General features: G+C 40.9%; 1 protein-coding gene across 1 annotated transcript; it reads left to right on the top strand.

Moving 5' to 3' along the window:
- Nucleotides 1-12,855: 12,855 nt before the first annotated feature.
- BLMH (bleomycin hydrolase) lies at nt 12,856-58,887 on the top strand. Its single transcript, XM_039254232.1, has 12 exons — nt 12,856-13,016; nt 13,339-13,536; nt 17,941-18,050; nt 18,747-18,888; nt 19,482-19,570; nt 21,030-21,122; nt 38,137-38,292; nt 39,178-39,336; nt 39,455-39,522; nt 40,784-40,901; nt 43,570-43,639; nt 57,912-58,887. Exons 1-12 carry the CDS (start codon nt 13,004-13,006, stop codon nt 58,061-58,063), a joined length of 1,368 nt encoding a protein of 455 aa, XP_039110163.1. The 5' UTR covers nt 12,856-13,003; the 3' UTR covers nt 58,064-58,887.
- The last annotated feature ends 8,960 nt before the right edge of the window (nt 58,888-67,847 follow it).

Raw genomic sequence — 67,847 nt, 5'->3', positions numbered from 1 at the left:
AAACTGTCAAAATTGAGTTCTCTGAGTTCCCTAAAGAGACATCACATAACAATAGTTACACTCCTATAAGTACTTACTTTGCCCTGTCCTAAGCACTTTAAATATATTACCACTCACTTAATCCTCAAAACAATCACACAGCAAGGGTCCTGTTTTTATCATACCCATTTTATAGGAGAGGAAAACTGAGGTACAGAGACTGTAAGTCATATGTGTCCTTGGTCATGCAGCTTATTAGTGGCTGAACCAGGTTTAGACCCAGGCAGTATGGTTTCTGAGTTTTTAACCACTAGGAAAAATTACCTTTACATTAAGAACTGATTTATACAGTACTTCCTATATGGCAGGAACAAACACATATAGACTGATTTAATCACCATGAGTGACACATTTAACATTTGAATTCAAGCAGAAAGTGGATGCAGAGAGACAGGGAGAGAGAGGAGATGGGTAAGAAAGGGCTGGGGTGAGGAAGGAGATGGAGGAGTTACATGGTAGCATCCGATAAGGCTGCCATTCAACTCAAGGAACATGTGCCCTGATATGAGAGATGAGGAGGAGAATCAGCTCTCTTGGCAAGTTCTAGTTCCCTCGTAGCTCTTAAAGTGTGAGCATCTAATGTGCTGAGGACGAGTCTAGGGATGATGTGCATTTTTCTTAAAACATGGCCCCTTAATGCAGGCCAACCACCTACTTTGATTCTCAACCTAAGAAATAGCAATCTCTTCCCATATTGGAATGAAAATCTGCTTGGCTGTGCTCATTAAGAGGAGCTGTTTGGGTCTCTGAAGTGACACTTTCTCAAAAGATTTCCAAGGATATTATTTATAACCGATTTTTGCCTGACTTTGGAACTTAATCCTTGAGTAAGCCACAACCCACTTTTTATCATTGAACCTGACCAGTGCTAAAGGGAGTGACTGCATTCATGTAGTGTATCACGCAACTTTGCTATGTATATTCAACATTGCTCATGGAAAAGTTTTAGCTACCAGATGTACATGAAGCTACCAGATGTACGAACAGTTGCTTTGAAAAACAGGTCTCCCTTCTGGGCTTGGCCACGAAATGAGCTGCTCAGCTCAATGATATCCCATAGTCTTTCAGAAATTCCAAATTGAGGTTCTAGACCAAAAGATAATCTCTAAGAACCTGTGAGTCCTCATATTAAGTGACTAACCTTTAAAAAAATATTGATGATAATGAAAACTTCTCAGGAGCCCTCACTACTTCTTTGTATGGCATTTTGCAAATTGTATGTTTCTTTTGCAGCAGATTCTCAGCCCAAAGCAGGTCATTTTTTCACTCCTGCTGTCATTTGTAGGCTTTATAGGCAGCTGAAGGGCATAATTTAAAACATTCCACCAAAGAGGATATAAACTTTGCTACTGCTAAGGAATCATAGCCTTGAATTCCTGAATTTTATAGTTATGGTACTCATAAAAGTGTTTAGTAACAAACTTGGCTCACTTGGAAATCACCAGTCTAAAAGGACTTTGCCCCAATTTGAGATGTGGATCATATTTGTTTTTAAGAAAATATTTAATGATTTATTAACAAGTTCATATTTCTGCTAAAGATTTCTGTACACTCTCTTTTGATCACTCTAAATGCAGGCATAATGTGCTTTATGACTCCATAATGCTATTAATCATCTAACTAAGGCTTCTGTCATTGATCCTTTTTTTGTCTTGTTGATTGGTCTTCATGATTTTTTTAAATGTTTATTTACTTATTTTTGAGAGACAGAGAGAGAGCACACAAGCATGGGAGGGGCAGAGAGAGAGACACACACACACACAGAATCCAAAGCAGGCTCTAGGCTCCAAGCTGTAAGCGCAGAGCCTTATGCAGAGCCTGAACCCACGACCCTGTGAGATCATGACCTGAGCCGAAATCAGATGCTCAACCTACTGAGCCGCCCAAGCACCCTGGTCTTCATGATTTTCTTCTGATATCAGACAAATTAAAATGAACCACTGTGAAAACATTACAGCTGCACGTGTAAGCGTCTTAAGACAAACTTCCTGATTATACCCCATTTGTCAAAGCCTAGAATAAAAGCACCCATAAACCTAAACCATCCACAAATGGAATATCCACAATGGTTGCCTTTTTGCAAATTGAAAAATGACATATAACACATGTAACAGCAATTTATAAATCTGCAGGCTTATTGTTTAGGCTGACATGTCTAAAGTACTTGAGTTTCAAGATGCTTTCACTTACATTCTATCTTTTGAGCTTACACTTTTAGCCCCTGAAATCAGACTACCTGGGTGTATATCCTAATTCTACTCTTCCACTAGCTGTGTGAGGATGTGCATGTGACCTACTGCTCAGCTCATTTAATCCTTATCATGACCCTGAGTTAGGAGGTAGCTTCTATTACTATCCCCGTTTTATAAATGAGGAAATGCAGGAACAAAGACTTGTACATGGTGGGAGTGGTGCCTGAGTGGCTCAGTGAGCTGAGTGTCTGACTCTTGATTTCGGCTCAGGTCATGATCTCACAGTTGGGTTCCTGAGTTGAGCCCTGCATTGGACTCCCTGCTGTCAGTGCAGAGCCCACTTCAGATCTTCTGTCCCCCTCCTCTCTCTGCCCCTCCTCCCCTGCTCATGCTCTCTAAAAAAGAAACAAATATTTAAAAAAAAAAAAATAAGACTTGTACATGGTAAGACCTGTAGCGTAGTAAGCACTCACTAAATTTTAGTTATTTTAGAAGATACCCTACTTTTTGGAAGAGGAAGCTGACATTCAGTTTAAATGATTGCCGGGGCACCTGGGTGGCTGAGTCTGTTGAGAATCTGGCTTCAGCTCAGGTCATGATCTCACAGTTCTTGAGTTCGAGCCCTGCACTGACAGCTCAGAGCCTGGAGCCTGCTTCAGATTCTGTGTCTCCCTCTCTCTCTGCCCCTTCCCTCCTCTGTCTCTCAAAACAAAAATGAATAAATGTTTAAAAATTTAAATGATTGTTTATGCCTGTAAATAGTAGTAGTTGGGACCAGATTTAATGGACTTCAAGGCTTACCTTCTTAACTCCATGCTGCCTTTCTTATTTAACATAAAAAATTGGGTTTTCTATTTGACAGCTTTTAAGAAAACATATTCATATATATATTAGTCCTAAAAAGAAAAACCAATGTTTTCATCTACTTTCAGGGTAAGATGCATGTTGTCTTTTTTTAGTTTTCCATTTGTCCTGTGAATGTGTTCCGTTTTACTTTTATCTGATGACTTATTTTTCTTGGAATAAGCAAGAAAGAAAATTAAATGAAAGAAAAATAAGATGAGATGTAAAATGAAAGTCTAAAGAGAAAATAGTAGAAAGGATATGTATTGGAAAAGGTGCTTTTGAGTCACCAACTCCTACGTGTTAAATGTTATTTCTGAGATGTTTATGCTTTTCACTTCACACCTTTTATGCCTCTCAAGAAGCACCTCTTTTTTATAAGAGGCCAAAAATGCCGTAATTATCACACTTCAATATTTGCTTTAGATAGTGACGAATGCAATTCATGAACAAAAGAATTACAGAAAGCTCTGGTTTTGTTCATTGCAGGGTAAGGAAAACCAGTCTAACAGCATTACTAAAAGGAAACTAGGATCTGTGGTCTCCAGTGGTATCTAATTATTACGTTCTCTCAGGTCCAATTTCTTCTTTTTCTCATCTCTATCACTTTCTTTTCAATTCGCTTATTTTTAAATTTTGTCCTCATTTCAATCTTTCTGTAATTCTACAAAATTTAGGTTTTGATGATCCTGAGTGATCCTTTTATGAAACCGATCAATATAAAGAGAAGCATTTTCTGAGTAGCTCAGTCAGCGCCTCCCTGGGGAGAGATTCTCTCGCAGCATTATCTCAGGGCCTTATTTTGTTGTTCATAGGATCTTCCTTTCTCTCTGGCAAAGGGAAGGAAAAATGGAGGCAGTTTTCCTACATTTCCAGAATAAGGCCTCAACTCCTCAGGGGACAGTGGACAGTGCCTCCATGTTTGACTCCTGCCCTCTCAGGTCTAGCTATGCTCAGTGTCTTCAGTTCCCAAAAGCAACTTGTTGCCTGAAGATCTCTGGATAAGCCATGATTTCCAACTGGAATGCTTTTCCTCAGTCATCACTTAAGGAACCCCTAATAGTCCCAAACTCAGATAGCTGTCATCTTTTCTAAGAAGTTTTCCCTAAAGCTCCCAGAATGACTTAGATATTCCTCTTCCATGTTCTGCATTACATGGTGCAAACCTCTACCAGAGCATAATGGTAGGGGATCAGGATTAGGATTATGGTGATTCGCCTCTAAAATAGATCCTATACATGTCCACTTATTTTCTTCCCTGCCACTGCCTTCTGGACATAGGTCACCACTCACCTTTTGCCTGAACAAATTCTTGTCTCCTAACACGTCTCCTGTTTACATTCCTGTCTCTCTTCATAATTTACACTACAGGCCATAATTTACACTACAGCCAGAGTAATCTTTTTAAGAAGAAACATTTCATATATGCAAAAATACAGATAATACACAAAAATTAGGTATAACAATAAAGTGAACAATGCCCGGTTTAAGAAACAAAACACTGCCCATACCTTTGAAGCTGACTATGTCTCTTTCCCAAAAGTAAACACTATCCTGAATGTGTTTCCTTTTCCTTTCTTTTCTTTCTTTAAGATTTTGTTTTAAGTAATCTCTACATCCAATGTGGGGCTTGAGCTCACAACCCTGAAATCAAGAGTGTCATGCTCTACTGACTGAGCCAGCCAGGCACCCCTTCTCTTGTTTTTTTGTTTGTTTTTGTTTTTTCTATTTCTTGGGAGTTTCTGGCTGGCTCAGTTGGTAGAGCTTATAACTCTTGATCTCAGGGTAGTGAGTTCAAGCCCCACACTGGGTGTGGAGCCTCCCTTAAAAAAGGGTGGGGGTGCCTGGCTAGCTTAGTCAGAAGAGCATGTCACTCTTGATTGTGGGATATTGAGAGTTGAAGCCTCATGTTGGCTGTAGCGATTACTTAAATAAATAAAATTTTAAAAATTATTTTACCATGTAGGTATCTCTATACAATACATTATTCAAGTTTGCTTGTTTTTGAAATTTTAGGAAATAGCTGAGTGCCATTTGCTCTGCAACTTACTTTTTGCACTCAACATTATGTTTCTGAAATTCATTCATGTTGACTTCCACTTCTGTGTAATATTCCATCATATGACTATGTCACAATCCATTTAAATTCTTGTTGATTCACTGTTGGAATTCTTCCAGGTGCTATGCAGTCACAATGATCAGATAAACGATTTTGACTATGACTTCCAGTGCACATATGCAAGAATTTCTCCAGGGCAGGGCTGTCCAATACTACTTACCGTGATGATGAAAATGTTCTATATCTGTGCCATCCAATGTGGTTGCATGTGTAGTTGTTGAGCACTTGGAATGTGACTACTGCAATCGAGAAAGTAGATTTTTCTTTTTTTTAAATTTTAATTAATTTAAAATTAAATAGCCACAAATGGCTAGTGGCTACCATACTGAACAGAGTAGCTTTAGAATATATACCCAAGAATAAAGTTGCTGGGTTATAGGGGTACCTGGATGGCTCAGTCAGTTGAGTGTCCTATTCTTGACTTACATTCAGGCCATGATCTTGCAGTTCATGTGATCAAGCCTCATGTTGGGCTCTGCACTGATAGCTAGGAGCATGCTTGGGATTCTCTCTCACCCCCTTTCCCTGACCACCCCCCCACTCTCTCTCCCTCTCAAAAAAAAAAAACAAAACATTAAAAAACAGTTGCTGGGTTACAGAATTCAACTTCATAAATATTAACAAATGGTTTCTAAAGTGGCAATATTAATTATACTTCCACAAGCAATATGTAAGAATTATCAACAGTACTTTTTAATGTCTGCCTTTAAAATTTTTACCTGTCTAGGGACACTTGGGTGGCTCAATCGGTTGAGCCGTTGAGCATCTGACTTCAGCTCAGGTCATCATCTCCCAATTCTTGGGTTTGAGCCCCGTGTCGGACTCTGTACTGACAGCTCAGAGCCTAAAGCCTCCTTTGGATTCTGTGTGTCTCTCTCTCTGCCCCTCCTCCACTCATGTTCTGTCTCTCAAAAATAAATAAATATTAAAAAAAATTTTTAAATAAAATTTTTACCTGTCTAGATATTAAATGGCATCTTATCACAATTTTATTTTGCATTCCCATCATAACTATTTATTTGCTAGTCATGCTTCTTTTTTTGTGAAGTCCCTGGTGAAATGCCACTGTCCTTTGTGAAAAGCCTGTTTTTCTACTGAGTTGTTTGTCTTTTTCCTATTTATGTTTAGGAATTCTTTGTATATATTTAACTTTATTTTTTTAAAAGATTTTTTTCTTACTTTTAAGTAATCTCTATGCCCAACGTGAGGCTTACAACCTTGAGATTAAGAGGCACATACCCCACCGACTGAGCCAACCATGTGCCCTTCTTTGTATATATACATATATTTTTGTTTTGTTTTGTTTTGTTTATTTATTTTGAGAGAGAGAGAGAGCAAGAGAGAGAGAGAGTGAGCGAGCATTAGCAGGGGGTGTGGGGCTCAATCCCATCAATCGTGAGATCATGACCTGAGTGGAAATCAAGAGTTGGATGCTTAACCAACTGAGCCACCCAGGCACCCCTGTGTATATTTTTAATATTATTTTTCCTAATTAAATATGTTACAAATATCTTCAGTGTATCTCTAAAAACATAAACCAGGGGTGTTTGGGTGGCTCAGTCGATTGAGCGACAGACTTCGGCTCAGGTCACGATCTCACAGTTCGTGAATTTGAACCCCTGCATCGGTCTCTGTGATGACAGCTCAGAGTCTGGAGTCTGCTTTGGATTCTGTGTCTCCCTCTCTCTCTCTTTGCCCCTCCTCCTCTTGTGCTTGCTCTCTCTCTCAAAAATAAATAAACATTTTAAAAAACACATAAAGCAGGGGGCGCCTGGGTGGTTCAGTCGGTTGAGTGTCCGACTTCGGCTCAGGTCATGATCTCACGATTCGTGGGTTCGAGCCCTGCGTTGGGCTCTGTGCTGACCGCCAGCTCAGAGCCTGGAGCCTGCTTCAGATTCTGTGTCTCCCTCTCTCTCTGACCGTCCCCTGCTCACGCTGTCTCTCTCTCTCTCAGAAATAAATAAAACATTTAAAAAAATAGCAGATGTTCAATAAGCTGTTGACTAAAAGAAAGAAGAAAGGGAAGAAAGAAAGGGAGGGGGAAATGAAATATTTGGGAGAAATAAAACACTTACTTATTGCTTTAAGGGTAATATCACTCGAAAATGATTTTCTCCCATTCTCCTTACCACCTATGGGGGAATTTTGTGGATATAGTAATCCCCATCAATAAAAGACACATGATCTTCCAAGTGCTTCACAATCTGAATATAAATGGTCTTTCCAACCTTATTTCTGGCCACCTATATGTCTTCTCACCCACTATCGTTTACTCTTTCCACACCAAATTCTAGTGCAGTTGGATTTTAGACAAGGGATACATTCTTGAAAACTTTACACAAAATTTATTTTTTTTAAAATATTTTTTAATGTTTTTAAACATTAGCAATAGCATTTAGCAAGACTATTTAGTGATAAATGTCAATTTACTGAAGGGAATATACTATTTTACTAGCTAAAATGGCTCCGCCATGTGGCAATAGCATAAGTAGTTTCTGATTCACTGAGCTTTGAAAATATGCCACTTCTGATAAATGTTAAACATTGTGAAGGCTTCACATTGCTTCAAATTTTCTGCATGCACTAAAGTATTATTAATAGTTTATAATGGGGGGGTGCCTGGGTGGCTTAGTCGGTTAAGCGTCCGACTTTCGCTTAGGTCATGATCTCGCGGTTCGTGGGTTCGAGCCCCGCGTCGGGCTCTGTGCTGACTGCCAGCTCAGAGCCTGGAGCCTGTTTCAGTCTGTGACTACCTCTCTCTCTGACCCTCCCCTGCTCACGCTGTCTCTTTCTCTCCTAGAAATAAATAAAAATATATATATATTAAAAAAATAGTTTATAATGGGGAGGCGGGTACCTGAGTGGGTCAGTGAGCTAAGCATCTGACTTTGGCTCAAGTCATCATCTCACAGTTCCTGAGTTCAAGTCCCACATCGGGAGAGCTTACGCCCAGCATCAGGTGAGCATGAGCCCTGCTTCGGGTGAGCTTGAGCCCAGTATCTGGATAGCTCAAGCCCCACTTCGAGTGAGCCCCCCTTCTCTCTCTGTCTCCCTTTCTCTCTTTCCATCCTCGCTCAATTGCACCCTCTCCCACTCTCTTAAAAAAAAGTTTATAATTGGGGTGCCTGGGTGGCTCGGTTGGTTAAGTGTCCAACTCTTGATTTTAGCTCAGGTCATAATCTCAGTTAGTGAGTTCGAGCTCTACATGGGGGCTCTTCACTGATAGTCACAGCCTGCTTGGGATTTTCCCTCTCTCCCTCTCTCTCTCTGCCCCTCCTCCACGTGCTCATTATCTCCCTCTCTCAAAATAAAGAAAATATACTTTAAAAAATAGTTTATGATGAACGATTTCAAATTTGTATAATTAAAATACTCATAAAACTTGTCCAGACTTTCTTACCTTTCCCGAATCACACTCAAGCTCATCTGTGCCTCTTTGCCTTTGCATATGCTGTTTCCTCCCCCCTGGAATGCTCTGTGAATTGCCAGCATCCAGAACAGCGAGTCGAGTTGCAGAAATGTCATATCCAGAAGTAGGAATAACATTGCCGATAAAACGATGTCATTCTAGAACACTGGACAATGTTTCAAAAAAAAATCAAATAAATAAAATACATGATTTACAACTGATGTCAAATATGTCAACTCCTTAAAATCTGAATCTGAAGGAGGGGTAACGGGGTTGGATTAAGCCTACGTGGAGTTTAGGAATAGTAGGGAAGGGAGAAGTCCTAAAGTTGCCGGTTACCTGTACTCAAATGGGTACATCTAGAGAAAGAGTGTAGTGAAGGGATATGGGCTTCTTTGGGCCCCCAAAGTCCCAAGATCCGGTATTTGAAAGCCTTCTCCAAGTCAGCTCCTGCTGATTTTGCACATCTCAGTGAGGCAGCACTTTGGGGGTTATGGGTAGGGATGAGTATAGAAGGAGAGAAGTAGTCCTCCCAAACTCCACCTAGGCCACTGAAATCAGGGGATGAAAAACTCAAATATAAATAAATGTAATAAATGGAAATGAGTGAAGCAAGAAAGCTCGATATAGAGAAAAGTACATGGGCCCCCTTGTTTGTTTGTTTGTCTTTTTTCACTTTTGATGGAGAAATGACTATCGTGGGGGAAAATAATTTTTTTTGGAAAACATTTTCAAGAGAAGCCAGTAACCCAGGTTTGTATACAAAAATTCCCAATCCTAAATATTGGCTCAACAATTTTAAAATACCATGTAGGCCAAACAGTACATCTGGGAGCTGAATTTGGCCCAGAAGGACACCAATATGTGACCTCTGAAGTTTACGGTCAGGTGCAGGGAAACACCAGGAGGCTTTCTGACCAAAGCAAACCTCAGTGTTAACTAGGGCAACATTTATATGCAGAATATTTGTGTTAGATCCTAATCCAGACTTCCATCCAATATAAATCCCTGGTCTTTTCCACCAAAATAGAAGCAGGTGACCGCCACTTGTCAAAGACTGGTGGACAGCACAGAAGGGGAACCAGGATGCAGAATTTGCTTAGAGACTGGTCCTGTTCGCTTTAACTGGGTACAGCCCATGGAAGCAACAGGCAGTAGGCACATCTGCAACAGCAGGTGGCGCCACTTCACAGGATTTATAGAGATTCATTTTCTAATATTGTGGACTTCATACTAGAATTGTTTCTAGTTGCTTTGTTCCATGAGGTGTCACTGGGCCCAAGAACATCTCTTCTGGATGGAATTAGAGGGGTAGATCCTAAGAATCGCATTCCTGGGGACATGTCTTCCTGGGTAGGTCATTTGGGGTGAACCCACTGAGAAGCCAGTTTTCTTCCACACCTATGGTCTGTGCTCACACAGGGGCTGAACGTATGGGTGTGAGTTGCTGGGTGGAAAGCTAGCACTAAGGGTGTCACCCTGACAATGTGGGCAGAGTAGGAGACCTGGTAAAGTGACGATAGGAATCTCTGAGCATGGGGTGGGGAAACATAATCAGCAGTGTGAAAAGGGTGGCAGTAGCTGCAAAACTGGTCCCCTCCACCTACCCCGGTGATTCCATCACTCCTCTTTTCCTAGGCTCTTATCCTAGGAACTGTACCCTTCTGGCATCTGGCATCTGGCATCTGGCATCTGGGCTGGTTCCTGCCTTTCATCCTCCTGGTAGACATAACTTTTTCTTTCCTCCCAAAAGAGCTTCTCTAATATTTCTTCCCTCTCAAATTACTGTAATGTGGCTTCTGCCCCCGTACCATTCCACTAAGCTGCCCTCTCTAAGGCTGCCGCTGATGCAATGGCCAAACTCTTTTGTAGCTTTCAGTCCCCTTCACCATCTTCTCCTTGCCTTCCTGGGATTCCAAGACACGACACTCCAAGTCTTTTGCCTCTCTGTCTGCTCTTTCTGTCCGTTCCTGCTGGCTCCCCTGTCTTCATTCATTCCTCAAATGTTGCTGTTATTGGAGTTAATAGCACCTCGATATGGCTTCCTTGTAATAAACAGTAAAAGACGCAGGATACTCTGATTGAGGACCAAGCGTGGCTTGGCAAGCAAGCAGAGCTTGGAAGACACCCTATAAAACTGCATGCTGCCACCCAGGGTACTATCCTCAGTCCTTATACCTTTTTTGCTTTTCTCTCCTTCCCTCTGCAACCTTGTTGACTTTCATGGGTCCAAGACTTGCACGTCTTAATCTCTAGACATCGTTTCATCTGCTTCCTGTACTTCTCTTCTTGGGGGTCCCGTGGAGGCCCCGAACTTGTCAACTGAATGCATTATCTACTTACTTGCATACTCCCAAACATTTATTTTTCTGTATTCCCTGTCTTGGTTAAGGACACCATGACGCTTCTAACTAGTTCCTCTATCTCCAGAATCTCTCCCCTCTAAGTCACCCTCCTCAGTGCCGTTGGGTTTCTTTTTTTACACAGAATTGAGCACATTGCTCCTTTGTTTAAAAACTGATTTTGGCATCTAATTACTCATGGGATAAACTACAGATGCTGGGGCATGGCATATAAACCCTTCAGATCCTGACCAAAGCTACCTTTCCAGTTCGATACCTTGCCCCTGATCTCAAACCCTTCCTCGCTTTTAACCACATCAGACTAGATGCACAGTTTTGTCAACATGATTTTGCTGTGTGCTTTAATGCTCTGTGCCTTTGCTGGTGCCTTACACGCCCTTCTTCTTTTTTGCCTTATAAAATCCCATCCGTTCTAACATTATACTCTCCTGTCATCTTTGTTTCCAGGAGCTCCTGGCCCTAATTGACAGCTCTCTCGTCACCGTTTCTACAGAACTATTGATATGCTTCTATAGAGTGTCTAAAAGTTATTTTGCATCTTCCTCACTACACTGTGAGTTTCTTACGGGCAAGCTCAAGCTTCGCCGGTCTCCGTATCATTAGCAGCTTGCTCTGTGCCTGGTACGTACGTGGTAGAAAGAAGAAAATTTTGAATTGAGTTAGGCAAGATGCTTGGGGATCATTTTGTGAAAGGACCAATGACTCCTTTCAGCATAATTTCCGCCTGTTCCTTTTCTTCAGACATCAGAAGAATCTCAAGACAGTAGATGGGCCCTGTCAGAGATAGTTAACATCCTATCCCCAAACTTTAGCGAGGTCTCTGTACGGACACAGAGATGGTGCTTTCTCAGATGACTAGTATCAGAGTGTGGATTTTTTCAGATAATAGAATTCTTAGAACCAGTGATGATTTTCAATCTAGCACTGAGAGTCCAGGTTCCAGAACAGACTCTCCTTGTTCTGAGTAGCAGAGTCAGGATTTTCAATGATAAGGCAGATATGTTTGTATTCGCTTTATCACCTGTGGGTCGCATCCCAACGTCTCAGGAAAGGTTGAGCTTTCAGAGGGTGAAAAAAAATATTAAGGGCATCACAATCTTAAACTCTTGGAAAACCCGCTGTTATCTTGAAAGCCAGCGGAGAGGATGAGGGCAGCTCCTCTGCAGTTTTGTAGAGAGCCTGGCAAAACGGTGTTGGTGCTTTAAGACCCATCTCTATCATCCCCCTCAGTTAAGCCCACAGTACGTGCTGTGCTAAGCAGGAAACACTCACTGACTCCATGAAGCCCAGAATGGATAGTTTTCTTTGAACGAGCAGATGTGTATTTGTAGAACCGTGGTAGTAGCTTCCGAGTGGGTGGTAAAGAGCTTGGTTCCAATTCCCCCTCAAATACAAGGACTTGGTTCTGACTGGAATCCAAGCAACAAGTTGCCATCGAAAAATGCAGTGAATGGTCAGCTAAGGACGCCTCCGGGAAGCGCCTTTGGGAACATTTTGTGGTGTGCACGCAAGAGTCCACAAACCCTAAGCGCGTGCTGAAGGATGCGGCCCCTCAGTTCCGCCCTGCTGCCTCGAGCGCCCTTTAGGCGTCGGGAAAGGCTTAATGGGTCCACTCCCCAAGGCCAGAGTATTCGGGCTCCGGGCCCAGCGCGGAGCTGCTGGGGCGCCTCGGGGGCTAGGAAGCCGGGAGCCGGACGGGCTGCGGCGCTGGCGCCGCGTAGGTCGACCCCGGGGCGCGCGGAGGTGGGGCGGGGGCGCGGGCGGGACGGAGCTGGTCGGGAGCCCGCCGGGTCGTCCCTCCCCCGGGCGGGGCCTACCCTGGCGGCGCTGACTCAGCAACGCGAGGGGGAGTTTTGTCCCTCCGCGGACCCCGTTTCTCTGGGCCTCAGCCCTCCTCCGCCACAGAGCCGGTTCCCTCCTTCTGGCGCTCGGGGTGCGAGTGTCAGGTCCCGCAGCTCAGGCGGCGAGCCGCAGTGTAACCCCGGCGCCCCCCGAGAACCCCAAAACTACCGTTCCCCGGCCGGACGGTGTGGCCACCATGAACAACGCGGGTGAGGCGCCGCTCTTCCCCGCCGAGGCCCTGCCGGGTCGTCTCGGGGGCACGGGGGGGTCCTCTCAGCTGGGCCCCAGAGGCCCGGCGGCGGAGAGAACCGGGCCTGGGACCGGGGGCGGTGGCGGGAATGGAGCGCTCTAGGCGGCTGGAGCGGCTTTGGAGGGAGACAGCACTTGGCGGAGGTCGCCGGTAAGGGGCATCTCCGCCGCAAGGGTCACCTCCGGCCGGTCTCCCGAAGTTAGAGCCAAACTGTGGGAGTCACGGACCAGCCCTCTTGAGCCCCCTTTTGATGTTATCAGTACCACTGGGTCTTCCCACAGGACTGAATTCGGAGAAGGTAGCTGCTCTGATTCAGAAACTGAACTCCGACCCTCAGTTCGTACTTGCCCAGAATGTCGGGACCACCCACGACCTGCTGGACATCTGCCTGAAGAGGGCCACGGTACAGGGTGCTCAGCACGTGTTCCAGCACGCCGTGACCCAGGAAGGCAAGCCAGTCACCAACCAGAAGAGCTCAGGTGAGGTCTCAAAACTCCGCGCACACTTTACCTGACCTTCCTGGCAGTGCCCCATTTTGATGCCTTGAGAATGGTACTGAGCAGAAGTTTGTGTTGAAAATATCTTGTGATAAGTGTCCAGAGAACAGGCACAGGGAAAGGTAGGTCCCAGAACATTACCTTGTAACTGACTTCCATCCTCCGGCTTGATTGCGTATTTGCTTTGAGCACTGGAGTGACAAGTCCGTAGTCATATGTTTGAATGGAACTCACTGTATTCTGTCCCGAAGCTATGTGATTGTGGCCCGGTGTCTTGGAGATATATGTTTTTAGTACAGAACAGACCATGCAGAAATGTTCATGCTCTAGAAAACTCCCCAAAGTGTTCTTACCCTGAAAGCCATATACAAATACATGAAATGGAAAAGACAGAATGTAATTGTATCAAAGTGTCGTCAAGTGTTATTTCTAAATAGGCCAGAAAGTTACAGTTTGAGCAAATGTGCTAATAGGTTCAATTTCCACCAATAAACTAGTTTGTAACAGAAAAATACTCAGTTCTCCTGCCTTACTGGTCAAGAGCTCTTGTTTTGCTGTCTAGCAGGACTGTCAGAAAAGCAGCGAGGTGAAAGATTGGTTAACCAGGAATCTAATTAAGGAGGATATTCTTACGGCATAATTGTACTAAAAGGACTTTTAAACGTTTATCCATTTAAAAACTAGTCCCAGTCGGGGCACCTGGGTGGCTCAGTGGGTTAAGCATCTGACTTCAGCTCAGGTCACCATCTCGCCATTCACAAGTTTGAGCCCCTCGTAGGGCTCTGTACTGATGGCTGAGAGCCTGGAGCCTGCTTCAGATTCTGTAGTCTCCCTCTCTGCCCCCTCTCACATGCTCTCGCTCTCTCTCTCTCTCTCTCTCTCTCTCTCAAAAGTAAACATTTAAAAAAATAAAAACTACTCCCAATGTATTTTGACAGAAAGCAGATCAGTGCTTGGTGAGAACCAGGTAGAATTCAAAGTGTAGGTTTAACATTGGTATATTTTCTGGTATGTAAATCATAACTCAGTAAAGTTGATTTTAGATGTGAAGGGGGAAAAAAAGCCATGACTTTGCCATAATTAATGTTTTGCCATAGTAGGAAGTACTTAGGATGGTGTGGACTGTCAGGCTACAAATGATCCAGTTAGTAATGTCACAGTGGTACTACACAGTTTAGATTGCAGTGACCTCTTAGGGGAAAGCTTGGAAATGTGCCTCTGGAATAGACCAAGTCATATTTTTTGTAGTATCACTTTTATTTACAAGAGATATAAATAGCACATGAGCTATGTAGTTTATTTTCGTTCAGTTTTCACATTAACAGTACAGACAAGTTTTTTTTACTGGGAAATAATATAGTATATATGAGAGGGGTGGCATTCAGACAGACCCAAGGTAAGTGAGCTAAATCATTAGTGATTTTTGAAAAAAACACCATAGTTACTTCGAGAGAGAGAGAGAGAGAGAGAGAGAGAGAGCAAGCCTGAGGGAGCAGGGGAGGGACAGAAAGTCAGGGAGAGAAAGAATCCCAAAGCAGGCTCCATGCCGTTGGACTCGAGGCTCAAACCGTGAGATCATGACCTGAGCCAAAATCAAGAATTTGATGCCCAACCGACTGAGCCACCCAGGTGCCCCTATTGTCACTTATTTTTAATTGTTTTTTTTTTTTCTTGTTACAAAATTATTGTTCTTCATGTAGAATATTTGCAAAATAGCAACAGGTACATATTTTCATAGTCAGGTCTTTATTGTGTGTGTGTGTGTGTGTGTGTGTGTGTGTGTGTGTGTTTAATATAGGTGGATACCATACATATTAGGTAACCTGTCTACATTTTTCACTTACCAATATAGTGGGAACATATGTTTATAGCAGTAAAAACACTATGCTCAGAGTGCCTCGTGGCTCAATCAGTTGAGCATCCAACGCTTTTCTTTTTCTTTAACTTTTTAAATGTTTATTTCTTTTTGAGGGGGGGGGGTGGGCAGAGAGAGACAGAGACACAGAATCTGAAGCAGGCTCCAGGCTCTGAGCTGTCAGAGCAGAGTCCGACGCAGGGCTTGAACTCATGAACCGTGAAATCATAACCTGAGCCAAAGTAGGACACTTAACTGAGCCACCCAGGAGCCACGAGTGTCCTTCCAACTCCTTTTTTTTTCTTCAAATTTTTGATGTTTTTAAATTTATTTTTGGGAGAGAGAGACAGAGACAGCATGAGCAGGGGTGGGTCAGAGAAAGAGGGAGACACAGAATCCAACGACAGGCTCCAGGCTCTGAGCTAGCTGTCAGCACAGAGCCTGACGTGGGGCTTGAACCCATGAACCATGAGATCATGACCTGAGCCTAAGTCGGACGCTTAACCAACTGAGCAACCTAGGCACCCTGTGTGGCCTTCCAACTCTTGATTTCAGCTCAGGTCATGATCCCAGGGTTGTGGGATTTAAGCCCTGCATCTGGCTCCACACTGAGTATGGAGCCTGCTTAAGATTCTCTTTCTCACCCTCTGCTCCTTTCCCCCACTCATTCGTGTGCACTCGTGCGAGCTCTCTCTCTCTTAAAAAAAATTATACCCAAATAAAGGTCAAGGTTTTTCCCTCTGAATTTTCCTTTAGGAAAAAGAGTTACCCTGTATTTGAGGACTTACAGAGATCCTCATAATGAGCACTTGTGGTTCATTTATTAAGAGGTAAAATACAATTTAGCAAGCACTTAACTCTGAAATGACCTCAGTCTGTGTTTGAGATGCATATAGAGATCATTTGATTGAATCAGTTCTTTAAAAATGTGAAAAATTTGAACATAGTATATATTCCTAAGATGTGACTTCACATGAAAATGTTGCATATCAGTTTAAATAAGCCTTCTAAAGATCACTGAAATCAGTAAGGAAATGGTGACATTGTAGAGTTTGTGATTATCTACTTACTGGACAAATGAGGAATATGATTGTATAATTGATGCTGGCCTACAGTTTTCAGGGATAGCATGATGCATAGATCCTAAACATTGCTATGACTCAAACATACTAGATGGAAGAAAGATGAAGTGTTCTGATTGAAAAAGTAGATCTAATGATGGCAAAAGCACTGATACCAAAATGCAAGTGAAGAGTATGAATCATTGTGAAAATGACATATGTGAAAGTGGAAGAAACAATGTTTCTACGTCAATTTATTAATGTTAACGTGATTATAAATAACTGTAAATATTATAGATGGACAGTTACTATTTCATCTATATTTTTTAGTGCCTGTATGATCCAGTTAGCTAAACAACTTTTTCTTTTCTTCCTAAAGATTTTAAGTAATCTCTTTACCCAACATGGGGCTTAAACTCACAACCCTAAGATCAAGAATTGCACACTCTACCAAGTGAGCCAACAGGCATCCTGATAACTTTTTCTTTTTAATTGTCTTTGGGAGAATGGGGGTTGACTTATGTTAGGATCATCTTATATTGAAACATATACTATGTATTCCAGATTAAAGGGTAGGGACTTTTTGGGGTGCCTGGGTGGTTCAGTTGGTTGAGTGTCCAACTTCAGACCAGGTCATGATCTCGCGGTTTGTGGGTTCGAGTCCCACACTGACAGCATGTAGCCTGGTGGACCCTGCTTTGGATTCTGTGTCTCTATTCTCTGCCTCTTGCTCACTCATGCGTGTGCCCATGCCTCCTCTCTCTCAGTCTGTCTGTTTGTCTCTCTCACACAAAAATAAATAAAACATAAGAAAAAGAATACGGACTTAAAAAAATTTTTGCCATATATTGCCAATTTGCTTTCAATATTTTGACCTGTTTAGATCTCTTTCCAGAGTGTATAATAATGCTATTTCCCAAATCCTTCTCAATATTGGGCATTGTTAATTAAAAAATAATATATCCCCATTTAACAGGTGTCTTATGATAAACTTCAAAAAAGGTTTCTTTGACATTTGTATCTTTTTTGGCCATTAAGTCGTCTATACATGATCTCTGCTCACATCTCTCTAACAGTATTTTCTTTTTCTAATGTGATTTCTTAGGCGATTTGTATTGGGTTCTTTAAATGATATGCAAAGAGTTTTTTCATATGATAAGAACATTAAGCCTTTGCATGTATATTTCAAATACTAGTTCCAACCTTTCTTATCATTTTTTCATAAGTTTATTTATTTGAGTAATCTTTACACCCATTGTGGGGTTCAAACTCACAGCTCGAAGATCAAGAGTCACATGCTCTTCCAACTGAGCCAGCCAGGTGCCCCTTGTTTTAATCTTTCTGTTCTTTCTGATTTAGTTTTAAATTGTCCAAGGTCTTGTCATGTGTTCAGTTTTAGGGAACGGGGATAGAACAATGTAATCTATGTGAACACTCATTCTAATTTGTTGGTTTGCTTTCTTGTTACAGGGCGATGCTGGATCTTTTCTTGTCTGAATGTTATGAGACTTCCATTCATGAAAAAATTAAATATTGAAGAATTTGAGTTTAGTCAATCTTATCTCTTTTTCTGGGACAAGGTATGGGACTGACCTTGCAAGGCTCTTTTTTTCTCTTTTTTTCAGTATCAGCGTTGGTAGGGACTATCTCTTCATTTCTTGCTTTTCCAGTTATAGTCTGCCTTCCATTATAGATGGGACACCACTTATTCTGATTTCCAAAGTATCAAAGGTTGACTCTCTTCAAACACAGAACTGCTTTTGGTTGGTAGGTGGCTACTTTTTGCAGTGAAATAATTAAGTCTACTGACATACCCTGCTGCTTCTTTGTTTCTTTCTTAACTTATTTAAATTTTTTTAACTTTGTTTTTAGTAATTTCCCCCTTGAGCGTCTTTATTTAGGTTCTTTGGCCTTTCTAGGGCCTAATTTCCCATTTGGGTAATATTTGTTTGAAAAACAGTAAATAATTTAATTTCATTTTTTATTTTTTAAAGTGTATATTATATAAGCATCCATTAGATGTTTATTGATTAAGACTTTTTTTCAGATTTTGTATCAAAATAAAACAGTGCATTATTTTGGATAAACTATTGAATGTATCTACATAAATGTATGAAGAAACTTTAAATATTCTTATGAAGTCAGATACTGATACTTAATTACTAACTTTAGTTTAAAAATTCCTCCTGTGGTCCAGGAATTCTGTTGTGTTGATAATGTCAGTGAAAGTATTAGCTCTCTTTTCCTTTAATTTTATTTAACTTCTTTTACTCTAGGTTGAACGTTGTTATTTCTTCTTAAATGCTTTTGTGGACACAGCTCAGAAAAAAGAGCCTGAGGACGGTAGGCTGGTGCAGTATTTGCTTATGAATCCTGCAAATGATGGTGGACAGTGGGATATGCTTGTCAATATTGTTGGTAAGAGCATTTCTCTAATGGAACTGAAACTCCGTATGATCACGCAAGGCTCTGTAGTTGTTCATGGGCCATTTCTTTAGCAGTTATGTGCAGAGTAGAATTAGTCTCCTGGAAGGGTGTTCAGTTAGCTTAAGAATCTTTATCTTACACTCTCATCTATTAAGTACTTCCCTTAAATGAGAGGTATGGAGGTAGGTACTGTGAAGAGCTGGTTAAAGATGAAATGGTTGTATTAAGAGGAACTGACTTTCTATGAAAAAGTTTATCTCGTGTCCATTGATGTAATCATGAAACATTGAAACTGCAACTGTTTGAAAATATTCTTGTTCAAAAAGTTCTTTTGGGAAAACCTCATCATGCTGAGCGTTTCGCAAAGTGTGATAGATAAAAACACAGAATCCCGTCTCAGATATATGGATAAATAAGCAGATTTCATGTCCTGTTTATTAATATGAAGTATAAAATTGTTATGTTTTCTGATTTAGAACAGCAAAATAGGGCTGATTCTTTAAAGCAGTGGCTATTTTTGCCAGAGTTTCTAATGCTGGAGTGTGCTTTTACCTTATTCAACAACAAAATTTGTTTTCTTTTAGAAAAATATGGTGTCGTCCCTAAGAAGTGCTTCCCTGAATCTTATACCACAGAGGCAACCAGAAGGATGAATGACATTCTGAATCACAAGGTGCAACCTATGGAGCAGGGTGGGATTGAATTTAGTGCATTTACCTTAAAGCTCTTACCTAATATTCCAAGGGGATTCCTGGGCATTTTGGTGTACACAGTTTATATACAAAGTAGCTACTCAGTGTCTATCAAAGGCAACATAGCTACATGTTAACTTAAAAATAATTGAGATTAGAGTGTTTTGTTTTGTTTTTTTCTTTTTAAAAACCTTCTACTTTTATTTCCTTTGATTTAAATGTTTTCTCATGGGTACTGAGGAAAGAAAATCCCACCCTTAATATGGGCCATAAGCCCACTGTGTTCTAGTGGAGGTGGGCTGGAACAAAAAAGAACTATTTGTGAGACTTTTCTTAAAGGGTATGTGGCATTCTGAGGCATCCCCAGACCACGTCAGTGTCGTTTATTCACTCACTAAAGATTTAATGTAGTCATTGAACTGGTTTTTATTGCATCAGTTATCTTAATGAATCATCTTTTTTCTACATAACCCATTTTCCCAAGGTGGGTTTTACACACACACACACACACACACACACACACACACGTACGCATATGCATACACCTACACCTACATGTACACATACATATATTTTGAGGAAGCTCACAACCCCAAGATCAAGAGTCGCATGTTCTGCTGACTGAGGCAGCAAAGCGCCCCCCCATGGATGGTTATAATCTTACAGAGATACTATTCTACCAGACATCCTTTTTGAGAACTGAGGGGAGTTGTCAGAATCTGCCCTCTTGATCTATGATGCCGAAATTGGATTTGTTACCCTTGGGAGAAAGATGATGTTTTAAAATATAGATGTGTTTCCCCAATATTAGAAGTAGGTTATTTTCCATCCAGGAAACTGAGTATTCTTATCCACAGGCTAAAAGAGCCTTAATAGTTATAGCATTGAATTTCATTTTAGGGGAGAGCAAGATTCCCTTTAGCACTGTGGGTAGATTTAAGACTCCCCTTTATCTTAGATACTTTCAAAATTGAAAACAACAAAAGTGAAAACTATCGGGGGTTTGGCATAGCCATTGTTATAATAATTTAGCAGAGAAGGAGAAGTGAATAATCTGTAAAATTCTAAATAAAAATCTACTGGAGTGACTGAGTGGCACAATCATCTAAGTTGTCTGCTTTTCCTAAGGGTGATAGGCATTACAGAATCAGATGTGCTCCCCCATCCAGGCACATACTGTCACGGAGGGTACCATCAGTCGCATAGCCCAAACAGTTGCATCTTGAGTTCTTTGGGAATAATCCTTTTTTTCCCCTTTAGGGAAAGTGTTTTTGGCTATGTCTTTAAGTGGACTGGTTGGGGAAAAATATATTTGTTTTCATGAACTTTGCCCTGGGACTTGTCCTAGTTACATTTAAAAGAACTAGCAATGATCTGTTAGGCTCATTTACAGTTGAAGTTGGGTAGCTGTTTGGAGTACTGAATACATTTCTGTCATAGATGAGAGAATTCTGTATACGACTACGGAACATGGTACACAGTGGAGCGACCAAAGGAGAAATCTCAGCCACACAGGATGTCATGATGGAGGAGGTAATAACAATTATTTGAATTTTTTGTGACCATTCTAAAGAGCTCTCAGAATATTTCATCTGTTAAACTGATTAGGAACCATAATCATTGCAGTAAATGTAGAATTGAATTGAAAAGTACTTATTTTACGAGAAAACAGGTGTAAGCTTTGCATTTTAGTATGAGATTTGCACTTATATCTTCTAATTCTCAATTTAATATTCTTTGTAATTCATTTTGCTCATTTCATAAATATTGAATACCTGCTAGTTCTTTGGTACTAGGGATACAAAATAGAGAAAGACATATTCTCTCCAAAGAGCTCAGTCTCTTAGAAAAAGAAACACATGAATAGTTATGGTAAATCTTATGCTAGAGGCGCATAAAAAAAGGATTTGGTCGTCCTAAATGAGGGAGTGACTAATTCAGTGAGCAGGTTTCATGGGAAAATATTTGAATCAGCTCTTGAAAGAACTGTAGGAATTTGCTGGATGGATAACTGGGAAGACCATTCCAGACCAAGAGACTTGCATGTACAGTGGCATGAACAGAAGTAGAATCTTCAGACAATAGTGTAGCTGAAACGTAACCTTTTGTGAGCGTGATTGGTAGTAAATTGAGCTAGAAAGGCAGAGCTATGAGGGATCTTAGGTAGATGCCAGGCTTTTGGCTTTATTTTTTAGAATAAAGATGGGAAGCTATTGATGCTTCTATCAGTTAAAATAATGTATGTGTAAACATTTTAGAAAACTTAAGCATTAAACAAATATTAGGTGGTAATACTGTCAGGGGAGTTAATCTTTACTAATGTTAATCTTTAGTTACATAATGCAGCTGAATATGTGTGAAAGTATGGATTACTTTGAGAAAAGAGCAAACATTACTGGGAATCACTCAACTAATAGTCTCTTTTCATAACTGTTTGCGTAGAGTTAAAATGGCCTTATTTTTTCACTGCCATGGATAAAACTAATGCTTCACTTGTGTTTTCCTTTGAATTTTATTTTATTTTTTATTTTTAAATTTTATGTTAGAGAGTGAGAGCCTGAGCTGGGGAGAAGGGAGGAGGGAGAGACATTCCCAGGCAGGCTCCACACACAAAGTGGAGCCTGACGGGAAGCTCCATCCCACAACCCTGATATCACAACCTGAGCCAAAATCAAGACATTCAACCGATGAAGCCACCCAGGCGCCCCTCCTTTGAATTGTAGAGAGGCAGAGAAGTGTAGTTGAGAGCATGGTCTCTGGAGTCAGACTGTCTGAGTTCTACTCTTCTCATTGCTTAACAGGCACGTGGCCTGGACCAGGTTCCTTGAATGCTCAGATGTGTTCAGGTGTGAAATGTCTAGCCCAGTGCTTACACTGGAGCTGTTTCTTAAGTACTCGTTGAGTGGGTGAATGCAGAGGTTTCATTTTGTGAAATGCATTTAAATTATCTCATATTTACCTCTTTATTTCTCAGAGTTCCTATTTAAAAGAGATATCTGAGTATAGGAGGAAAAAACAGTCTTTGGAGCTAGACATGGAGTTCAGTTTTGGCTTTATCACTTAGTAGCTCTTCGATTTGGGGGTAATAGACTTAACCTATCTGAGATTCAGTTTGGGATTTTAAATATATTCCTCCTTGGATTTTTGTGGGGATTAAATAAGGAATTAAATATAAGAATGCAAGGTGTAATGCCTGGCACACAGCAGTTGTCCAATAAGTGTTAGTCCTCTTCCCTTCCAGCTTAGAATGATCTCGAATGATCTGTCTTGTTGAGTCCATATTTCCTGCATAATTTGCTTTCCACTTATGATTATAGTAGAATGGTGGGATGTTGTAAGAATGAAAATTCTGAAAATAGTTATGGAAAAGAGCCCAGATAACATTTCTTGTAGACCATAAGCAACCTATTGGCCTTTCATTGTTTGCTTTAATGATCTAAAGTCATGACCCTGGGATTGGCTAAAGAATTAGGGCAGATATATTTCATATATCTTTCTTTCCCTGCTCCTACCTCAGAAAATTAGTAAACTACCACCTTACTGAGTCCTAAGTATGGATGTTTTATAAGATTATTTACCTAATGATTCTCCCTAAACTGTTGACTACAGAATTCTGTGTAGTAGGTCTTTAGATTTTTACAGCCCCCTAAACCCCTTTTTATTGATCCTGACTCTTTGGTAATGACGAGTCTAGCTATGATTTTAAAACCACAAATTAGTACCTATGATTTTACCTAGCCTTGTAGGCACATCAAAATAATGACTAAATCAACAACCATGAAGCTCAGATAGCTTTGAATGAAATGTGTTTATGTTATGGGGCGCCTGGGTGGCTCAGTTGGTTAAGTGTCCGACTTCAGCTCAGATCATGATCTCACAGTTCATGGGTTCTGACCCCGCGTTGGGCTCTGTGCTGACAGCTCAGAGCCTGGAGCCTGCTTCCGATTCTGGGTCTCCCTTTTTTCAGCCCCTTCCCTACTTGTGCTCTCTCTCTCTCTCTCTCTCTCAAAAATGAGTGAACATTAAAAAAAATTTTTTTTAAAGAAATGTGTTTATGCCAAATGCATTATTTAGAAAGTTTAGGTTGTTTATTGTGATGACAGATAACACATAACCATTTTGGAAACATGTAGTCACCTTCATTGCATTGTTTTTTTGGTGCATCTACTCTTTTAGCCTCCAGATCCCCTTAGGATTATTAATGTCTTCTCCACCAAAATTCTGATAAAAATAAAATATAAAGACTAGAAACAGTATTTATCAGTACTATGAAGAGAGACAGGAAGCCATTATGAATTGCCTAAGAAATTCTATAACAGTGGCTCTCAGCTCTTAAAAATAAAATATAGGCCTAGGCCTGCTCCAGACGTGCAAGAGATCAGTTTCCCTGAGACTGGAGCCTAATTACCTATATATATAATATTTTTTTATTTTAAGACAAAACATTTATTATTATGTTATTATTAGTTTTAGAGAGAGAGAGTGTGAGTGAGGGAGAGGGGAGAGAGAGAGGTGGAGGTAGAGTGAATCTCAGGCGGGCTCCATGCTCAGGGTGGAGCTCAACACAGGGCTAGACCCCACGACCCCGGGATCATGACCTGAGCCAAAATCAAAAGTCAGACAGACTCACCTGACTGAGCTACCCAGGTGCCCCCAAAAACATTTTTTAACTATCAAAAATATAGAAAGGTGTCCAGTGAAAAGTCTTCTTCCCATTCTGTTCTCTGTCCTTCTAGTTCCCACACACCTCCCAACCAGTTTTATTAGTTTCTGTGATATTATATCCTGTTATTATATATATTATATATATATATATAAGTTATCCTTCCTGACTGATATCTTTTTTTTTTTTTTACAATCCAATCTGAATTTATATTATCTTCTTCCTTGTAGAGATGTTAGTATATTACTCATTGTGCTACACAGTGTTGTTGTTTTTTTTTTTTTTAACAATATGTCTTGGTAATCTTTCTATATTGATATATAAAGAGCTTCTGCATTTTAAAAAGTATTTGCATAGAATTCTATTGTATAGATGTACCATAATTTATTTGGTCTTTAGTAATGAATATTCTGATTGTTTTCTTTCTATTAAAAATACAATAAGTGATCTTGTGCTTACATAATTTTGCATCTATACATGTATACTTGTATGTTATATTTCTAGAGGTAGAATTTTTTTCTTTTGTTTTTGTTTTTAAAGTTTATTTATTTATCTCAGAGAAAGAAAGAGAGCAAGTGCAGGAGGGGCAGAGAGAGAGGGAGTGAGTGAAAATCCCAAGCAGGCTCCACACTCAGTGGAGCCCAGTGCGAGGCTTGAACCCATGAGCTGTGAGATCATGAACTGAGCTGAAGTCAGACTCTTAATCAATTGAGTCATCCAGGCACCCATGGAATTTTTTTTTAAGATCGCTTTATGTCCAATATGGGCTTGAACTCATGACCCTGAGATCAAGAGTTGCATGCTGTACCAACTGAGCCACCCAGGTGCCCCAAGAATAATTTTTGAGTCAGAAAAAAATACACATTTGTAATTTGAATATGCCAGATTATCCTCTTTGGAGATTATACCAGTCTATACTCTAAATCAGCAATATCTGATAGAATCTATTTTCTTTTAGTTATATCAAGGCAATATATTTATCAAACAACTGAATACTTACCAATCTGATAGGTAAACAGTTGATAGTTAAACAATCTGATAAGTAAAAGGAGTTTTAATTTATATTTATCTTATTGTAGTTTTAATTTATATTTTCTTTGATTGAAGCCAAGCATCATTACTGTGAACTGTCAATTCATATCTTTAACTTGTTTTTCTTCTCTTTTATCAATTTCTAGATACTCCTTGCATGATATAGAAATTAGCCCTTTTTGATATGAATTGTAATTTTTTCCTAGTTTATATATGATATGCTTTTTTTGTTATGCAGAATTGTTTTTATATATAATCAAATTTGAAATCTTGTACATTTTTAATTAGAAAGGCTTTTCTCTAATTATAAAAGAATCCTTCCATTTTTCTTCTAATACTTATGGCATTTGATTTTTATATTCGAATCTCTAATCCATTTGGAATTTATCCTGGCATGGGGTATGAAGTATGGGTCTAACTTTTACCCCCAAAAGGCTACCCAGTTTACCCACATTTTTTTCTGAAATAGTCCATCTTTGTCTACCCCTTAAATTTGAGATGCCATTTTTATCGTTCTAAAACCTCTGGACTTTCAATTCTATTAGTCTGTTTAATCATCTGCTCATAACTGTGTCTTTTAGTTACTGAAGCTACTTAATAGTGTTGTAATATTTGTGAAGCTAGTCCCATCTCATTCTTTTATTGTTTTCCTGGCTAATTTTGTTAGGGCATCTAATTAAGGCATCTGTACTTTTAAAAGCTTCTGGTTAAGATCCACTGCTGCGAGGAAATAACATTTTCAGGTATGGTCTTCTCTCTTGGGTTCTGGAAGAGAAAAGGGAATTGTTCTTTTGATGGCCTTGGAGGACATCTCTGACACTGAATAAGGGACTAAGGTCATGTTCTTAAAGTTTTTTAAAGGAAGTAGATAATGTTCACATACTATGTTTTCCTTTTTACTAAGTAGATATAATCAGGAAAACCAATAAGTACTTAAACCAGAGACTCTGGGGCACCTGGGTGGCTCAGTCAGTTAAGCGTCCAACTTGGGCTCAGGTCACAATCTCACAGTTTCTGAGTTCAAGTCCCATGTTAGGCTCAGCAGAATTGGATTCTGTCTCTGTCTCTCTCTCTTTCTCTCTGCCCCTTCCCCGCTCACAGTCTCTCTCTCTTTCTCAAAAATAAATGAACATTAAAAAAAATAAAAACAAAGATTCTCTTTAACAGTTAAAATTCTCAAGTAATGTTGACTAAATGTTTAAATTCAGGCAGTCTCTTAAGTATTCCGAGCTGAAAGTTAGTTGACTATATTTCTTTAGAGGTGAAACTTTCGTATCTCCAAACAATATAAAATCCTTAGTTAAAATGGAAATAAATTGTGTATCATGTTTGCTTATAATCCTAAATACATTTTACATCCTATCTGTCATGAATACCAAATATAATGAAGACTGTTCCTTAGCTTTGTGAAATGTCATCATTTAAATGTCTTCATTGGATTTCAAGTCACATTTCTCTTTTAGCCCAATGAGGATCAGAATTGTTTTGAAAGTAAACCTACATTTCTTCTATCATAGTTAGTGGATATTATAAAAAGAAGGACAAAAGCTTGGGAACGTTCTTTCTTCTTTTTAAAGTAGATGGAAAACTTTTAGTCCTCCTCTTGAATTGAAAGAATAGTCAAGGGGCGCCTGGGTGGCTTAGTCGGTTAAGCGTCCGACTTTCGCTTAGGTCATGATCTCGCGGTTCGTGGGTTCGAGCCCTGCGTCAGGCTCTGTGCTGACTGCCAGCTCAGAGCTTGGAGCCGATTTCAGAGTCTCTGTCTCCCTCTCTCTCTGACCCTCCCCTGCTCACGCTGTCTCTCTCTCTCTCCTAGAAATTAAAAAAAAAAAAGGAAAAAAAAAAAGAAAGAATATTCAAATTTGCTTGCTGAGTCAGGCTTGGAACCATCCAGCTCAAGCTTCTATTTCTTTCTTTTTTTAAATGTAATTTATTTACTTAGAGACGGAGGCAGCGCAGATAGGAGAGGGGCAGAAAGAGAGAGGCAGAGGGAGAGTCTCAAGCAGGCTCCACACTGTCAGCACAGAGCCTGACACAGGGTTCGAACTCAAGGAACCATGAGATCATGATGTGAGCCGAAACCAAGAGCTGGATTCTTTTTTTTTTTTTTTTAATGTTTTATTTATTTTTTAGAGAGAGACAGCATGAGCAGGGGAGGGTCAGAGAGAGAGGGAGTCACAGACTCTGAAACAGGCTCCAGGCTCTGAGCTGGAAGTCAGCACAGAGCCCGACGCGGGGCTCGAACCCACGAACCGCGAGATTATGACCTAAGCGAAAGTCGGACGTTTAACCGACTAAGCCACCCAGGCGCCCTTCGAGAGCTGGATTCTTAACTGACTAAGCCACCCAGATGACCCAAGTTTCTCTTCCTGATGGTAGCACCCAGGAGGCATACTGTGTGAAACATTCTGGAGCTACCCAGCCTTCAATCAAATATTTATCAGTGCCTGGTATGTGGAAGGAGTTATGGGTTAAGTGACTTACATTTAGTAGGGGAATAAAATAAATAATGCAAAGCAAAGTAAAGTAAATGTCTTGACAGATATCCAAACATACCTAACTCCAAACATAAAGTTACTGTGTCTTACTTGGGAGATGAAGAAAAGCTTCCTGGAGAAGGTTCCCTTTGAAATGTGCTTTGAATGAAGTGAGTTTGGAGTGAAAATCATTCTAGACACTTTCAAGGTGGAGTTGGTGAGTGATGGGTAGGCTCCTTTACCTAGAGTCTTAAGGAGGAGCTAGAGGGTGCCTGGGTGGCTCAGTCGGTTGAGTGTCCAACTTCAGCTCAGGTCATGATCTCTCACTCTGTAAGTTCAAGCCCTGTGTTGGGCTCTGTGCTAACAACTCAGAGCCTGGAACCTGCTTTGGATTCTGTGTCTCCCTCTCTCTTTGCACTCACGCTCTGTCTCTCTCTCAAAAATAAATAAACATTAAGAAATTAAAAAAAAAAAAAAGGAGCTAGAATGGTATTTCTCAAAAAGTAGTGTGAAGTCTATCTATCTGCATTAGAATCATTGAAGCTTGGGGGCCTCTGGGTGGCTCAGTTGGTTGAGCTTCTGACTCTTGATTTCAGCTCATGATTTGTGAGGTCCAGCTCCCTGTTGGGCTTACATGGACAGCATGGAACCTGCTTGAGATTCTCTGCCTCTCCTCTGCTTGCATGTGTGCATATGCTCTCTCTCAAAAATAAATAAACTTTAAATGTATAAAAAAAGTTAAAAAACAAAAAGACAAAAAAAAGAATCCTCAGAACCTTGTCAAAAAATACAAACTTCTGGATCCCACTGCAAATATACAGTGGAAATGAATAAACATAAACAAGAAGCAGAATCAGATCTATAAATACAGACAACAAACTGATGGTTGCCAGACGGATGGGATTGGGGGGATGGGAAAAATGGGTGAAAGGGAGTGGGAGGTGCAAGTCATGGGAATAAAAGGACAGTGTAGGGAGTATAGTCAATGATACTGTAATAGTGTTGTGTGGTGACAGATAGCAGCTACATATGCTACATATACTACAGCATAGCATAACATAGAGGTATTGGATCAGTGTGTTGTACACCTGAAACTAATGTAACATTGTGTTATAGTTACAACTATATTCAAATAAAATTTTAAAAATATAATGTTAGGGGTGCTGGGGTGGCTTAGTTGGTTAAGCATCTAACTGTGGCTCAGGTCATGAGCCCCATGTCAGGCTCTGTGCTGACAGCTCAGAGCCTGGACCCTGTTTCAGATTCTGTGTCTCCGTCTCTCTCTGCCCCTCCCCTGCTCACACATTGTCTCTCTCCATCTCGCTCTCAAAAATAAATAAACATTAAAAAAAATAATAATTAAAAAAAATAAGGTTAAAATTTTAAGCCTGGTAGCTGGGAGAATGCTGTTGTGGTTCACATAAGTCAGAGAAACTATTTTCAGAGACCACTGTGAGGAGGAGAAACATTGGCTTTAAAGTGCCTAGTCTCAAGGCTCTGTCCAGTTGGAAATGGTATTCAAGCACATGGAAACAATTCTGGAGCTCAAGAAGGAGAGTAATCTAGGAAAGTGATAGTGGGTAGTACAAATGGCTGAAGCCTTGGGGATGATTGAAATCCTAGAAGGAGAATAGAAGGTGTAAGCATGCCATGAAGACACGCATATGAGTTGTATCTACAGTGTCAGCTTTATTCAGTAATAAAGCAAGGTTAAAATAACTGTACAGCAGGTTTAGGATTGCAAATTCAGTGACATTTCACTGCATGTTTAACTTGGCTTCATTCATGACGCACAAAGTAAAGCAGAATACAAAGTCATACAGTAAACAAGATACAACAAGGGTAGGAAGTTAAAAAATGCGAAGCCAGTCCATGGCGCATGGTTGAGATGAGACCTTAGTCAGCTCTGAGCATGTGCTGCTTGTTATGTTCAAGCAGTGGAGAATCTCTGTTATATTCAGAGATCAGGCAGGCAGAACCTTCAGTGGCAATTGCCTTTTTGAAGTGGTCAGATGTGAAAAGGTCAGCATCTGGAGGGTCTGAGAGTTTGCTGCAAAAATCCTCCTTTTTAGAGTTTAATCAGCCGTGGGCCTTTGCAGGCTTCCTCTGCTTCTGCTGCCTGTCAGTTCTGGGTGTCGTCAGCCTGTGCTGGTTTTGGCAGTATCTGGTCTTAGCTGCAATCCCCTTGACTGCGTATGTCACTGCTTGATATAAGTCCCTGTTTAACGTGAGTGACTCCATCTTGCTCTCTACAGGGGTATAGAACAGATCTAAGTAAAGAATTCTAGAAAATCTCTATTTCTAGAAAAGTGAGTGCCAAAACTATGTTTTGATATAGGCACTGGTCATCAGGGTCAGATGTCGTGGACAGGTCAGAGAACACAAGGACTGAGAAAAGGGTGCTGATTTCCTGAGCAGGTGTGTAGAATAGGGTCAGTAGAAAGGAGAAGGGAAGGAGCCAGATGGAGAGGAGTCAGACCATGGCAAGAAAAGGAAGGCAGTTTCAAGAAGCTTGGCAGGGAAGAGAGAAAAATTGATACTCATTAATTCCACAAGTATTTACGGAGGATCTATAAATATTAAGCATTTCTAAGCACTAGTGATGACCAAGACAGATAGGGTCCCTGCTCTCATGGACTTTACATACTAGTGGAGGGAGACAGACAATATACAAGTAAATGAACAAGAAACTATCTAATGTGATATGTACTTTGAAGAATGTAAAATATGGTGATTGATGAGGTAGTCAGGAAAGGCCTCTCTGAGGTCAGATTTGAGCTGAGACAGGAGTAACAGGAAGACCAGACATGCAGAGATGTGGACACAGAGCATACCAGGCAGAGAAGACAGTATGTGCAAAAGCCCTAAGATGGGAGAAAGCTTGAAAGCTTGCTACTTTTGAGGAACAAAGGAAGGCAGTGTGGCTTGAGCTGGGGAAAGGTGGGAATGGTTGTGGAGTGGGTCTTGTAGAAGAAATGAGGAACTGGCTTATATACGGCCATGGTGATAAGTTTACATTTTATTGTGAGGTAAAATTTCAAAAAAAAAAAAAAAACCCTCTGAGTGCTTTGGGAATGGATTGTAAAGCAGAGGGAGGGGGAGAGAGCAAGAGAGCGAGAGAGAGAGAGAGAAGACTAGTTAGGAGGCTGTTGTGGTCATGTGAATGAGAGGTTATAGTGATTTGGACCAGGTTGGTGACACTGAAGCTGGAGAGAAGTAAATACATTTTGGAATATATTTCAGAAGTGAAGCTGTCAGGACTTGCTCATGTGGAAGAATCAGGTAACGTCATGGTCATGGTACCTTGGAGCAGAGGGGTTGCAGGTTTGAGAGAAGGTGTTTTGGCAATTAGGGCAGTGCGAGGGAGTCAGCGTGTTGAAAGGGATAACAAATGCAAATTAGAGAAAAAAAAATAATTGAATAAGGGTTTGGAGGAGGGAAAGAATAAATGTGCTTTCAAACTTTAATGTACTTATGAATCCACTGGAAATCTTGTTAAAATGGAGATTGATTCAGGTCTGGATGCAGCTGAAAAGTCTGCATTTCTAACTGTTTCTTTGATTCAAACACTCTCTCCAAGTAACCTCAAAACCATCATTTGAGTATTAGTTGTCAGCTCTGTATGAGCTCGTTTCTGTCAGCTCTCTGTATGAGCTTCTGTGATAGAAGGGCACATACCTTTTAAGGGTACTTTTTAATGTCTTTCTCTGCCTGAAAACATATTCAGTGCCTCCAGAAAGTACCTCCTCTGTCTGCTGTTGCATGCACAGGTGGGTGTTTTTGATTTTGCTTTTTGCCTTTCTTTCATTCCCCACTAGAAAGCAGTAGAGAGCTGTCTTCTTGGCATTAACAGTCACCAAAGCCCTGCTCTTTCCCTCTTGTAACCAGCTTGTTTTCCCTCCACACTGAACTTTCTTCAAAGTTCAGCCATTCTCTGTGACCTCTTTTGTGTCCTTGTGGCCATTCTACTCTGTGATCAATAGGTCATTTTACCTTTGAGCCTAATTCCTCAATCAGTAAGTTGGAGTAAATCATCTCTTAAGGGCACTGTAGCTTTGCATTTTTATAACAGTAGAAACAACTAATATTTCTCCAGTTCTTTAGACTTTATTGTACACTCTCTCAGCAACCCAGTGTTGTAAAAACAAATGAAGATTCCAAGATTCTGTCACTTCTGTAGTGGTTCTAGACACTGAAATCTTTTAGCTTTACCAGTTTTGCTCCATTTAGTATAGGTAGGTTGGTGTCTTTGAACTACCTTCCCATTCTAACCCTTCTAATTACCATGGTTTCCTCCATTCTGTGTCTGCCTGTGGCCAGCTTTAAACTCTTACCGGTAAGTATTCATGGCTGATTTTCAACTATTGCATCCTACCTTCCTCCTCTCACTTGATGTCTGTCTCCCATTGAGCCAGAGTATGGGAATTGATTCAGTCCCACGTAATTTGTCTTTAAATTGAGATCCACACATTCCCTGTTCCATGTTTCATGCCTCATGCTTCCTTTGTCCTTTTTTCTTTTTTCCATTCCCTTTATTGATTTTATTATTCACCATATACTTCAGCAGATCATTGGAAATGAACATATCTCTCTGGGGAAATTTTTTAGAGACCCATTATAATGGACCTTTTTAAAAATACAGTTATACTTGAGAGGCAGCATTCTTCCTACTTATTGGCATATAACAGGTAACATAATATAGGCAATAAATACAAAATGGATATAAACTGGAAATAGGACTTGGGCCTTTCTGACACGAGTTGCAGCTTTTCTGGTGGATTACAGGGTGGTACACATCCACATTATGAGGTTAGTTTAAACTCCCTATTTATTTATTTACTTATTGGCCTCCACGCCCAGCGTGAGGCTTGAACTCACAAGATTAAGAGTCGCATGCTCTACAGACTGAGCCAACAATGCATTCCATAAACTCCCAATAATTTTAATTAGCCAAGGATATAAAATCATAGAAGCCAGCTGGCCACAAGAGGCAGGCATAGACACAGCATATCTCAGCATATGCTGCCCAAAGTGTGTAAGGGAAGGATCTCACTGAATCCTTCACGGAGATCAATTTTTGGCTTACCACTGCTCTCTTCTGTTTGGCTCCTGTCACAATTTTAAGACAACATCCTCAGTAATCTGTATTTAAGGGAATAATTACAGACATTGGATTCTTCTGAGGTTTGTTGTTGCTGTTTTTTTTTTTTTTTTTTAAACTATATTCAGAATCAGCAGGGTCACCTTATTATTGGTTTGGGAAGTTAGAGAAAAAGCACTGTCAGTTCCCAGGTGTCACTGAGACCTATATCTCTCTGCCTTCAGTTTTTTAGTGCTTTAGAAAGCCCGTATTCCCTGAATCCACTCCCTTGGCTCTGCTTGAGCACCTTTTTATCGGGTTGGTTCTGATACTAAGTTCAGTCTAAAATCACATTTACAAGTTATTTATTCAGTAAGTAGTTCTTTAATATACATCCCTGGTACTGTTTAGGTATTGGGGATGGAGCAGTGAACAACACAGACAGAAACCCTTGCCTTCATATAGTTTACTTGCTTTTTTTAAATTTTTAAAATATTTATTCTTGAGGGAGAGATAGAACATGAGCAGAGGAGAGGCAGAGAGAGAGAGAGAGGGAAACACAGAATCTGAAGCTGATTTCAGGTTCCAATCTGTCAGCCCAGAACTCGACACAGGGCTCGAATTCAGGAACTGTGAGATCATGACCTGAGCCAAAGTCGGATGCTTAACTGACTGAGCCACCCAGGCACCCCTAGTTTACTTTCTACTAGAGATGAATAAAATATATAAAAAGTATAATATGCCGGAAGTTAAGTGCTATGGAGAATAGCAAAGGAGAGAAAGATAGGAAGTGCTGGGCTGGGGAGTGGGTAATTTCAGTTGAAGTCACAAATATGTTTCCCTAAATGGACTAATTACGGTTTTTCATATGCACGTATAATCTGAGGTATACAGTTATAGTCTTACTTTATTCAATTGTATATAATGATTTATGTTCAGTGTCTAGTATCTTTCTTTTGTCCTGAATGCGAAGTGCATCTTGTGACAAGCAGGTGACATTCCCAGGTTGACCACCAGAGAGCAGACTTGACTACCTAAACGTTTGTCAGTTTTGTACCTTTGCGAACAGGGAATGTTATTTCAGATTAGCAGAGCCTCTTATCAAGAAGATATAGTATCAGAGACTCTGGAGATTATACTTTGGAAATTTTTTTTTAAGGTAGAGCTCACATAACTATTGTTAGTTGGCTTGGAACCAACTATTCTTTCCAAAGTGTTACAAACTGACTTGAAAGTGTTACACATGGGCTTGGATAATTTATAATCACAATAAACAATTAATATAAAACAAAGCAGCATGTCTCAAATTGTAGTTTTACTAAAATCCCAAAGAAAGAGGTGTCACTTTATACTCATTCATGCCTTATAGGCATCTTTAATAAAAGTTCACATATATTAAAACATATATGATAGGCTATAAGTATTTATCTTGCAGAAGGGTTCACCATAGAATCCATTTACGTAGCAAAAATGCAAATTTCCACTAATGCATTTTTGGGGAGAAAGAGGAAATAATTGAACATTTTTTACTTTAGATAGAGTCAAATGGACAGTAAGGTGCTATGTAAACTATAGTGTAAAACATATTTATATTTAAAATGTGTTTAAAAGTAAACAGAAATTTACCTAGTTGTCTTAATCTTTACTGGACTGGGCTCTAGCTTTTCCCTTTCATTGGCAATCAATCAAGTAAAGCTAAGGAATACCAAAAACTAAACTTTTTAAATGCTCTTTCAGGGTGAAAGTGGTGGGTGGGATGGGGGTGTTAAGGCAGGCAGGCAGGCACAGATTATTAGCTGTTGGTTACTGTGGAACAAAGGCAGGAGCAGATATTTCTGAAGAGAGGAGATGGTAAAGTGAGGGGAGAATGTGGTTCTGTCAGATTAAGGACAACAAATTCTCCGGAGTAGGAGGTCCAAGGAGAGGAGGGGAAGGAGAGGTGTTTCTCATAGTCTATAGCTTTGATTTGTTCCCTAAGCTTTCCTTTTGCCTGCTTTTAGGGTACCTTTGGAATCTGGCACGGGTCATCCTCTGAGATATGTCATAGTCCTTGGTTGAGACCACAAGGATGGAAAGAGCCCGTAGAATTTGTAGGACATTATTTAAAAAATAAAGTAGCTCCAGTGCTTCCAAGAATGACTCTGCAACATAGGTAGGATTGGCTACCCTAATATTCACCATATTTAGTACACCTTTTCTTAAAATTTAGACAGACAAAATTCAGAGATTTCCTTCATCCTAGTAAAGAATTTTCCAGAGTAGAAGTTTCTAGTCTATGAAATGAGAAAACAGTGTGTTTGGGGAGCCATTGTTCTTCCCTTAACTAGAGGAAAAAGAGAGAGAAATGTCCTTAATGGAACTGATAGGTGATGATTTACTTGTGTAATGAGCTTTGTGGCAGGTGTGAATCCATGGTCTACTTGTGAGAAATAGACTGGAGCTGGCATGTTTGACTTAATGACAACCAAGTTCTAGATGTTGGAGTGAAGGAAAACATTGTGTATACCTATCAGAAAGGTTCCAACTATCAGAATGTTTTTAATGAAAGCAGAAGCCCAGTTTTAACTCCTAAATTTAAAGTTCACACTAGTCGCTTGGAGAACTTTTGATTTAAGAAAGCTATTTTTCATGGTTCTTCTAGGGCTTGTTGGGATATGTCTAAGACCTAGTTCCTGTCCATACTGATTAAGGCTAGTGGGGAGGAGACCTTAGAGAAACATAAACAGCTCTATGGAATCAAATGTTACATTTTTATGCCAGAAGTGTTTAGCAAAGGGAATGCTTAGTGTGAACTAGAATAATTAGTTAGTGAAAACTTTCCAGGGGAGGGGTAACCTGCATTGAGCTGTAAAGTATAGGAGTCGGACTGGGATCTCAGGAACAGAGGAGACAACAAAATGATGAAGGTGACAGTGAGCTGAGTACGGTGCATTCAGTGGACAGTGAAGAGAGACACACACAAGTCTGACTGGAGTGTAGGGTCAATGATGGGAAATAAGGTTTGATGAAGTTATAGGGAGGGAGCCTTTGAAAGCTGGAGTTGAAAAGTTTGCTCATCATGGAAAGGCAAATTAAAACCATATTGAGATACAATTATATACCCACCAAAATGGCTAAAATTAAAAATAGAATGCCAAGTACTGGCAGGAATGCAGCAAAACTGGAATTTTCTTACTTTTTTTTCCCCCTCTCATACTGGGATGTAAATTCCTTCAACCCCTTTGAAAATTCTTTGAATAAAAATGTTTTTAGCAGCTTTGTTAGTAATAACCCCAGACTCCAAACAACTCAGATATACCATCAGTAGGAAAGTAGATAAACTAATATGTTTACACAGTGGGCTACTACACGGCAATAAAGAACAAATTGGTAATACCCACAGCACTGCAAGTGAATCTCACAGGTATTATATCAACAAAAGAATCAGACACAAGAGAGAATATACTGTATGATTCCATTTATATGAAGTTAAAGAACAGACAAAATTAATCAATGGTTATATATGTCAAAATGGGGGAGGTGTGGGTTATTGATTGCAAAGGGGCCAGGGAACTTCTGGAGCCCCAGAAATATTCTATATACTGATATAAATGGTAGTTACATTAGCATGTGTGTAAAAAGTTGAATGAGCTGTATATTTCAGATTAGTGTACTTTATATGCTTACTGAATATGTGTTAATGTCTCAGTAAAAAAAGTGAGAATAATAAATCAGATCATGGAATTCAGGTTTGTTGTGGGAGATAATAGGGAAGCATTATGGAATATTCAGTAGGGAGATGACTTGAAGAAACTAGTATTTCTAAAATTACTTATCCTCTAATGATGTGGAGAATAGAACAGTGTTCAGATCAGTTATTATACGTAGATTAGATATAGTGCTAGATGCTGTGCTATAAGAGAGACCAAATATCCATGATCTGGTCCTTATCCTTAAGTTTTTGATCTTTTAGAGGAGACAAATTATATGAAACCCAGAAAATTACAGTGTTAAATGCTTGATTCATGGTGGTATGGCAACAGCACTGAAATCAGATCTGAATTCAAATCCTAATTCTGCCATTTATTAGTTTCCTGACTCCAGCCAAGTTGTTTATTCCCTTGAATGTTGGTTTCTTTGTAAAATGGGAATAATATATACTACTTTTGTTTAGAAGACTTAGAGATGTGGTATTCAAAGATTATAGTACAGCACAGCATTCAGTAAATATTTCCTTTTCTTAAACCCTGAGCCCATAGAGCATTTTTTTTTTTTTTTAAATAACATATGATCTTAGTTCAGATCATGGTTCTGGCAGTTATTGGCTATTTGTGACCTTAAGTAGATCTTAATTTCTTTGAGTCTCAATCTCTTAGGGAAAAAAAAAAGAGAGGGGAAATTTAACCTTGAGAGAGTGTTATGAGAATTAGGAAAGCCTAGCAGATATATAGTATCTAGCACAAAATAGGGACACTTAATAAACATCCATTTCTCTGGAATATAATGGAGTATACAAATGTGTAGAACAAATAATGCAGATAATAAGTGATGAAATTGGATCAGGGTAGTAACCATGGGATGGAGAAAACAGAGGCAGATTGTGTTATATTTTTAAAAAGATATAGCAATTTTGATATAGCAGAGGAAGCCTTTTTATACTCTGACCTTATACAAGGTATTTCTCCATGCTTCTATTTTTGTCTTTTTATAAGATGAAAATAATGTAAAATATATCCTTGGATTATAATGATAACTTCAAAGGTATGACATCATTAGAAAATATGTTAGGGTCTTATGACCCCAAAATGGTACCTTCCACTAAAACTTATTCTTGTTCTAATAATACTTTTAGTAGGCATTGTCATCCAAGCTCCAACTGAAAAGTTAATGCCTTTTCTGTGAGTGGAGACCCCATCACAATCAAAGGAAAATGTAGATGCCTAAACGGAAGGAAATCCATTTATAATACACGCCATTATTTGTCACTTGAAACATAATCAGCAGAGCAGCAACCCAAGTCTTATTGGGTATCAGTGGTGAGGGTTTCTTAGCTAAAGAAGCCCAATTTGTAGGAAATATACTAAGCACTAAATATTAACATTTTGGAATTGTCGTGTTCAGAGTGTTCACGAACTCACAGGTTGACTGATCTCAAGTCCTGGACATCAACCTTCAAATTTTTGGAGTAATATTAGATTTCCTATGAAACTTCTAGCTTGAATTAGCTGCTGATTTCTCTTGTTTCCCAAGCTTGAGAAAAAATGAAGAGGTAACAGTTTTTCCTAGCCATTGCTCATTTGTCCTCCTTTCTTCTAGATATTCCGAGTGGTGGGCATTTGTTTGGGTAATCCACCAGAGACATTCACCTGGGAGTATCGAGACAAAGATAAAAATTATCAGAAGATTGGCCCCATAACACCATTGGAGTTTTACAGGGAACATGTCAAGCCACTCTTCAATATGGAAAATAAGGTTGGAGACAGGCACTGGCAGCCACTTGCTATTTACTTTCAAATACCTGTTGACTACAGGGAAAGGCATAAGATTCTTGGGTTAACATGCATGATCATCAAACTAGACACTAAAAACAAACTTTTTTCCCCCCTTCCTCTGAGATATTTCATGTACCTAATAATAAAGTTGATCATCTCAGAATCTGTCATGTTTCCCCGGTGCTCCTCTTCAGAGATTCTTCTAACTATAGGCCAGCAGTCAGTTTAACTCTCACATGCTCCCATGATTTGGGCCCAGAATCAGTCTCAGGTGCAAGACCATAAAAGGAGATTCGATGTTTCTCACTGTGGGTTCAGAGCACCTCTGTACTGTGGGCTTACTAGGGCCTCTCTCATGGAAGGGAGCTCTATCCTATTTATCCTGCTCTCTCCATATCTTCTCCACCAATCCAGCAAGATGACCAGAGCCTCTTACTTTGTTGGTATCTTGACCCTCTTAGAAGCAAATGGCATTAGTGAAATCCCAGCTTGTTTGCTGCATTGCCAGGGGTTGAGCCTGTCATGTAACTGGAGAGCAAGAGTCTTATAGTGATGTCATCTCCATCTTGCCTTACTCAGTACACACAATTCTTCAGAATTTGTTTTGGAGCTATTCTTGCCAGTAGGAAAAACAAGTAGACGGAGCTCCCAAAGAGTGTCCATAACTAGATTCTGCAAGAATCTCTCTCATATGATTTTATCATTTTTTGTTTGTTATTTAACACAAAGTATTTGTAATGTCTTTTTTCTTGTAGGCAGAGGTGAGGAGTTTGATGCCCACATATGAACTTAGAGGACAGGTGTGTGTGTCTTGTTTCACATTCCTGGTTTTAATTTCTAATCAACATGGTATTGATCTCAATAGATTTGTTTAGTGAATGACCCTCGGCCTCAGCACAAGTACAACAGAGTTTACACAGTGGACTACTTAAGCAACATGGTTGGCGGGAGAAAAACTCTATATAACAATCAGCCCATTGACTTCTTGAAGAAGATGGTTGCAGCCTCCATTAAAGATGGAGAGGTTGGTGTCATTTCTGTGTCTTCCACATTGGGGCTAAAACTTCTTTCCCTGCTTGTTTGGTATAATAGGAAAATAGGATTTATGTGACTTTGTTTTTTCCTCTTTCCTCCATTTCTAGGCTGTGTGGTTTGGCTGTGATGTTGGAAAACACTTCAGTGGCAAGCTGGGCCTCAGTGACATGAATGTGTGAGTGCAAGAAATTTAAAATAGAAAATCCTTTGTGAGTTTTTGCTATTGGAGTGCACTCTTGGTATGAAATGACTCAGCTGAGGTTCACCCAAAGATTAAGGTTGGCCTGAGGGTGGATCTCTCTTTTTGTCTCGTGGAGTTTGAGGAATCATAGCAGAAACTCCACGTACATATATGCTCTAACCTGGGATGTCAAGATCATACTTTATACAAAGCTGAAATTGTCGCATGTTCCCAAAAGCCATCCTAGTGAGAAAAGCATTTTTAAAAAATAGTTGATTACTCTCAGTCTGCTCAGTGTATTCATTGAGTGAAGAAAGATTTTTTTTTAGACTTCTTATTTGCTACTTCATCCTTCTTAACTGCTTTTCTTTGATGCCTTATGTATTTTGTCTTTATGACAACTAAGGACTAGTATCCATGTTTGCTTTAAAGCATTCCTCCTTGTTGTTTATGACAATGAAGTTTCATTTGCTAACTAAATCATACAAAATTCCTTGACAATTATAACATACACCCCTTTTTTCTTATTGTTACTTATAAGCAGTTGAGAAATTAGCTGACAGTTAACAACAGAGAAAAGAAATCTGCTAAAAGAGAGAATTCATGTTTTTTTCTAAACTTTGACAGTATTCTTCAATATTTTTGACATTGTTTATTTAAATGTCACTGTCAACAGTGAGCTAAATGAATTCAGAAACTGGGTGGTTCTCCCAGCTCAGCTCAAAAGAGACCTTTTTTTTTCTTTTTTTTTTTTTTGGTGGGGTGGGGGCCCCTGGGTGGCTCATTCGGTTGAGCATCTGACTTCTGCTCAGGTTCATGATCTCCGGGTTTGTGGGTTCAAGCCCCTCAGCAGGCTCTCTGCTGTCAGCGCTAATCCCACTTCGGGTCCTCTGTCTCCTCTCTCTGCCCCTGCCCTGTTCGCAACTCTCTCAAAAATAAACATCTAAAAAGCAAAGTTTTTAAAAAGCTTTTCTTGCCAAAATGACCATTACAAACTCATCTTGTCAGCTGTTTGATATGGGGATTTGTGTTTAATTACTTCATATTTTCCTCGGTACTCTTGTGGCACATAGAGAGTGGAATCCCATCGGGAGACTAAATTCTGCATGTGTACGGTGTTCTCTGAAGAGCTATAGCCCATGTTTATTTGGAACTGTTGAGCCCTTCAGTTTCTTCTGTGTTCCTTTTACATCCAGAAGCCGATTTTCCCCCTTGATTGTACTGTCTTTATTCTGTACTACCATTCTTTTTACAGCTATGATCATGAGTTAGTGTTTGGTGTCTCCTTGAAGAACATGAATAAAGCTGAGAGGTTGACTTTTGGTGAGTCACTTATGACCCACGCCATGACCTTCACTGCTGTCTCAGAGAAGGTATGACCCTCGGCATGCCTACTGCAGTGCTTGCACAGATGGACCCGTGTTCTCCTGTAGACTGTTACCCAAGAGAGCTTCATTCATGTGATTTCTGTTAAAAGTTAACTTCCAAGTAAGACATTGTACTCGATCACTTGGGGTTTGGCTGCCTGCTCAGAGGTAATAAAAATAGGAACTTTCCATGAGGAGCAGAATTTGGGTCAAAAAGAGTAAGGAAGGGACAGCTTTTCTGTGACTTTGGAAGTTCTTGGTGTGAAGAGAGGTCAACAAGAGAACCTGGGGGAGAAGGTTACTTCTATTTATAAGGAATAACTTATAAATAAAATCTGTTTATAAGGAATTAATTATGTTCATGTCTTGATGACTTACGTTTTCAGACTTACTTTCTTTTCATTTGTCATTCAGGTTCTTCAGTAGTAAAATGTCAGAAACAGTAATTTGTGGATTTTGTGCCCATTACTGGATTTTGCACAGCCATTCAAGAAATTATAAAGTATTTAGAATTTCCTATGAAATACTGTGAAAAGTAGTGTCTCCATTTCTAGGACACAACAGTGTTGGAAACAGTAACTGAAATTTTATCTTTCATAAATAAGTTCGCCCATTTCTAAGCTGTAAAGTGTATATTTTACTCCTGTGCTAGGGATCAAAGGAAAAAAAGACTTCAAACTACTTTAATTCTTTACCATTATAGCAGAAATGTTCTTTTTCTAGCCAAATCACTGGAAAGGAAGTCACAGAAAAACTACCTTGACATTAGAAGCAAAACGTTAGAAGGAACTTTTCATAAAATACTATAAAAAACAGAATAAACTACAAAATTAAATAAAGTATTAAAATACTTAGAATAAAATACTGAGTTGTTCACATTTATATGTTTGGACCTGCTATATTGTAAAACTTAGTGGATTTATAACTAAAGCTCCTTAAATTTTTTAATTATTTAGAGGATTATTAAAGAACAAAAATAAATGAAAAGCCTATAATTTCCAGGAGAGGTTCAGCTTTTTATCATTTTCCATCTCTGTGATATTCCTGTTTTTCAGAGCTAAAAATCATATATATTAGAAATAAAAATCATACATACCATGTCATTTTCTCTGGAACTTCCTTCCATTCTTTGGTTGGTATGATGTGTTAAGATGCTATTTTTTCCTCAGGGGAATGGAGCCACTTTATGTGCTAATAGTATAAAGCAGAATTTATATTATCATAACTGGAATTTTATATTGAGATTCTCTCTTCCCTCCAATTTGGGTTTTTGACTGCCAAAATGAGTTTGCACTGCATTTGAATAGTTATACAAAAATAAATGCTAGTAGCTACATTCTGGGGTATTCTTTCTTTTTGCTGATTTCTTGGAATCCCTAGGAGGGAGGTCCAGGTATTATTCTATATTTGTAGATGACACAGAGAACAGCTGCATGTAGGCCATGTAGGAATTCATTGGCAAAGGAAAGGAGAGGATACATTTGCAGACTCATTGTAATAAATGACCCTAGCTGATATAGATTCTAGTGGTGATATTTAAAAGGAAAGTAAAAATGTACTACAGTGAGGGGAGTAGAAAACCAAAACACACATCTGATAAGCTAGCCCCAGAATGTAGAGTTTAGTTACGTGGTTTTGAAGGTACCTGGGGCCAAGATTCAGGGGTAGTACAGAAAAGGGTGTTTGAAACTTGTTGGTTTGATTGTTGGCTATTTCAGAGACTGAAAATTACTGAGATCTAAGATAAGTGCCAAGAGTAGAGTCAAATCCCATGTAGCTGAGACTCATGCAGTTATATGCAAGTAGGAGTTGACAGATGAAATCATTAGGAGATAATGCAGGAGCCAACTCTCTTCTCATGCTACAGAGATTTAAGTTGTTTTGACATCAGCAAATGCCCCAGGTAAACCTAAAAGAGTAAAGTCTTTTCCCAAATGGAGCCTTCCTCTTTCTTTCTGTGCCACTATAGTAAAGGCTATAAAAGAAGGTTATCATGATAAGTGTCATTGTCCCTTTAAGAAGGTTATAATTGAGTTTATTTTATTAATGAAGATAGAGGAGGGAGAACAGTGGAAATGTCTGGATTTTGTTTTATGAAAACAGTCCTTTTACTTTGGCTTTGCCGTTCAATCTGTATTGTATTAAATTCAATATTTGTGTAACTGGATCAATAAAAGTGCACATTTGGAGAGTATCATTACTTGGTTCCCTTAAGTAGAAAATTAGGCAGTATGATGAAAATATATTTGTTTTCTTTTTAAAACTCTGATTAGGTCCTAGAATCATTTCTAAAATCAATATAGTAGGAAGCCTTTACAAAGAATGCTAATTGATTAAAAGCAAGGGTCCCTGTCTTCAGATAGTATTCACCACTTTTAGTAATTTAACATTTCTTATTTTCAGCCAAGGAGCATTTTATTATTTTTAGTATAGACTGCAGTGTAAAGGAGAAAATAGTATTTGTCACTTCATTGGGTTTATTGCATTTTAAACCCCACTTCTATTAGAGTGTCCCTTTAGTTACAGTAGAGAATATATGGCCTGGTAGTGTGTATCATGGCTGTGTAGAGAAGGCTGTTTCTTCTAAGTGGTTGAGGAAGAGCTAAAATTACATGACACCTCAGCAGGAGGGATCTAGTTTCAGACTATATACTGTTCTCCACTTTTTTTGCAGGATGACCAGGATGGTGCATTTGTGAAATGGAGAGTGGAGAACTCATGGGGTGAAGATCATGGCCACAAAGGTGAGTTTAATCTGGTAATACTAACTCAGGGTTGACTGGAGTCTGTGCTACTCTGCCTCCTAAGACATATGGGTTAAAAGCTGCACTAGTGTGAAGTATTTTTCAGTAATTACTTTATTAGCTAGATTATTCTATGGAATATCTGAGGATCTAGTTTGCCCCCACGATCCCTGTGACCAACATGGTGAACCCACAGTTTATCTCTGACACCAGCATGTGCTAGCATCCATTCAAACCATGCTGACCCTACTAGACCTCTTTGACCAGAACCACTTGACCAGTGACCAAATGCTGTTTGGTGTATTTTTACCTACTGTACTCTAGAAAATCAGAGCCTTCTGAGTGGGAGAATAAGATTGGCAAGAAACCTTAGGTATTTATTGGAGACTCCTTAGAAGTCCAAAGAGCAGAGGAACACACCGATTACCGTTTATAACTGTCTTATTCCGACAAATCAAAACCCAGGCAGAAATCAGAAAGATATTATAGTGATTAGGCTAAAAGCTTACAGGTAATAGGTAGTATGAGTTGAACAAAAATAATATATATATATATATAAGTAAAATGAAGAAAATAAAAATTTCTTATAATGCTATCACCCAGAGATCACCATTGACTAACAGTTTAGGGTATATTCCTGCAAATTTTTGAGACCATATATTTCAAGACAGTTTTTCATAGTAGATAAAAGTCTTCTAAGGTGTTTTTATGCTTTAATTTTTAGGGTTTCAAACCCAAAGTGGCAACCACCATAGAGTATTGTACATGTGTGTTGGTGGCATTTTGTAGCAGCTCTTTCCCACAGCCCATATTCCTTTTTTTTTTAGTGTTTTTTTTTTTTTAATTTTTTAAATGTTTTATTTATTTCTGAGAGAGAGAGCAAGAGTGTGAGCAGGGGAGGGTCAGAGAGAGAGGGAGACACAGAATCCAAAGCAGGCTCCAGGCTCTGAGCTAGCTGTCAGTGCAGAGTGGTGCGGGGCTCGAATCCACAAACTGTGAGATCATGACCTGAGCCGAAGTCGGATGCTTAACTGACTGAGCCACCCAGATGCCCCTCCCACAGCCCATTTTCTTAACATTTAGCCAGTGGATTCTGGCTAAGAAAAACACCATAACTGCAGCTTACGAGACCAGTTAGGAGACTGAGAAGAAGTAGGTAGGGGATCCAGTGAGATACCCAAACACTTCATACATCTCACCAACCAGGAGTCAGCCAGAAACATCCTTATTGGAAAAGAAAATAGAGATCTCAGCAACTCGTTGCCTGTTGCCTCCCTGTATGTTTAGATAATGATTTTCCAGCTATGTTTTTCAGAGCCATACGATTTCCAAGGGTAAAAGATGGAGAAGGAGGGGTGTGGAGGTTTGAAAGTGAGCAAATGGGACGTCAGTCATTTATATTTGCAAACTACTGTCTTAGAAGAGTCTGTTAACCTGAGTTTTAAACTTGACTTGAATGTGCTGTGATTCAGCAGCATGGGCCCATATATTACAGCCAAAACCTGGAAGCTGTCATTCCAAGTCTTTTCGTCTCCTCATGATAGGATCATTGGTAGATTTTAGCTGACCATCCACGGGATCTGCTGTGAAACTCAGTAGCTCAGTGTTTGTATGTAAACATATACCAGGGCTGTTAGTGCAGTTCATCATCAGATAGTTGCGTATTCCCCTTCTGTGATTTCTGTGATTGTGGGCACTTATTAATTAAAATAACTAGTGTGAATTAATATATCTATTTCAATGTTTGTTTATTTTTGAGAGAGAGAGAGCATGCACATTAGAGGAGAGACAGAGAGAGAGGGAGACAGAGAATCCCAAGCAGTCTCCACACCATCAGCATCACCACAGAGCCTGACAACAGGGCTTGAACCTATGAACTGTGAGATCATGACCTGAGCCAAAATCAAGAGTTAAGTGCTTAACTGACTGAGCCACCCAGGCACCCCCAAGTGCAGCATATTTTTAAGTTGGTGATTCCTTATATGATGAATTTTATTTTTAAGACAAATACACATTGAGATCAGGTGGAGAAGAGTAGAAACCTTAACAAACCTAGCAGAAAGATTAAAGGTCATTCAATTCATTTATATCTGCAGATTGGTAGTAGTTAAGAAATGGATGCAAAGGAATAGCTTGTCTTGATTTGGAGGGATTTGATATTTGTAACATTTTAAAACATTTAAAACAGATATTGCTTTAGAGGAACCTCTGTAGCTTCTGTTTCATTTTTGGTGTAATTTGGTCCCTGTAATTGCGCTTGTGACTGTAACGGTTAGTGTCTAGGAAGTGGACTAAAGTTATGGTTTGTTTAGAGGAGCCTGGACCTGTTGGCTTGCTTCCATGATATTTTTCCATTTGTCACAGTCACTCAATTTGTGGATAGTAGTGTGGTTTTTGTTGGTCTCAGCCTGTCAGTAGCCAGTGTTTTGGCTTGACCATACCTTGTGGTTTTTATTATGATTGCAAAATACCCTTCAGTGGTAACCATCAGGAAACTATGAAAAAGTGTGTTTATTGCTTACAGAACCTGGAAGTTACACAGCTCACCTGGGGCCAGACATCGAGGTTGCAGGTAGAGAGCATGCACATGCCTGGGGTTCTGCTTTAAATAGAATTGAGGATGGGAAACTAGGGTTTTGCAGGCTTACTGTTTATTGGTGAATTTAAAACATAAGAGCAGGAACTTAAAGCGTGGGAAGAGAAGAAGCAAGTGGCCTAAATGGTCAGTTATTGAAATCAACTAGGATTTCTAAAACAAAGAAGCCTCAGTTTAGGGCGGTGGCCTGGCCCTTTCTCCAGCTGTGTGGCTGGCAATGTGTTTATTTGAAATAAGCATCTTTGCAGGGGATCCCATTGCAATCAAGGCCGATGTCACGCACTTGCATTACAAAAAAGAAAAAATAACAGCTCTCAGGGTTTACATTACATGGTGGTATCCATTTAGGAGAGAATAAACACATAACGTCAGACAAATGCTCTCTCTTGTGTGGTGTGAGTTATTGCCTTTATAACTTTGGACCTAAATACCTACTCTTAAAGAGGATTCTGGGCCACTTTATTATTTTTTTTCCCATCCAACTATACCTCTTTACTTACTCAGTAAAAGTTTTATTTTTGCTAATTTACTCCGTTATGTTGAGAGAACTGAGGTCTTGATCCTGGTGATCTGCCAGTAATCCTTCTGGTGAAATCTTCAACTATCTACTTAAGATTAAACTAACTTTTTTTTGTTGTTCCTGAATAACTGAAATGCCTGAGACTATGCAGAGCAAAGCATTTCAGTGGAAAACTAAAAGATAAGAAATTGAGCTGAGTGGGGATAAGGAATAGTTCATTCAAAGCCAAAAGAAATAAATTATTTTCATGTGTTTCTTCGTAATTTTTTTTTTTTACTTAACAGGAAGGAAGGGAAGAAAACACAATCTAAGTTCGGTAGCACACTTGGCCTGACCCTAGGAGAGTATGTGTAGTATGTAGTCATGCTGGTGATACGTGTTCACACGAGGGTGAGGCCCTCCTGTCTGGCACCTGGTGGGCGCTGGCCGGCATGTGTGAGGCAGGAGCTCTGTTTGTGCTCTCTCTGGAGACATGACAACCTTAAACTGCATTCCTGGGATTTTGTTTCTGTAGATAACATTGTTAACAGTTTGTTACTATTCTCTGTGGGATGTGTGCCTGTTAAGATGGATGGGTTCTGAAAAAGCAGTGTTGATAACTCAAGCCAGATGTAAACCGAGCAGAGATACTTAGGCATGCTGCCCTTGTCTTCTGCTCGGTCCTGGCTTTGGTCTTCCCCACTCGGCATGTTTGTGGCCCTTCCTGCTCAGAGATGATGAAGTAAATCAAATAACCTGCTTCCCCAAATGAACAAAAGTACCTTCTGACTACATGAGATATAAAAAGAGAAATTAATTCTTTTCTTACTGGGCCCATTGGGTTACTTCATGTTGGTGAATTCTAGTATTCTCAGTTAGCTGGCCTGAAAATTGGATGTGTACCTAACATGTTGTATTACCAACAAGGCTTTCTTTTTTCACCTGCTTAAAATACTTGACTGTGTTTTGTATGTTTATGGATCATATCGGAAATGGAGGAGCACCTGGCTGCTCAGTTGGTAGAACATGCGACTCTTATTCTTAGGGTTGTAAGTTCAAGGCCCACATTGAGTGTAGAGTTTACTTAAAAACATTAAAATCTTTAAAAAAAATGAATATCACAACTAGATGAGAGAACAGACCTTGGGACTTGTTCTATTGCCCTCCATTTTTAGAAGTTGATAGGCTTGTTAGAGTGAAATAGTTTGTAAAACATTTAAGAATTTAAAATAGAGGAAATAACCTTTGGTGTGTCTCTCACTAGTCAGAAAATCATTTGAAAAGAGCGCACCCTTCAAGCCAAAATAACCTATAGGTCATGAAGATAGTAAGTGACAGAGCCAGAATTGTACCTAGACAGTCTGACACGGAAGCCTGTTGTCTTAACCACTAAACTCTACTTCTTCTCAGCTTCTCTGCTCTTGTAGCTGCTAGACCACTCATGGAATAACAGAACAACAGAATGACTCATAATCTTTGGTGATTGGAAACTAGTGGTTGAGGGAACATATAAAACTATAAAGGAACATCATGTAAATGGCTGATGTCGGGAAACGGGGCTCTTAGAGCACCATTTATGGCTGGAAATGTGAATAAGGAGGGAGCGGGATGGGGTACCTTGTGAAGGTGTATATTCAAATTTAGCATGCTGTAACTACCTCAAATTTCCCAGAATTATTTTGTCCATGCTGCTTTATAGTGGTTTTTTTGTTTGTTTTTATTAATTTTTTATTATGGATCATTTCAAGAATATATAAAGTAAACAGAATAGTCCTAAGGAACTTCCACGTGCCCATCACCCAGCTTCAGTAATTATCAACATTCTGTCATGCACATAACAAGGTGTTTCTGGTAGTCAGTAAATTGAATTCTTGGATGGTCTTCCTAATGAACCAGTCTTATTATGGAACTTTACTTCTCTGATGGGTTTCCTTAGTCATGAGATGGTATTTAGTTTTAAAATCTGCTGTAGCAGAGCTCTTAACATGGAGTTATCATAACATAGTTCTTATTTAGTTTCTTAATATGCTAAATAACACAGCCTTTAAGTGAGGGGAGGGAGAGTATGATTTTCATTCTAGAGTGTTCACTGAAAGAAAGTATTTCTTTTAAAAATTTTGTATCTCCTGGGGTGCCTGGGTGGCTCAGTAGGTTAAGCGTCCGACTTCGGCTCAGATCATGATCTCGCAGTTCATGGGTCTGAGCCCTGCGTCAGGCTCTGTGCTGACAGCCAGCTCAGAACCTGGAGCCTGTTTTGGATTCTGGTCTCCCTCTTCCTCTGACCCTCCCCTGCTCACACAGTTTCTCTCTCTCTCTCTCTCTCAGAAATAAATAAAACATTGAAAAAAAATTTTGTATCTCCTACTTTTCATTTTGAACCAAGATTTTTCATTTTTCAAACAACTTTTGTGCCTTTCAGATACATGAACATTTGAAATTGTTTTTAAAACCATATTCTTCATCTTTTCTTACAAGTAGCCTCTCTGTTCCTGATTTCATTTTAATGAAATTTCCAGATTTCTTCCTAAAAGAGAATCTCTTAGTGATTCCAGTGAAAGAGACTTTGGCATATCTAGATTAATCTCTAGAAAGAAATTTATGTGGCTGATTCAAATTATATCTGAACTTCTACTTCCTGAAAACCAGCCTCACCAGCCAAACTATCCCATATGATTTTGGAGACAGTACGTCCAAAGCTAGGCAAAAAAAAAAAAAAGTCCTCATTGCTATCATCTAATATTATATCGTGGAACCAGGAGAGACCGTGACTACTTGCTTGATTATAGATCCTGGACAGTAATTTAACTCCTTATGGTTTCACATTTCTCTATCAGTAACATGTATAATTTCTGTTTGCTTACAAGTTCCCTTAAATTTTCTCTTCTAGAGGAGGGCTGTTTAATCTGCCCACACGTCCAGTTTCAGACCTCTAAGAATATAGGACTAGTGAGATCATCGCGCTACATCACCAGTTTACCGGATGAGTAACTTGTCTTGCGGGCTTAGTTTTGTGAGAGAAGTAGCAGAGGTGAATAAACCTAGTGCTGAGAAAAAACCATTAGCAGGAGCATCACCTCGCATTTATTGATGGGGTGCAGGGACCCGTGCACAGACCATGGTGGAGTGAGTGCCTGACCCACCGAGGAATTTATACTTACTCATCAGGGACGCAAGAACGGGCTTTGGAGAGGGCCATGATGAGACAGAAGCAGCACTCATGGTGTGCTCCTCAGACTGTAAGATATAGGATAAGTAGACCTGGAAAGGGAAAAGAAGAGATGATTTCTCCAAGAAGGCAGATGACGGCGAAGCGGGATCTGGGGAGGGCCCCCACAACGGGGAGGCAGGAGGAAGATACTGAAGCCCAGGAGGGTGAGGGGTTAGCAGAAAGTCAAGGGACTAGAAGGCGTCAGGGAGAACTTGGTGGTAAATCGTGCTGTAGCAGAGCAGGCAGGAAATGAGTCCAGGGAAAAGGCTTCTTGGCAGGTTTTGGAAACTGTATGCAGGATGGGAAGGCTCTTCTGCCACATCAGCAGCAGGACTGATCCCTTCAAATGCCAGGGGCAGCGAGGGCACAGGAGGATGGAAGCTGGACCGATGGAGGTTGTAAATCTTGCCCCACATGTAGTGTTTAGTTATGGGGACGAATATGTAAAGATAAACACAAGAGAAAGTGCAGGATAATATAGGAGTAAACTGCAAAGTAGCTGGTGAGTGACTGAACTGTGAAGGCTCTTTAGTGAGTCTTCAAGGGTGAGTGAAGTCTGAGAAAAGGAGTTAGGGTTGCGAGTTTTTTTGGAAAGGAAGTGGGAGGCCAGCCAGAGAAAGGTTGTCTTGGCATGGGGAGCATGCTTCAGGCACGCCTGAGGAATGAGGCCAAGAAATAGTGTGAGCTTTCAAGATGGAAAAGCAAGCTTTGCCTGAAACTGGAATCATGATAATTTTGGGGTCAGAAGGAAGTCATTGAGTTTCGGTGGGAAAATAGACCCTTGGATGACACCTAAATCGTTACTTGCCCCTCCTGTCCATTGTCCGAGATCTGGCAGTATTGTGTGTGCTCTCAGGCTCGCCTGGATCATGCTCATGGGTTCAGGGAAAGGAGAAATCAGACTGGTTGGTGCGGTGCAATTTCTCTTCAGCCCAGAGATAGACAGGCTTTCTCTGGACTCAGCAGAGGACCCTTCTTCAGAAGCGTGTGCTTCTGCTGTAACTGAATTTGGTTGTGATTTGATGGTTTAAAGAAATACAACCCACAAACCAAAACACTCTTTCCTTACCATATTTTTCACTCTGTAAGTTCTCTAGCTCTTGTTTCTGGGGGGGAAAAAAAAAGTTACAGGTGATATCAAGTTATAGGAGTATCCTTTCTCTTATCAATGAATAGCCAGACTCACCATAGAGCCAAACTTTTGTGGTTACTCTGGAGGGAAAAGAAGCCTTTTCTCATATCAGTGTCCAATGTCTGTCTCATAAATGGTGCTTTCGGTGTCTTTTCTCTTCTCTTTTCTTTTTCTTAAAACATCCACCCTGTCCTGTTCTCTGTCTTCTCAATACGTGCCATTGGAACACATGGCATCTCCTTGATCTAAAGATACAAAATACCCCTTAAGCAGACCTCACAAAACCTGAGCACATGACTGCCGATGTGAAATGTGGGAGCAGGTGGAGAGCTCAGTTGCCTGAACTAGATCACGTGCTGTTATTTGGTGCCTAAGCTGTAACTACCAAGTCTGCAAGCACTCTCTAGTAGAAAGCTGAACCTCATGGAAAGGACTCTGAATTTGAAGACGTAAGCTTGAATGCGGCCTCTGCTTACTGGCTTCACGACTTTAGACAATTCATACCAACACTTCCTGCCTTGTAGCATTGTTGTAGGATTAAAAATCAAAACAAGGATAGTGGATGTCAAATTGCGTTGTAGAGTAAAGCTCCCCACAGATTTATGCGTGTTTTACTTTCAAAAGTGTACTTCTTTTAATAAATGATAAAAATCACATTGTTCCAAAATCAAATTACCTGGAAACCTAAAGAGAAGTCCTGTTCCCATCTCTGTCACTCTCCACTCCCTTCCCCTCTTGCAGGCACCATTTCTGTTTGCTTCTGGTGTGTGTTTGCAGCGTGGTTTAGTGCAGCAGAGGTGCCCCACTGTTACCCTTCTCTGCCTCTTGCCCTCACACCACTAAACAGCATTTCCTCTCAGTATGTCTCCATATCAGGACAGCTTCATTATCTTCCATTATCCTCCATTGTCTCAGTGTACCATAGTTTATTCAACCAGTTCGCTTACTAATGGAACTTGGGGTATTTCCAGTCTTCTGCTATTACAAACAGTATTGCGGTGAGTTATTGTATGCCCAGTGCTTAGAGCAGTGCCTGGCATATAGTAAGTGCTAAAAAAGTATTAGTTATTGTGCATAACTACATATTATGTTCACGCAAGTGTTGTGCGTCTCTGGGATAAAGTCCCAGAAATGGCATTAGTGAAGGCGGTAAATGCATTTGAATTTTTTCTAGATACTGCCAAATTCCGTTTCAAAGGGATTGTGTCATTTTGCACATTTGCAACATACTGTATAGAAATGTTAGTTATTATGGCTGCTTTACACAGTGGGTACCCAACAAAAGTGATTGACAGATTATCACCATTTAATTATCTGTTGAAATTGTGTATGTTCATAATTGGAGACTAGACTATGCCAAGGCCTTAAGGAGTGGTGGGTTTTCTTTCAGACTATGCTTCTAATATTTTCTTACCACTCATCCTACTTTTTTTCTCTTATTTGTCATTATAATAGCAGAAAAATGTTTATTAAGCATAGCACCAAAGTTAGAAACCATAAAGGAAAAAATTGATAAATTTGATTTCATAAAAATACAAAGTTTTAGTAGACTAGAAAGCATCATGGACTAAATTAGAAGGAAAATTACATAATAGGAAAAAATGTATGCCACCGTTATAATAGGTAAATATATAGTGTGTTATTGCTGATCACTATGAAAAAGGCAAACACACCAGGTAAAAATAAAGTGCCAAACAGGCAGTTTACAAAAGAAAACTGTAAATAGCAAGCAAACACACGTAAGAAAATTAATAATTAAGGATGTGTGCAAAGATTTTGTTGCGAAACTATTTATAGCAATGTTGTTTCTAAGCACGAAAGCACTGTCCAGGTTCAGTAGTAGGGACTGGTTATACTTTGGTTTGCTCATACAATTTCAGCACTTAAAAATTATGATGTAGATAGATGAATTTTTTTTAAATCAGCATGGAAAGAGATGCATTGGAAAACAGCTTGTGTGGTACTTTGTAATAGAAGAGCACGTATGATATCTCATTTTATTAAATGTATAGAGTCTCTCAAAAGCTATATGTAAAATGTGGACAGGGCTTATCCCAAGGTGGAGGGATTGTAGGCTGTTTTTAAATTTATTTCTCTTCTTCTTCTCATCCACTTCTTCCTCTTCCTCCTCATCTTGTTTCTTTTCATCTTCCTCCTCCCATGTTTCCAAAATCTGTTATAATAAGCGTTATTTGGGTAATCTTTAGTATTCAGAGTCAAAAACCAATACAAGAGTTCAGAAATTTTGATGGGAAGATCACCTACCCTGTTGTATAAATTTATCATTTTGTTGTTTTTTGTAAGATTTTTTTCACCTGTATCTGGATTTGTAACATGGTTGTAATCATATAGGATTTATCATTTTTATTTTTTAATTTTTATTATTTTTTAAATTCTTTTAATGTTTGTTTATTTTTTGAGAGAGAGACAGAGCATGAGCAGGGGAGGGACAGAGAGAGGGAGTCACAGAATCTGAAGCAGGCTCTAGGCTCTGAGCTGTCAGCACAGAGCCCAACACGGGGCTCGAACTCAAACCATGAGATCATGACCTGAGCCAAAGTTGGAAGCTTAACCGACTGAGCCACCCAGGTGCTCCTAGGATGTATCATTTTTAATATACTTTACTTTTATCACTGAAATATTTCACATGTTGCTACATAGCCTTTGCAACCTCATTTTAAATGACTGGCTATTTCCCATGTAGCTTTTTCTCACTAGTTATTAGGAAGTTGGAAATAGACCAATGCCAGTGAGGTTTCCTTTCTTGGAGGCTTTCTTCAACCTGGCATTATCACCATCAGGTGAAAGATGGGCCGTGACTTATTGAGGCCTTGACAGTCAGCCTCCTTAGGTCCGTGCTGCCAGACACATCCACTGGAGCAGAACAGAAACTTGATTTTGTCACACCTTTTTCAAAAAATAGGCCTAAACCCCCGCCCCCATGCTAACCACAAATCGTTTGTTAGTGAGGTGAAGTACCTCACAGACCAAAGACAGCAAAAGATAGAAAATCTACCTAATTGATAAATGATGATGTATATATCCCCTTAATCAAGTCTGAGAGGTTAAATGTTAGAGCTCTGGTAGAATTTCAGAAAACTGTTTTCTCAGGTAAAGATCTTTCCCTTAAACTAACCTATTCACAACTATTCTGATTTTGAGTGAAACTGGCCTAATCCGTCTAGAGCTGTATTGACTAACACCGTTTTTCTCTTCCCAGACCAACACTACCCTTTATCTTAACAAATACAGAAACATTGCCAGTTTTTTGGAGGGACTGTTCAGTTTCTTTCTTTCTCAGTGCATATAAACAACCACTTTAAATTTTTTTTTTTTTTTGAGACAGAGAGAGACAGAGCATGAGTGGGGGAGGGGCAGAGAGAGAGGGAGACACAGAATCTGAAACAGGCTCCAGGCTCTGAGCTGTCAGCACAGAACCGGATACGGGGCTCGAACCCACAAACCATGTCATCATGACCTGAGGCAAAGTTGGATGCTTAACCAACTGAGCCACCCAGGTGCCCCAAACAAGCACTTTAAAGCTTAAGCAAACTTTAGTTTCACCTTAGTTCCTAAAGCTGACTTTCTTTATCCATTTATCTGTTTCCCTAAATATAACCTCAGATCCTTGTTGCAGATACCCCCTTCTCCCCCCCCACCCCATTCCATTCTCCCTGGGGAATGCCTCTTCTCCTTGCCGAAGTGCTTCAGGGCTAGGCTGCAACTTTCTTCAAGTCAAAATGGCCACTTTAAACCTGCCTGAATGGGTACTTTGCTGCTCCCATACACAGCACTCACTTGGGCTTCAGACATACTGATCCTAATCTCAGACTCCCAAGACACACAGTACACAACAGTTACAGCAGCCCCAAGTTCATTATCTACTCAGGGTGCAATTACTTGGCGGCCACCTAGACTGTGAGGTTTTTGTAGGCCCCCAGAGAACTCATATCCTGAAGAGAGACTAATCAAGGCAGGTCCTCTTGGTAGCGACACTGGAAGTGTGGATTGCAATTGATAGGAGTTTTAATTTGTGAGGACTTAATCTGATCTGCTTTTGGAACAAGATAGTGTAGATGTACTTATTGTCCATTTTCTCTGGGCATTCTTTGAAGACTCATTTGATTGTGTGATGATAGTATTGTCGTAAGGACACAGAACTTTATTACACGACTCTGCCCCTGTCCTTCACCTGCCTCACTGTCTAGAGCTACGCTAGGGATTGATTTAGCTTGCATTATGTGGGGGCAGGAGGGTGACTGAGGTCTCAAATGGTGTGGTGTTCAGTAGTCTGGTCTCCTTGCCCACGGATAATTCCTTTTGGGGAAAGCAGATAATGAATTTCTCAGGAAGCAGTTACTTAGTATGTGTGGCAAGTACTGGTTGGTCCTTCAGCTGACCAAATGGATAGTTGATATCTGTTGATAGAACTATCTATCCATTGACAGAACTTACGGGCAATGGTGCAGGTGACAGTAAGGCCAGGTCCTTGAGTGGCTGACACAAGCAAAGCAGGGACTTTGGAGAATATAATCAAGACAGAAACGACACAGGCTACGGCGTTTGCCTGTGTTCCCCTTGCCTGTCTCCTCTGCTGAGAAGCGAAGCGCTGGATCAGGAGGCTGGCTTCCGCGGACAAAGATGCCTTCCTGGACGTGACTTGGAAGGAGCCCTTGGGCACTTCTCCAGGGCGTTTTCTTATGAGAACAGATACCCTGTGCCACATCAGAGTGAGCTGTCTTTGGCTTCTATCAGAGTTGAAGAGGAGAATTGGGCACGGATGACCTCACCAAAACAGCTGTGGTTTTATGTCAGATAAGGTCCTCTGTCACAGCACGTAGCTTACCCTCGTGCTGCATTTTAATTACTTAAATCAGAGTGGCTGTCAGAGTGTACTCCAAAGACCTCTGAGGGTCCCTGGGCCCCTTTGAGGGGGTTTGCAGGGTCTTCCCTTCTGCAGCAGCCTATGTGTAAGGCCAGATTTTACTTCCTCTGCTTCAGCCAGATCAACAGATTGCAGACAGAAGCAGATACAAGAATTCATCTGTCTTCCATGAAGCCAGACATTAAATTGTAAAACAAAACCACTTTTCTAACTGAAGTTTACTTTGTCTTAAAGAATATAGTGATTTTTTCCTAAAAATATGTTATTTATATTCATGTTTTTTAATTCGTATGAATTAGAATTTTTAACTTTCGGTTTTGATTTCAAATACGGTAAATATTGGCAGGTATTACCCATATAAACAACTTTTTGGGGTTCTCAGTAATTTTAAGGGAATACATACACTTTGGGTCCAGGGCTGAGAAGTTTGAAAACTGCTGCACCAGAGGACTGCCTTGACAGAAATGCCTACCTACATCTTCCCCCTTTTTCTTGCTCCTTTGTAGTGAGAAAGGATACAACACAGAAACAGATTTGCACAGACACTTTGAGAGAAAAGTGGCTCAAGTGCCTGGTATAGAACAGGTGCTGTGGTGAGGTGGGCAGTGATGATGACGATGATTGCTAGTCCCTGTGAGACCTTGCGTGGGAGGTGCGGGGCCCCTGTGTAGATTCGCAGGTTTCTGTTCTCTGCTCTCTCCTTGGCCAATTCTTGTTTTATTTATTTATTAATTTATTTATTTTAATTTTTTTTAATGTTTTATTTCTGAGAGAGAGAGACAGCATAAGCAGGGGAGGGTCAGAGAGAGGGAGACACAGAATCCGAAGTAGGCTCCAGGCTCTGAGCTAGCTGTCAGCACAGAGCCTGATGCGAGGCTCAAACCCATGAACCGTGAGATCATGACCTGAGCCGAAGTCGGACGCTTACCCAACTGAGCCACTCAGGCGCCCCAACCGATTCTTGTTTTAAATACACACACTGCAGTCTCTTACTATAATTTTGCTCTTTATATTATCAGTGACTCAAGTGAAGCAGTTTTCCTGCCGTTTCAGTTTGTTGGAAGTATGTTCCTGAAGGGGAATTTGTTTTGTCCTAGGGGAGCCCGAGATATGTGCTAATCTTCCCAACGGGAAAAGGCAGGCTTCGAGTATGGCTGGATAGCTGACGGCGCCACGTTTGTGTCAGCTGAGCTCCCAGCCTGGGTGCCGGTTCAGCTGTGGCTGTACAGTCTGCCCACTGGAGGTCCAGAAACCCCCAGGCCTTCCTCAGGGAGAGACGTCAGGATGCTGGCTCAGTCTCCCCATTCTGCCTGATCCTCACGTCAGGTTTCCCACGAGGAAAGCAAAAGACTGTTATCATTTGACTACGCAGTATCATCTGCAAACAAGTGGCTCCTGGGAATGACGACATGGCCCCCTTGGGTCTCCCCTAGCAGCTTAGCTGGTTGTAGGAATACAATAGTGAGAAAGGTAGGAGAACAGCCAGTGATGGTGAGAAGCTAGGTAGGTAAGACTGGAACCTGTGTGCTTGCCCTTCTGGCCCCCGATGGAGATAATCCCTGTGGCATGGCTGTACGAACATGAAGCGTTTCCGCCTATCTTCTAGGGTCATGCACTCCTCTTCAGCCTCGACGGCCTGGGCAGGGGAACAGCACGGGATCTGGTAACAGTCTTAGGTGTAAGGCCCAGGTCTGAAACTCACCTGTGTGACCGGAGCATGTCACTTAGTTACTCTGAGCCCCAGTTTTCTAACTGATAAAACTATAGCCTTGCCTGGCCTGTCTGCTTCACAGAACAGTTAGTAAGACTTAGATTTAGTGAGGTTATAGAGAGGAAAGCTGAAAACTTGTGCAAATATTAGTTTTGTAACAAGCTTCTTTATAGCGCCAGTGGAGTTTCTTCTCTTTTCCCCTTGCCCTCTGGATTCATGAGGCCTTTGTTCTTTGCTCCAGGTTACCTGTGCATGACAGATGAATGGTTCTCTGAATATGTCTATGAAGTGGTCGTGGACAAGAAGCATGTCCCTGAAGAGGTGCTAGCTGTGTTAGAGCAAGAACCCATTGTCCTGCCAGCCTGGGACCCCATGGGGGCTTTGGCCGAGTGATGCTGCCTCCAGCTCTTTCCTCCTCCCATGGGACCTGGAGTAGCTGCAAAGGACAGACCCAGGGACTGAAGCCAAAGTTACACGGGTTCCCACAGGACACAGTCAGACTCTTGGATTTCTCTTCCAGGAACCTCTTGGAGAAGTGTGCTTTATGATGAAACAAAATATTCTTAAAGGGAACGATCAGGCCACACTTTGTATTCTCCTCATCTCCAACAGCTCAGGATCTCTTAGCATTTTAATCAGATGTAATTGTTTGTCTTAAGTCTGTCAAAAAGGTTTGGTTTAGTGTCTCTTTTAATAAGACAGGAGAGGATGAGCAATTGTAGAATATGGAGAGAAAATGGACCTGATGTTCCTTGTTTCTAGAGTAGAGTTAGGGGAGGGTTATCCTGAGATTTGAGCTTTCAAACTGCATGCTGCCTGACAGTATCACTGTCCCTTCCAGATGGCAGTCACTGAATTCCGTTGTTTTTTTTTTTTTTTCTTTTTTTTTCCCCCAGGTAATTTTATATGTCTCTAATAGCCCAGGGATAGGAGGTTGATCAGCTCTGACATGATTCCTTCCTATTGTCTGGAACTGTGGGGGAGCACAGCTCTATTTGAGTCAGGGTTAAGTAGAGGCTTAGAGAAGAAGAGGAGTGTGAAAACAACCAAAACCATATCATGATCTGAATCATAATCATTAAGGGGAGCTCGGGCCAAATGGCTTACCTTCTGCCTCTGGAATTGGGAGTTGGGTGGGCAGGAAAAAGTGATACCATTCTTTCTGACAACTAGATGGTGCTGAGAAGCTTTTGAATAAAACACTTTGCTAAATGAGAGTAAGTGGCTTATTTGACCTAAGAGTTTCTTTATTTAGCAACAAAGGAAAGCAACTAAGTGACTCTTGTTCTTCAAAGTGGAAAACAGCAAGATAGTTCAGGGCTTCCCGGCTTCAGCTTCTCTGGGATAGATGATCCTTCCCAGCCTATGCTGATCCTCACTGGCTTCTGCAGGGGGTTCCCAAGCACCATATCCAAGAGAGCTTGTGTCTCTGCCACTGAACCGTTTCTTTTCATCCAGATCCAGGGTCTCTTACAAGAGAGGAAATAAAGTTCTGCTGGGCCCAGCCTTGGAATTGGCTGGAGACTATATATTTCACTGAGACCTCCCTTTCACTAAAGCAAAGAAGTGTAGCATCCTAATCAACATTCCCATCAGCGCCACGCCCCCTACCTTTCTGACTTTCCAAGAATCTTCTCAGTCCTAGCAGGGGATATTACCTGTCACAGCACTTTCCGAGATAACACTAGATAAAGGCTCAGGCTTTAATCACAGTGTTTATAATAATCTAGTATTCCTGTTCTAAGCAAGATGAATAAATCCACTTCTAGGCACATCATGGCAAAACCCTAGAACAGATCTTAAAAGCATCCAGGAACACCGATTACCTCCCTCCAAAGAAAAGACCATTAGACTAACAACTAACTTCTCATCAGCAACTATGTAAACAAGAAGAGAGTGAAATATACCTTCAAGGTGCTCACAGAAACTAACTATGAACCTCAAATTCTATACTCAATGAAACTGTCTTTCAAGGATGAAATAAAATATATTTTCAGTCAAAAGTTTGCCCAAGCAGAAGGGAAGTGTTCCAGTATGAAAGATCTGAAATGCGATAAATACATGCATCATATAAACAAAAGTACCTGTGGGGTAAGTCTAATAGGGTTCGAAGAAAGATAAAACTAAAATGTGTGAAAGCAGATCATTGTAATTAGTGAGTAATGTTTATGGACTAAACATATTCTTTGTATCATTCAGGAAGAAGGTAAGTATATTGATTAACCTTAGACTTTGATATGTTAATAATAAATCTGAGATTTCTAGATTATCTAGATTTAGATATCTATTTTTAGTTATATAAAACATAGAAATATATTTAGATGTATAAAAATTTTATATAAATTTATATATCTTCTATACCTATCTAAATTTCTAGATTCACTACTAAAAAATAGTACAGTATTTTTTACAGGATATAGTTTCCAAGCAAGAATATAACCAATCATAAAAAGATGGTGAGAGAAAAAAAATCCAGGACAAATAGAGTGTCCAAAATAAGAGAGATAAATCTAAATGTGTCAATAATTATAATATGTATAAATGTGTTAAATGTTCCGGAAAAAATGGCAAATTGTCAAACTGGAGTTTTAAAAGAAATTCAGTCATAAACTGATTATAAGAGACATCAGCAACCTGTGATATAAAAAAGGATAGGAAAGATAGGCAGATAGTAACCAGAGTTAAATCTGGTGTGGCAATACTAATAATTAGCAAAATTAGGCCTACTGTGAGTAGCCAGACTGATTCCAGGAAATGTTATTCACAGCCTCCCTGGAGTTGTACAACATAGTGGCCCTGGAAATACACTTTAAAACAAAGCATTACTAGAGATAGAATCACTACATAATTATGTTTCCTTGATTCTCTAGAAAAATATAAATATTTTAAATTATAAATTAGTATGTCCTAATAGCATAACCTCAAATGTATGAAGCAAAAAGCTGATACCTATATGGAAATATAATCCAGTATCATAATGGAAGATTTTAATTGTTAGATCAAGTAACCAAAAACTCAAACGAATATATAAAAGATTTAAGCATTTAGTAAGTTTGGTGTAATGGACATCTATATAGAACACTGCATCTAATAACTGCCTATTCTTTTTGAGCACACATGGAACTTTTCCAAAAGTTAACCCTATACTGGAAAGTAGAGTCAACCTCAACAAATCTCCAAGTAGTTAAGTTAGAAACTATAGAGATAACTAGAAGGTTTTTGTATGTTTAGAAATTAGCTCCTAGATCCAAGAAGAAATCATAAAGGAAATTTAACCTGAACAGTGCTAAATACTGCATATCAAAATGACATACAGCTAAAACAGTACTTAAATTTTATAGTATTAAAATTTTATTAGAAAGGAAAAAAGACTGAAAATTGAGCTAAGCATCTATGTCAAGACATAAGAACCACAAAACTAAAAGAGGAAGGAAAGAAAATGTATGTGCAGAAATTGGGGCACCTGGGTGGCTCAGTTAACTGACCATCCAACTTCGGCTCAGGCCATGATCTCATGGTTTGTGGGTTCGAGCCCCCTTAGGGCTTACTGCTGTCAGCACGGAGCCCTCTTCAGATCCTCTGTTCCCCTTGCTCTGTCCCTCCCTGACTTGTGCTCTCTCTAAAAATAAACATTTAAAAAATCTGCAGAAATTAGAGATAGGATCAACAAAGCCATAAGTTAGGTCTTTTTAAAAAGGAAATTAACAGATCTTGGCAAGACTAATTAAAACACATACGCATAGGGGCGCCTGGGTGGCTTAGTTGGTTAAGCGTCCGACTTTCGCTTAGGTTATGATCTCGCGGTTGTGGGTTCAAGCCCCGCGTCTGGCTCTGTGCTGGCTTCCAGCTCAGAGCCTGGAGCCTGTTTCAGTCTGTGATTCCCTCTCTCTCTGACCCTCCCCTGCTCACACTGTCTCTCTCTCTCCTAGAAATAAAACATTTAAAAAAAAATTAAAAAATAAAAAATAAAACACATACGCATACAAGAAGTCAAAAGGAGGCTACCATTATAGATACTGCAGATATTTAAAAACTAGAAGATACACTTAACTTTGTTAAACGTGACAGTAGAGGGATTTGTTTAGAACACCTAAATCCACAACTTCAGGAGCAACAGAAGAGGAGAAACAATAAGCTCGAAAGCCCACAGAGGCATCGAATCATTTAGCAGAGCTGAAAAAGTCAAATCGTGAGCCAATGGTGGAGATAGCTAGTGCTAAGCAAACCAATTTATATTGCATAATTCCCCAGTATGGTAGTTCCGGGTAACCGTTAAGGGAACTGGGAGCGAAAGAAGGATTACTGAAGGGTTGAGTGTGTCTGTTAGATCCCCTCCCTACTTTGGGCAGCTGGTGACTGTCCCTCCCTTGCTCCCTCAGCCCATTCAGGATTTATTCTCAAGAGAGAAAAACGCTTTACGGTCTGGAGGTCAGATACATACTTGAGGATGAAAGTACCAGAAGGGGATCAAGTGAGTAGTTGTATTCTGAATGTTCTCTGCCATCTTGGGCTCCTAGAACTCTAGCACCCAGGAAATTGGAAACCTCTGGGGAATCTTGATTAGCCCAAAAGGAAAGAGATAAAGAACTATTTTATGGCATAAAGCATCATTTTGTGAGACTGGCATAACTCTGTCAAGGATAGTACGAGACAAAAATTACATGTGAATCACACCCGTAAGCATAGATGCAAAAGTCCTCAAATTATAAACCAAATCTGCAATATATAAAAAACAATCTTCATAATGAGATATTTAATAAAGGCTATTTCCCAAATAAAATTAGGATCAAGTGGGGTGAAACAAACAGCATTGCATATGTCTTCACTGCTGGAGATAAAGGGAAATGGGCCAAAGGCTTAACCAGAGACCTGAATCGGAGGAACCTGCAAATGGTCGGGTGACCACTGAGCACAGATACAGGAAGGTGTGACTGGGAACTCTTTAACTGACACTCTAACCTTTAGAAAGTCTTTGCCAGCCTGGATGACTCTGGAGACGTGTAGAGTCATGCTGACCCTTCACTTCCAAGAAGTCAAAACCTGATAATGAGACATGCCTTCAGGATGTGGTCAGGACCCATCTGCTTGCTCCAGCTTGTCCTTAAAGAGCAGCTTAGTTTTAATTTGCTGCTGGCAGAGCCAGGGCGCTTGCCCTCTAATTCCTTCAGTCACGTGGTGTGTGTGAACCTCGCGGCTGCCTCCGGCCATAGTCCTTGGTTAGGCGGGACTTCTCTAAGTGATTCCAGATGAGTATTCCCGGGTTTAGGAGAACTTGTTTGAACCATTGTTGCTGCTCATGACACTGACTCTTCCTCCCTGTGGTCTACAATACAACTTGATTGAAAACTAGGAATAAACCAGCCTGAGTTGTTTTTGTTTCCCTTTTTAAGCTCCCGGCCTTTTCCGCATTACCACAAAGGGAGAGGATGAAAGGGAGGGAGCCAATGTTCAAGTCCTCGCAGCTGCAGTTACTTGGAAACAGGGCTGTGGAGGTGGCGAGCCCGTCTATGCTCCTCTCCCTCAGTGCAGTTTGAATACTAGTTGCTCTTTTTCACTTTGCGTACTCCTCTAGAAAAACTCTAGATTTAAAAAACAAAACAAAACAGAAAAACTCTAGTTCCATAACTCCTCTTGATGTGATGGAGTGCTCTCTGGAACCATTTCTCAGTCTCCCCCCGCCATGACAGTATTTTTGGTTTTGCTTTTAAGTACTTATTTATTTATTTATTTATTTATTTATTTATTTATTTATTTATTGAAACACACACACACACACACACACACAGACAATGTGAGCAGGGGAGGGGCAGAGAAAGAGAACCTCCAGCACATTCCACATAGTCAATGCGGAGCCTACTGAGAGGCTCAGTCTCACAAAATGCAAGATCATGACCTGAACTGAAATCTAGAGTCGGACACTTAACCAACTGAGACACCCATGTGCCCCAATTTCATTTTGTTTTTTAAAATCAGCAGCAGTTCAGGAGAACAGGGAGCTGAGGCAGGGCAGGCATATGGTGGAAAGTACCAGAATGTGTTTGACTTACAGCTGTAGCCTCCCTGCATCTCACCTGGCCAGGGACCATATGGGTTACCTCATCCAAACTTGTCCAAAATGGTTAAGAAAGCCTTGGAATTGTACTTGGAACGTTCAGTGACAGGAGCCTTGTGGCCTGTGCTCACCTTCACAGACTTAACCTCCTCCCTTCCCTTCTTGCTCGCTCTACTCCTGGCCAACTGCTCTCTCCCTCCTTGGTCCCTCCAACACACCAAGCTCACTCCCGTCTCTGCTGTTCCCTCTTCCTAAAGCTCTTCCCACAGGTCTTTGCTTGACTGCCTTCACATGACTCAGTTCATGGCTGAGTACCTCACCTAGGTAGCCAGCTCCCCCTCCCCCACTGCCTCAACCTCTTCCACACCTGTCCCTGTCTACTGTGACCGGGGTCTTTTTCCTTCACCACACTTATCGCTTTCTGAAAGTCTCCTATTTATTTATATGTTCATGTCTGTTTTCCCCAAAGTCGATACTCGCTGTCAGCTCCCCAAGGGCAGGGGCTTTGTCTTGCTCACCGCAGTGTTCACAAGCCCGGCTCATGGTAAATACTGATTGGCTGCCTGATTGAAAATGCCCTACATTCTGACAGCGATGTTCAACTAAAAGTTTATACATAGATCTGAAATCTGCTTTCCTGTAACTTGCTCAACAGGGACGAGTAGCAGGAGAAGAAAGCCTCTGTGATCCTCATTTCGGTGCTTAACAGAAGGGTCCAGACTTCATGAAGGTGACTTAGAAGGAAAACCTACATAGTTTTATTTTGCTTTTCTCACTGCTGGTACCTTTCTCATTTCAAACCAGCCCAGCACCGTGGGGTGTGCAGGACTTTAGGACTCAGACAGGCGGGCTGGTTTTGCCGCTTGGAGTATGCGTAACAAGTAAGTAACAAGTTATTGAGTCTCTCTGAGCCTCAGTGTCCATAGCACTTTTACTGAAAAATCATTTTTAAATGTATTAAATATGAGGGGCGCCTTGTCAGCTCAGTCGGTTAAGTGTCCGACTCTTGGTTTCAGCTCAGGTCATGATCTCAGGGTTTGTGGGTTTGAGCCCCGCATCAGGCTCCACGCTGACAGTGCAGAGCCTGCTTGGGATTCTCTCTCCCTCTCTCTCTCTCTCTCTCGGCCCCTTCCTCCCCCCACTTTCTCAAAATTAAATATGCAAACTCACAACTTGAAAAGGAGGGAGACTATTTTCAAAAACATTTACAGCCAAATACAGTCACAGAGTTTATGCTGCGTAGTACCCACAATAGGAGAAAAACAAAAGACAATGTGTAGAATGAGTCTGGTAGATGCTGAACAGTAGCTTTTATTAATAACTCCTTCCCCCCGAGCCTCTGTCTCCAACATGTCCAGGACTGTGCCGGACTGTCTGGGGTCCAAACCCTTCCCTCCTCTCTAGGACTGTATCATTTTGCGGGGACAGTAAGATGGATATACATGAGGCATTAGAAAAAAAGGTGACTTTCTATGGTGAGGTCTTCCTTCTAGTAAGTGTCAGAACAGTTACAAAAGGTCTTGAAGTTGGAGAAAGAAAAATATTGACTGGTTTTCAACTAAAACCGCAGTGACCACAGACCTCAAGAATGAGGGTGACGGACACACCAAGAGGAGACCGAGGGGAAACCTCCCTCTACAAAGAGGCACATGTTATCTGGAAGGGAAGAAAAGCCTGGAAGGGAAGAAAGCCAAAGTGAGTGTTTCATAATCTCGAGCTGGCAAGGGAGCACTGGCAGTAGGACTCCGGGCGAGAGGACTGACCTCAGGGGCTGGACGCACAGGGCAGGAATTCTAAAAACAATTCTGGGGGCGCCTGGGTGGCTCAGTCAGTTAAGCGTCCGACTTTGGCTCAGGTCACGATCTCGCGGTTCGTGGGTTTGAGCCCCGCGTCGGGCTCTGTGCTGGCACCTCAGGGCCTGGAGCCTGCTTCAGATTCCGAGTCTCCCTCTCTCTCTGCCCCTCCCCCGCTCATGCTCTGTCTCTCTGTCTCAAAAATAAACACACTATAAAAATTTTTTTAAAAATAATAATAATAAAATAAAAACAATCCTGTCCCTCTTTGATCCTGGGAGAAGCCCTAAGCTTCACCTCTCGGCTCACCGCATCCTTGCTATTAAATTAGCACAAATAGATGCCCCCTTCCTAAGGGGGCAGACTAAAGTACAATGGCACTGAGTAACTTGGCCCGGAAGTTGCCGTCTACACCGGCTGAGGTAGAGCCAAGCCCCTGAGAAAGCCTCCAGGTTCTACCCTACTCTGTGATAAGGCTGGGGCTTCCAAGATGTCTTCCTCTGTTCTTTCTGTCTTTTTTCTTCCTTCCTTCTCACTTCTCTCCCCCCCCTCCTGTTCTTTTCCCTGGTGTATACTTAGATCTCAATACACATTATCAGCCTCCCCCGTCCACCGAACTGAGTAACATCTGTTCAGTGCTTTGCTTTTTTTTTTCTCATTGAACAATAAATCTTGTGAACCTCCCCAAATAGCCCAGATAAAACCGCCTCACCCTTTCTACCAGCTGGGGGGGTACTCCATTGTTGGGTGCATGGGGATTTCCTTACCAACCGCCAGGGCCCTGGTTTTAATGGCACTTTCCGAGTCTGTCGAGAGTAAAAAGCACTTCCTAGTCATTCACTGGCAGTACCTGTGTTCGTGGGGCCTCCCGTGTGCTGAGACGTGCAGAGAGGTAGAGAGGCCCTTCCCTTGGAAGCCTAGTGGAGGAAGTGAGCATGTCAGAGAGGTCAAAGGGCTGCCCCAGGTCAAGTGCACACAGGGCTGTGGGGGCCCTTCCTGGGACTCTGCCCTTCTCCTGACTTACACTTCTCTGCCAAGGTAGAAGGCGACAAAACAGCCGTCCTCCGGAATGTGGCTCCGGCTCAGCATGTCCCCAGCCCTAGGAGGAAATTCTCTAGGAAGGAAGTAACGATCCAAACCCTGCTTCAAAGATACCGCAGATAGAGCGTGGGGTAGTCACCGTCGCTGTAAAATCTGGGGGCAGGGGGTTATTTAGCAAAGGCAGGAGGCTCATACGGAATGAAAGAGAACGGGGCCAGAATGGTGACCAAGACATCTTCCTCAGGGCTGAGCCTGACCCAGCCTTCCATTCCCACCTGGGGCCCTGGGGCCTTAACCCTCCTGGCCCTCTGGATGGGGCCGCCCCTCCCATCGTCTTTCCTTCTTTCATCTGGGTCTAGGAGGCCCCGGTGCAGGGCGATGCCTGCCCAGCCCTCTGTGGGCTCACAGTAGCAGCAAATCCTGCCCTGGGGATGCTGCCTTCTGCATGTGCTTGAACATGAACACAGTCTCTAAAACTGGGTCACATCCCTGGAAAATCAAGGGGTGGGGTGCTTTGGAAGGGATGGAGTAGGCAGACACTCTAAGGGCTGGAAAGGCTGCAGAAAGGCCCGCCAGAAGGGGCGGGCCTCGTCTTCTGGTATTGTGTTCAACAGAGCAGGGCACACAGAGGTCACCGGGCCTTCTGGAAGAGAGGCTTGGACTTACAGGGCTTTTCTGGTCTGGCTCCACAGGGGAAAGGCTTGCTGAGCCTTGAAGACACCCAGAAAGTGGGTCTTCTTGGTAGCAGTGGTTGTGTGTGGGGAGGGAGAGAGAGCTGTTTATTGTGGCGAGGCCCCACTATCTCTAGCCTAGTGCTAACGGAATGAAGAGAAATTCTCGCGGAACCACCTTTGGCTGGCAGGGCCCCTTCCCCAGTCACCCAGGTTCACCCAGGTTCACGGCGTCTTTGACAGCCCCATCGCGTTGGCGACAGGCCAGTCAGTCGCTGGTCTTCACAGGTTCTCATGGTTCCTGCCTTCCACCTCTTCCCTGTCTATACTGGTGCCTCCCAGCCTCATTCCTTACTTGCTAAGGAACCCGTCTGCCTCCAGCGTCCCCGTTGCCCCGCCGGGCCCCTAGCATGGGATCCTTCCCTGAAACACGCCTTCCTCATGCCTCTCCCGCTCCGGGCGCCCTGCTGCCTCCTGTGTTCAGCACAGACCTTCTGCCTGACTCAGGAGGGCACAGCTCGTTTCTTCCTCTGCCTGGCACGGAGCAGGTGCCCAGGTCAGGAAGGTGCTGTGTGATGGCGATGGACGACGGGAAGGCTACAGGGCTGCCCTGGCTTGGC

Source organism: Hyaena hyaena, unplaced genomic scaffold, assembly GCF_003009895.1.
Source record: "Hyaena hyaena isolate Hyena2069 unplaced genomic scaffold, ASM300989v1 scaffold_10, whole genome shotgun sequence".
NCBI lineage: Eukaryota > Metazoa > Chordata > Mammalia > Carnivora > Hyaenidae > Hyaena > Hyaena hyaena.
This window is presented reverse-complemented; position numbering and strand designations above follow the sequence as displayed.

Excerpts from the sequence above, each read along its gene's own strand:
- BLMH (XM_039254232.1), top strand. Across the intron at positions 13,537-17,940 it reads CACCAACCAGAAGAGCTCAG|GGCGATGCTGGATCTTTTCT; the intron begins GTGAGGTCTCAA and ends TTCTTGTTACAG. Across the intron at positions 39,523-40,783 it reads GGCCTCAGTGACATGAATGT|CTATGATCATGAGTTAGTGT; the intron begins GTGAGTGCAAGA and ends TTCTTTTTACAG.